Source organism: Rattus rattus, chromosome 9, assembly GCF_011064425.1.
Source record: "Rattus rattus isolate New Zealand chromosome 9, Rrattus_CSIRO_v1, whole genome shotgun sequence".
Classification (NCBI taxonomy): Eukaryota; Metazoa; Chordata; class Mammalia; order Rodentia; family Muridae; genus Rattus; species Rattus rattus.
This window is the reverse complement of record NC_046162.1, coordinates 83809573-83881235: the sequence shown is the minus strand read 5'-3', so window position 1 is coordinate 83881235 and position 71663 is coordinate 83809573. Positions and strand designations below refer to the sequence as shown.

At 48.2% G+C, this 71663-nt stretch overlaps 1 protein-coding gene across 1 annotated transcript; it reads right to left on the bottom strand.

Moving 5' to 3' along the window:
- Positions 1-24876: 24876 nt before the first annotated feature.
- On the bottom strand, positions 24877-57084 carry Ypel2 (yippee like 2). The gene is made up of 4 exons (XM_032912392.1): positions 56805-57084; positions 30869-30912; positions 29256-29364; positions 24877-25463 (listed from the first exon to the last, which is right to left on the bottom strand). The coding sequence occupies exons 1-4, from the start codon at positions 56919-56921 to the stop codon at positions 25374-25376; spliced, it is 360 nt and encodes a 119-aa protein (XP_032768283.1). The 5' UTR covers positions 56922-57084; the 3' UTR covers positions 24877-25373.
- Between the last annotated feature and the right edge of the window lie 14579 nt (positions 57085-71663).

The window sequence follows — 71663 nt, the reverse complement described above, 5'->3', positions numbered from 1 at the left end:
TGCTCCTGTTTTCTAGGGGTTTACCTGGTGGTTTTGTTTGGTTTTGAGGCAGGGATTTATGGAGTTCAGGCTAGCCTCAGACTCACAATGAAGCTAAGGATGACTTTGAATTCCTGATAGCCCTGCCTCCACCTCCTTCCTGAGTGGGGGGATAACAGACATGTGCTATTTATTTCGGGTGTTTTCTGCTGTGCTAGGAGCTCAAACCTAAGACATAAGTGAGCTAGGCAGGTAGACTACTAACAGAGTTGCATCCCCTGCAACCATTCAACGCCTGCCTGCCTGCCTTTTTGAAGTACTGGAGATTTAACTCAGGGGTTTACCACAGGGTTTACCACATGCGGGTGGCTCTCCTGCAGAGTTACATTCCCACATGGCTACCTTTTGTTTACCTGTTGCTATTTTCCCTTTGGTTTGATTTTGAGACACTTTGTATCCCTGGCTGGCATGGAACTTGTTATGTAAAACAGGTTGGCTTTGAATTCACAGAGGTCCGTCTACCTCTGCCTCTGAGAGCTGGAATGAAAGGTGTATGCCACCATGCCTAGTTTTCTTTTTAATTTTTATTTGCATATATTTCCATGTAGTATCTCTGCCATGTGTAAGGGGGTGCTCGTGGAGGCCAGAAGAGGGAGTCAGATCCCCTAGAACTGGAGTTTCAGGCTGTTGAGCGCTGACCTAACATAGGTGCTGAGAACCAAACTCTGGACTTCTTGAAGAGCAGCAAAGGCTTTTAACTCGGAGGCGTTTCTCAGCCCCCGGCTTTGGCTTTTGCCCATCTCGCTCTAGACTGGGCTTGGACATCACTGTTTGGATTCTGGTGCCCAGTCCTGGGAGAGCCGAGGCTAATAGTGGAAATCTAGAACACAGCAGGTTGAGAGAGACAATGTTCTCAGCCTCTCTTCTCAAAGGTAAAACCATCCTCTCATCCATCTCCTGCCCTATTTGTACCATCCAGAGCTCGCCCACGCCACTTTAGCTATCAATAATTGGCAGTGAGTTTTGCAATAAACAGCTGCCCAGAATCAATCGAAACCACGTCCTCCAAAAGAGCTGACGGGGGAGGTGGGGAGGGGAGGTACTCACTCAGCCGCTTACCCGCCCTCTAATTCTTTTTCATGCCTCCCACCAAACCATATCCCAGAATTTGAAGCTAGAACCATTTCACCTAACTGTCCAGTTGTGAGTATACATATGGTATTTGAGAAATGCTTGGGTCGATGAGTAGAGGAAGCCAGGAAGTCCTGGCAGCACCGGGAAGGTGGTATACACCAGTATTCTCAGCGTCCGGAGGTTGGAGGCAGGAGGACACAGAGGTCCAGGACAGCTTCCAGAGTTTCAGTTAGCATTGAGGTATATTGGTAACAGTAATGATAACATCCCAAAATAAATTTTTAAAAATGAAGAAGTCGTTGCTTTGTTCATAATAAACACGAGCGAGCGTCCCTGCTGAGTCATAACTCCTTCCTTATCGTAGAGGAAAAGCCCCAGGGATAAGATTGGGTAACAAATGTGGCTACTGGGGAAAGCAACGGAAGCCTAACCGTGAGCTAGGGGAGAGGCAGCAGGGAATCGCCAGCTCTGTTGGGGCCAATCTCACCCTTCCTGGTTTATTTATTTCATGAATAGGATGCCCTCCGGGAGGTCAAACTTGCCTCTCACCCACTCCCATGGCAGATGAAGATTTTTGGTTAGCTCTCTGGGCTCTCTGCCAGCTGGAGACATGGAGGGGGTTGGTCCTGTCTCTGTGGCCTCAGAGTGACACTGGCGCAGAAAGCTGTGGGCCTCCATTCTCTGGAGAACTAGGTAACTTTGATTTTTAGAACCCTTCTACGTTTGGAGAAAACACTTGCTTTCCTCAGCTCCCCGCCAGTCTCATGGCTGTGAGGCAAAACGGCCTCACTGTGAAGCAACACGGGAGAAGGTGTTTGACCTCGCAAGAGGGAGCGAGGGTCCCGGCCTGAGCTCCGGGACCCTCAGAATGCTCAGGGCTTTGTGGAGCTTCCTTTTCCCTCGTGATCGCGCCTGCTCACCTCTAAATCTCCTCAGCACAGTGGCCGTCATGTGGCCTGGTGTTTATGGCAGAGATAACGGAGTCATGGTGATGTCTCTGTTTGTACACTGACCCCATGGTCCAGGAATCATCACCTGGTCCGTGGTAAATTCTGTCCCTTCTTTATCTGTGCAAAAATACCAGGACGCTTCTGCCTCAAAGAGGTTGACCTCTTTGTCAGCTGCTGGGGAGAGGAAAACACGGCCAGAGTTGCTGTTTATACCCCGAACTGTGAGTTGGGTATAAATAGTGCTAGCTGCCTGGTCCAGCTTCAAACCCCCGGCTTCAAACTGCAGAAAGAGATTATTTTGGGAAGAGAAGATTTTTCTTTTCCACCCACAGATCTGAAAATGGTCACTTCTCCGGAAGAAGAGAGACAATCCCACGCAGAGGTGAAACATAGTCCTTTGTATGGCCTCCCTAGGAGCTTACCCCAAGAACTAGTCTGGCAATGTCCTTTCTCTGACAGCCAGGTCGTCCCCAGCACAGACCTGTGGGTGACCTAGTTCAAGGTACAGTGCGAATTAATTAGCTTTGACCACAGTGAGAGGAGACAGCCAGCAGAGAGGGACGCCTCCTCTCTGCTGTTGACTGGTACTGTTCTGAGGCCATTTGCCTTTCAAAACAAGGGGCTGAGGGGGATCTGCTTTCCATATCTCAGGCACTTTCTAAGCATGGCACAGGCTATAAAGAGACAAACATGTTCCCTTAAGCGGGGTCTGGTATCATCTGAGAGCCATGGGCTGAAAACCCTTGTGTATCACTAGAGGTTGGGGCCTTTACCCAGGGTCATGGAATCTCTTTTGGGCTAGAAAGTTGACCCATATGACACCTTGAAATGTCTTTCTCCTCCCCATGTTGGGAATCTTTTAAATTAATCATAGTAATTGTATCATTACTAGGGTATGAGTGTTTGCCTGCATGTTTTTCTGTGTACCATGTGCGTGTCTGGTATCCACTGAGACCAGAAGATGGCATCAAATCCCCCCTGGAACTGGATGTACCGATGGCTGTGAGGATGCTGGGGATTGAACCCATGTACTCTGGAAAAGCAGATAGTGTCTTAACCACTGAGCCATCTCTCCAGGCCCCTGAACTGGAAACTTAACTCAGATTAAAAAACAAAATAGTTATTTTACAAACACATCTAAGCACACAATAATGGTACCCGGGCAATTCTAAAGAAGCAGATACATGTGGATGTCTGTTTGTTTAAGATAGGGTCTCACGTAGCCCAGGCTAAACTTCAATTTACTATGTGTATCTGAAGATGACCTTGAACGTCTGATCCTCCTGCCTCCACTTCCCAAGTACAGGGCTTATGGAGTGGTACCACCGTGCCAGTCATTACTAGATTGTTCTTATCACATTAGGATGTGTTAGAAAGCTGCTGGGAAAAAAACCCAAAAAACAAAAAACAAAAAAACCCACCCCACACTAGACCAGCTGAGTCAGCTGAGGTGCATGTAATGTTAGCCACTTGCAAGGCTGAGGTAGTGTGATGGCAGACTTGAGGCCCGCTTGGGCAGCAGTCAAGGCTAACAGGGAAAGTGGGTCAATACACAAATAAATAAGTAAATAAAAAAGCAAGCAAGCAAAAGAAGGCTGAGGTGTAGCTTGGTGGTGGAGCATGCACATAAATCCAGCAAACACCCCCAGCCCGACCCGATTGCTCTATAATCTGCGAGTCCCCAGGTTACCCAGAGTTGGGATCCAATGGGTATTTACTTAATTAATATTTTAGGGAGCAGAAGAAATCTCCTTCAGTGACCCAGGAACCCAATTGAGTATCCCAGTTTGGGGAAACATACCTGACCAATGAAAAGAATTCTTCTGGACCTCTTTAGAAGATCTCATCACAAGCACAAGGCCCTGGGTTTGGTCCCCAGCTCCAAAAAAAAAAACCAAAAAAAAAAAAGAAGATCTCATCACATACACACACACACACACACACACACACACACACACACACACACACACAGAGAGAGAGAGAGAGAGAAAAAGAGAGAGAGAGAGAGAGAGAGAGAGAGAGAGAGAGAGAGAGAGAGAGAGAGAGCGCACATCTGTATCCACAGCTTCAGGGTAAGTATACAGTAGCAACAAGTCTGAGACGACAGCTGTCTGGTGGCAGGGACTGCTATCTGTGGCCTGGCTTCTCACCCCGGGTGTCACTTTATCTTTGTCACTAAGCCATGGCACCATTTACATCTCAGAAGAGAGGGTGTTGATACCACTTGTTGTGTCTTGTGAGAACGTTCTCCTGGAGGCAGTACTCAGACTTCAAGTTATGAACATGGCCTGGAAAAAAGCAGTCTGGCTCTAGAAACCATTTCAAGTCTCCCATGATCCTCTGGGCATGACTTAGGGATCTCTCCTGCTTCCAGGTGCCCGATCATGTTGACATGACCAAGGGTGGGGGGAGTGCAGTATATTACACAAGTTATGAAGGGTATCTTGTTCCCACACTTTAAGGTCCCAGTGGCCCCTAACCTTTCCATTCCCACATATCTCTAACAGCCACATCCCTGAGCCCTGTCACCAAGCCAGAAACAGAATTACCCTGCTCAGATGTCTCAGCCTCTGGGGAGCGCTGACCAGCTAAAGGGCTGGGTCAGCACTGGCTGCCTGGCCAAAAGAGGCCAGAGAGATGGAGCCCCTTTCCAAGTCCCATCGACCTAGGAGAAGGAGAAAGAAGTTGGTGCTGAGTCACAGTAAGTCCAGCTGTTTGTGTACAGGGCTCTGAGACTCCCCAGGGGCCAGGGTGAGACAACCAAAAGGCCCTCTGTTCAGGACCGCTCCAGGTTTTCTGTTTCCCAGATTGAGAAATCCAGATAGTGCTGACGACGGCCTGCCCAGGAGGGAAATGAGCTCAGGTCTGTCCCATCCACTGACCTCTTGCAAGGGATTGTAGGCCAAGGTGGCCCAGCTCTGCTTGCCAGCCTAAGTCAGCTTCCTTCTGACTCAGCTTTCTTCACCTCCCTATTAATAGCCACTGCTTTGGCTGACTCCACTCACAGTATGATTACAGTTTAATAATACATCTCAAGCGAGGAAGCAGAGCCCTTCCTGAGCTGGGCTGCCAGGGGCCTGCAGAGAGCACATGTTGCAGCCCTGACTACAGGGGGAGGCTGTGGCTTAGTTCTCCCAGTCTGCCACAGAGGTTGGGAGACAAGAAGACCAACCGCTGCTGTGGGGTTCTTTCCACCCTGTGGATCTGATCCTGGTTCAGAGCAGATAGGCATGCACCTTGTCATCCTACTCCCGGGTATTCCTGGGCACCACTGAGAAAGCATGGCTGTTGACACATCTACCATGCAGACTACTCAGCCACCCTGGACATCCAGTGCTGTGCCAAACTGGAGTCTATAACAAGGTCATCCTTTCTCAGGCTCTGCAGTAATAAGGTGACCTATTTACAGGAGCTCTGATGATCTGGATGAGACAGGGTACTGTGGTCATGCTGAACTCCACCGTAATCCATTTTTTCTTTAAAAAAGTACTTAACCTTCATCTGGTTTCTTCCCTGTAAAACCAGGCAAGCCGAAAGCTGGAGATATGATCCAATGTTTAAGAACACACAGACACACTGTACATGCATACACATATGCTCATAGGAACAGGTAAGCTAGGGCTTCCACTGATTCCAACACAGAATGATCTTCTATTTTCAATGTTTTCCCTTTGAAGAACCAGGTCAACCAGGCCTCAGGGAAACACTCCTATCAGGAAGGCCAAAGGAGTAACAAAATATCAGGATGATACTTTCAACCTGCTAAGAGACCCACTCCTCCACCCGCAAACCCAAGTAAGTATTCGAGGATAATAATGGTCTCTTTCATGCAGTACCAGTTGGCTCTTTTCACCAGACTCCTTCACCTGTCCGGGAGGGGGCTGTGAGACTGTGCTTGCTCCTGCCCGGCTCACTTCCTTCTTGCTTGCCAAAAGCTGGCTTATGCTTGCCGGCCAGAGGTCTTGGCAGAGCAAAGTGGGGCAAGCCCCAGCATGACCTGCCCCAAACCCCAACGTGCAGACTCTAGTCTGGCACCGACCAGGGCAAGGGCAGGAGAGGAGAGACTGGTTCCAGCTTGACTGGGGCTCCTATCCATAATAGCAGCCCAGGCTGGGTACGGTGGTCCACAACTTAAAACCTAGCACTTACAAGGCAGAGGCAGGCTGAGCTCTTTGAGTAGGAAGTCATCCTGAAGTGTAGAGCCAAGTTCCAGGCCAGTAAGGGGTGTATACAGACGCTGTCTAAAAGGGACGACTTAGAATTCCCCTCTCTGCTTCATAGGCAAAAAGGTAACACCTTGACACCTCATAGAGAATGGGCCATATTTCCTTTCTGCACCTGTCCTTCGTGTTGACTCTAGCCTAGATTCACCCGTAAGCAAATGGGGATTATACACTGGAATTTATTTGCATGCCACAGAGACCGCCCAGGAGGGAACAGCACTCCAACACTTGTTCAATCAGGAAAGGACTAGCCACTCAAACATTCGTTCAATAAGTCTAACAGATCAAATTCATGCTTTGTTTTCAGCCAGGGTCTTCTTTATGTAACTCTGGCTGGCTTGGATCTCTCTATGGAGATCGGGTTGGCTTCAAACTCAAAGGGATTCACCTGCCTCTGTCTCCCCGAGTGCTGGTATTAAAGGTGTGAGCCACGATGGCCAACACCTGTTCCAGGCTCTTATCTTAACACGTGATAGTGAATTATAAAAAACGAGGTCTGCACCCTGGACAATGAGCATGAGAATTATCAAGTGAATAATTGAAAGCCGTGACAGATGACGCGATTGAGAGGAAGGAACGGTGGTGTGGCGACAGAGTGTCTGATTTAGAGAGAAGGAAAGGGGAGGTCTAAGGGAACCCGTGATGTGTGTCTGGCAATAAAAAGCTACTGTTCTTATTGAGACAGGGTTTCACTATGTAGCTCAGGCTGCCCCAGAATGTCTGTGTAGCCCAGGCTATACTCAAACTCACAAATCTGCTTTCCATTTCCCAGAAGCTGGGATAGTAAACATGAGGCACTACACCTGACTTTGGAGCAGATTAATAACCAAGACTCACACTGGCAGTCCGAATTTCCCATCCCAGCCAGCCCAGTTCTTAAGTGTCTAAGAACCTAGGGACTTCCATAGCAATTGCACATAAAGATCTCTTTTTACTACTCAGTTAAAAGTCCTGGAGCCTGGCATTGCTGGTGGTGGCTTCTCAAAACAAAAGCTCCAAGAACATAAGAGTACCTCAGTCAGGGGTGCCTAGAAATGCATTCTGGGAGATGGGAGGGGGCTGGAAACCCTTTCTTCCTTGTCTCTGATGCGAAGCATCTATTTCTCTTCCCTTTGGCCCCAGCATCCTGCTGCCCTCAGTATCAGGCCTTTTTAAGTACCCTTGCCAGCTTCCTTGGTTCTGACCCCAGTATTTTCTTTCCTCTGGGAGGACATTGTCCTCCCTGGCAGACCCCGGAGAAGTTCTTTCTGGTCTCAGCACCTTTCAAAACTCCTTCCTGCAGGAACACCGCAGTCCTGCCCTTGAGTGTCTAGGAGCCAAATAGCTCTGAGCTTCAGTAGATAACACTTACCGTTCCTGCTGGGCCAGCTAATTAGCGTGACTTCTCTATAACTCTTTATCTTGGGGTTGTTTTCCTAAATTAACATTAGCCGGCTAATGAATATCAGACTACCTGAGTTAAGGACTCAGATATTCAGTCTGCCATAAAAAAATAAAAGAGCTCCAACATCAGAGCCACACGGACCTTCCACTGAACCTCCTCTCCCACTCTGTCGGCTTTGTGAGCGGGGACACATTATGCACCTTCTTTGGGGTTCAGCTTCTTTGCATGGAAGATGAGGAGGAGGATGGTTACTTGCTCTGCAGAGTCTTATAAGAAATGGCCAAGAGGGGTTGGGGATTTAGCTCAGTGGTAGGCGCTTGCCCTAGTAAACCGCAAGGCCCCTGGGTTTGATCCCCAGCTCAAAAAAAAAAGAAAAAAAAAAAAAAAAAAAAAAAAGAAAAAAAAAAGAAAGAAATGGCGAGAGGTTGAAGGTGGTGGCTGGACAGAAATTTCAGTCTTGGTCATGATATCAAGGTTAAAGAATCTGTTCCAAGGCCGAGCTCAGTACCTCACGCTTATAATCCCAGCACCTGGGAAACTAAAAGCAGGGCATTTGTGAGTCTGAGGACAGCCCGGGCTACGTAGACGTTCTGGGCCAGCCTAGGCTGCACAGTGAGAACCTCTCAATAACAGAACAATAGTCGTGCACTGCCAGATGCCCATCATGGGTTATTTACACCCTCAAGGGAAGAAGAGCCTGTCCAAAATATGCTCTGCCCTATGGCTGCAAGATCCCCAGGAGGCTAAAGTTGCTATCTGACAACACAATGCCACAGATGTACAAATTGCTCAAGAGAAGCCAGACTCCCTCCGAGACTGGTATGATCCAGTAGAACTCACATGGTGTTGTGCAGTGTAAGTACATTTGTGACCGGCAGGAAAATCTGGAGAATTTCAAAGTCCAAAAGGGCTTGCTTGCTCCTAGACCTCCTGAGGTGCTCTGCCACTTAGCTGGGAAAGCGGTTGGCTTCTACGAGTATCTGGAGAGGAACAGAAAGGATAATGATGCTGGGCTCTATCAGATTCAGACTGAGAACCAAATTTACCAATTGGCTCCTTCCCTGTGAGACTCCATGGTGATAGATGCCTTTAAGCCCAGCACTCAAGAGGCAGAGAGCGGCAGGAGGACCTCTGAGTTTGAGCACAGCTAGGTCTACCCAGAGAAACAAACGAAAAGACTCACTGTATCCTCCCCCACCCCAGTTAGGAATTGGAGTGTGCACTGGGGATATAAGTTAAACACCCAGGATGGACATGGTGACACACACCTTTAGTTCTAGCAGTCAGGAGGCAGAGCTCTGCGAATTTGAGTCCTGCCAGATCTGCATAGAGTTCAGGGCCAGGCTGCACACACTGTCTCAAAAACAAACGGAAAGAATGAAAGGCGAATACTTCAGGGCCCAAGACATGACACGGCTCCCACGGCTTCCAGCTTGGCAAGGCTCCATGTTCTCGCTTCTGGTCAGACTGAACTGGCATTCTGGTTGATAGGCATCCTTTCCCGTGCAGCAGGCAGCCCTCAGCAGCACTGCCCTGCTCACCGTAGCGTTGTACCGAGTCAGTCAATCAAATTATAGACCACCTACTATGTGCAAGGCACGTGGGGCATAGAGGTGACCAAACACAGAGGTGTCATTCTGTAAGCCATCTAGAAAGAGAAGGGAAGAGGGGGGAAGGGGAAGAGAAAGAAGAAAGGGAGGAGGAGGGAGGGGAGGAAAGGGAAAGAAAGAACTAGAGACAGGAGAGAGGAAGAAAGCAAACCCAGGCGAATAGATTCAATTGTGATTGGAAGACAAAGGGGAGATGTGGAGGGCCCACACAATGTCTCCCAAAGGATTCAACGTCTGAGTCCAGTTGGGAAAGGCCATCCTCTACATCAAAGACCTTTGGGCAAAGTCCCCAGGCCAGCTGGGTGTGTTGAAGACAGACTCAAGGTGGTTGAGTTGGGTGTCGCAGAGCTTTGGTTCAGAGTATATTTTCTTTTCCCCGGGGCTGAGGGCCCAACCCAGGGCCTTGCACTTGCTAGGCAAGTGCTCTACCACTGAGCTAAATCCCCAACCCTCAGAGCATACTCTTGAGGAGTTCAGAGTTGATGCAAATCACAAAGCAGGGAGGGGTTGAGCTCTTGTTTATGCTCTGTAAAGATCATCGAGTCAGGACTGTTGGGAATGTACCGGAAGGAGCCTGACAGGAAGTGGGGAAACTGGTTGGTAAAGACTCCTTTGGCTCAGGCTAGAGAAGGGGGTAGGTGCACGTCTAGCATGCATGGACCTTTTGTGTTCCATCCCTCCAGCACTGGGAAGAAACAAAACCACAGAGCAGGGTTAGGGGTAAAGCTAGGCTGGTTGGAGATGGCGAAAACTGCCTGCTTGTGCAATTTGTGGGTCTTGCAAATGAGTCAGATGTGAGTGAGGGCTGGGTGACAGAAAGAAACAACTGATATGTCACTAGATATCAAACCTAGTAGGCCTGGGAGGGTGCTGGCTGTTTAATAAGCTGGTATTGTAGGGAAACACCACTTATTCATGTAGGTCTCTAGATAACCCAGAGCACTCAAAATGGTCAGTTCTTGCTTGTGAGGCTTCAACGAGATCTCACAGAGAATGGAGTGACAGACTCACCTGGGGAGCAGAGACAGGGTGGCCCCAACATGGCAACTAAGTTCTACACACATAGAGAATTAAGGCCAGGCATGGTGGCAGGTGCCCATAAGCCCAGCCTCAGCTACATAGTGACTTGAAGGCTAACCTGGGCTATGTGAGATCCTGATGGACAATAAAATCAAAGGGACAAAGAAAGGAAGGAAACTGAGGCAGCAATGGGTCTGCCTTAAGGGCTCACGTGGAGACTAACACACAGGTCCATGGTGTGTGGCGTGGCCACAGAGCTGTGCACCCCACCTTTGAACTGTTGCTACCTGCTATTTTCAGTTCCTCTTGACCCCATTGTGTCACCATCAGTTTTGGAACTAGACGTTTGGAATCTAGTTCTCAACTGTGGGTGTTTTATTTTATCAGGCTTCACATTCACCTCTGTGCTGGGTCACCCAGGGGCTTTGGAGAAAAGGGACCCAGGTGGAATCGGAAACTCGGAGGACACTTTAAAAGTAAGCCCCGCCCACCAGGCAGCAGCTCCTCTAACTTCTTCATTCCCACCCTTAGGCCCCTGCTGTCTCTCGTACATCTTGCTTGGACTGAAACAGGGAGCTGAGAAAAGAGCAAGCACTTGAAGTAAGGAAATGGGACAAAGACACTTATCTCAGGCTGTGTTGAGGGTGTTTTGTTCCTGTGTGTGAGGGGCAGGTGGGTGTGGTGGGTGCCGGGTAGTGAATGTGCTAGGCAAGTGCTCTATCAATAAAACATACTCTTGGCTCTGGTTAGCCACTCACTGACTTGTTTTACCTTTCCCCTTCTCCATTCCCTTCCTTCTCTCTTCTACTCCTCTCTCTCTCTCTCTCTCTCTCTCTCTCTCTCTCTCTCTCTCTCTCTCTCTCTCTCTCTCTCATTTTCAAGGCAGGGACTCTATTATGTAGTCCTGGAACTCTCTATGTAGACCAGGCTAGCCTCAAACTTCCAAAGATTTGTTGTTATTCAAGGCATATGCCACCCAACCCCAGGCTGCTGCTGTTTGCTGCTTCTGCTTCTTCTCCTCCTCCTCCTCCTCTCCTCTTCCTCCTCCCTCTTCCTCCTCTTCCTCCTCCTCCTCTTCCTCCTCCTCCTCTTCCTCCTCCTCCTCCTCCTCCCTCTTCCTCCTCCTCATCCTCTTCTTCCTCTTCCTCCTCCTCCTCCTCCTCCTCCTCTTCCTCCTCCTCCTCCTCCTCCTCTTCCTCCCCCCCCTCTTCTTCTTCCTCCTTCTCCTCTTCCTCCTCCTCCTTCTCTTCCTCTTCCTCTTCCCCCTTCTCTTCCTCTTCCTCCTCCTCTTCCTCCCTCTCCTCCTCCTCCTTCTATTCCACCTCTTCCTCTTCCACCTCTTCTCCCTACACTTCCTCCTCTTCCTCCTCTTCCTCATCCTCCCTCCTCCTCTTCCTCTTCCCTCCTCCTCTTCCTCCTCCTCCTCTTCTTCCTCCCCCCTCCCCTCCCTCTTCCCCCCCCCTCCTCCTCTTCCCTCCTCCTCTTCCTCTTCCCCCCCCCCCTTCCTCCTCCCTCCTCCCCCTCCTCCTCTTTCTCCTCCTCCTCCTCCTCCTCCTCCCCTCCTCCTCCTCCCCCTCCTCCCCCCCCCCCTCCCCTCCCTCCTCTTCCTCCCCCTCTTCCTCCCCCTCCCCCTCCTCCTCCTCTTCCTCCCCCTCCTCTTCCTCCTCCTCCTCTTCCTCCTCCTCTTCTCCCTCTTCCTTCTCTCTCTCCCCCTCCTCCCCCCCTCCCCTCCCTTCCCCCCCCTCTCTCTCCCCTTCCCCCCCTTCTCCACCTCCCCCCCCCCCCTCCTCTTCCTCCCCCTCCCCCCTCCTCCTCTTCCTCTTCTTCCTCCTCCTCCTCTTCCTCCTCTTCCTCCTCCCCTCCCCCTCCCTCCTCTCTTCTTCCCCCTCCTCCTCCTCTCCTCCTCTTCCTCCTCCTCCCCCCTCCTCTTCCCCTCCTCCTCCTCCTCCTCCTCCTCCTCTTCCCTCCCTCCTCCTCTTCCTCCCTCCTCCCTCTTCCTCCTCCTCCTCCTCTTCCTCCTCCTCCTCCTCTTCTTCCTCCTCCTCCTCTTTCTTCTCTACCTTCTCCTTCGCTTTCTCTCTCCCTTCTCTCTTATTGTCTCCTTTCTCTCTCTACCTCTCTCACTGTCTCCTCTCTCTGCCCCCATCCCATCCCAGATATCCTTTTGGGGGTCAGTTTTCTCCTCCTGCTGTGGATTCTGAGGATGAAATTCAGTCCTTCAGGTTTGTGCAGCAAAGACCTTTCACCCTCTGGGCATCTCGCTGGCAGCATTTTTTAATATAGAATCTCACCCTTGAATTTCCTCTTGAATTTGTACTTCATTTTATCAAATAAGATTTTCTGTACGTTTAGCCCAAGGAAGAAAACGGTGGTGAAAACCATAGGTGGACAAGCACACACATCTGTCACTGGTACTAAAGTGACAAATGATGAAACAGATGATCCTCAGTGCTGACAAGGCTGACAACCAGGAACTCTGTAAGCTGCTGAGTGCAAAGTGACACAACTGTTAGGGGGAAAGTTTGGTAGTTCCTTATAAATATAAAATTCCCCTTACTAATAAGATCCTGCAATCTCATTTAGAAATTCACCAGAGAGAATTGAATACACACACACAGACACACACACACACACACACACACACACACACACACACACAGAGAGAGAGAGAGAGAGAGAGAGAGAGAGAGAGAGAGAGAGACAGAGAGAGAATGATCCATAGATGTTTACACTGCTTTTTTTTTTTAATAACAGTTGAAAACTGGAAACCGCACAAATGTCCATTTGTGGAGGGTACATGGCAGTATATCCATACAATGGCATGCTACTCGGCAATAGACAAGGAAGTTATTGGTCCATGAATCTTTCAAGCATTACACAAGGCAAAAGAAAGCCATCTGAGAGGGCTACATATAGAACCAGAGATGGAGGCTTACGCTTATAATCTCGACATTCTAGAGGCTAAGGCAGAAACATTGCCCTGAGTACAAGGTCAGGTTGGGTTATGCAGTGAGATCTAGGATAGCCTGGGCTATAGTGGGAAACCCTGTCTCTAAAACAAAGATGGCTACATTTGGGGCTGTGAGTGTGGTCAGTAGGAGAGCTCTGGTCTACCATGCTCAAATCAGCCCTGGGTTCAAACTTCACTATTATGAAGGCTGCTGGGTGGGGCAGTGTATACGGTACAGGATCCCTGCAAAAGTAAAACACTAAATACAGAAAAAAAGGCATTGGAGACACCAGGAGAGGGACTACAGATGCTTTTCCCTTACGCGGTGTTCACATATGTTTGGAAAGAGGGGCCATTGTTTTTGTTGGCTTTATTTTATTTATTTTTTGAGGCAAGATCTCTCAGTGTTCTGGGGCTCCATGATTCTGCTGATTGGTCAGAGAGACCCCTGAAATCCATCTATTCCCACCTCTCCCCTGCATTGGGATAGTAAGCGTGTACCCTGAACTCAATTTATTTTTAAACGTAGATGCTAGGAATCAAACTCAGGTTCACATTGCAAGCACTTTACCTGCCAAGCCTCTCCCTAGGCTCAAGAGAACTGTGCTGTTGTTTGTTTGAAACTGGATCTCATGTAGTCCAGGCTGGCCTCAAATTCTAAGTAGCTAAGGATGACCCTGAACTTCTGACCATCCTGTCTCTACTCCCCCAATGCTGGAATTACAAGTACACAAAGGCAGGCCCAATTTAGGCAGTTCTGGGGATTAAACCTTTGAGGAGGAAAACGTCCGTGCCCCTGCTCCCTTAGGAGTTCTCCAGAGGAACACAGACAATAAATGCCACTTACTTAATGAGGGCAATTCTGGAGACCTCAGCCAAGAGCTTCAGAGACTCAGTGGAAGACAAGCTGTGTAGCAAGGTCCGGGGGAGCCTTCAACTGTCTTTATATTTGGGGCTTGGGTTGAAGGCAGGTGGAATCTAGGACCTCCACTTAGGCAAACACTTTAATAGTAAGTTACAGCCTTAGCCTACAACAGATACTTTCTAGTCCAAACAGTCACTGCTGTGGCGACTCTGGCCTTTTCTTTACTGGGCAAGTTTGCACTCCCCGTGTTGAGGGAAAGTGTCCGCAGGCAACCTAGAAACCTCTCGAGGGCTGGGACTTGGAACTGTTTATTCTTGGTTTCTGGTGGTTACAGACCTGCAATCAATCCCAGCCTTGAGAGCACATCTGCAGGCCAACCTGAGACACATGAGAATGTCTTAAAAACAAAACAAAAAACCAGGGTTAGAGGAACATGGACGTATCTCTGCATGGAGTACTTGCCTTGCACGTACGAGGCCCTGTGTTCTACGCCCAGTGTTACTGGGTTTTCATTCTGTCTTTAAAAGAAAAGAAACACAATAGTTTGTATAAAATAATTTCATACGTGTGTGTGTGTGTGTGTGTGTGTGTGTGTGTGTGTGTGTGTTTGTACAAGTTTATATGGTTCTGAGGGGCCAAGTCAATGCGATGCTTGGAATAGAACTCAGGTCTTTTATGAGAGTGTCCTTTTTTTCTCTCTCTCTTTTTTTGAATATTTATTTATTATTTACACATCATACAGCTTTCTGCCTACATGTACGCCTGCAGGCCAGAAGAGGGCATCGGATCCCAGTACAGAGGGTTGGGAGCCACCATTTGGCTGCTGGGAATTGAACTCAGGACCTCTGGAAGAGCGGTCAGTGCTCTTAACCTCTGAGCCACCTCTCCAGCCTGCGAGAGTGCTCTTAATCTTTAAGCCATCTCTCCACCCTCAGTTCTTAGTTCCATTAAAACAAACAAACAAACAAACAAACAAACAAAACCCCAAAACTAGAAATGGACTCAAAAGGAAGCTCCAGGACAATTGTATTAGAGATTAAGGGAAAGATGTAGGATGGGTTGGGTGAAAACATCCCAGTTGCTACCATGAGGAGATGGAGAAAACAAGCCATGCCTTTGAAGTTGCACTCAGAATATAAATGGAGATATTCATTAAGAAAGGGTAAAACGCTGTAGTAGGCTAGTGGGCTGAGGATGGAAAGATCCAAGCCTGGGTTCTGGTCTTTTGTAGCTCCTACCCCTTAGATGAGTCCAGGGAAGGAAGACTGGCTTCTGTCACATGGTCATACTGACACACTGTCAGTTCCTACTCCTGTCATACCATCCTCATCAAAATATGAAAAAAAATTATTGAAGCAACAAACTTGTTTAGGACGTGATGCCAAAAAGGAAAACGAGCGCTGTCTTAGCTTCCATTATATTAATAATCCTTCTCTTTGTACAGTTGCATGCTTGTTTCTGCATTTTAATGGACACACACCCAGGTCTACACTCACCACTGCCTAAGCTCTAACGGATGTTAGGTTCAGGGTTCAGGATCTGCCATGCACCTTGTATGTCCCCCTTGCCTTGGTCTTCACAACTCTTACAGCGTTGATTGAGCCTCAGTGGGGAACTGGTCCACTTATGCTCAGAACCTAGACATCTAACTCCTGCTTTTCACCCACATTAACTCCAGGGACCGCAGCCCACTGGCACGTAGGAGCTTCAATGTGGCATAGGCTCTTCGGTCTGATGCACGCACGCCCTTTTGGAGGCAAGCCTCCCTCAAGTTAAACATGGATTTCACCAATGCAAGAGAAGTATCCTGGATACAACTGGTCTATGCCAGTCCTCTGCCACACAGCTCTTTCCAGGATGACTGCCTAACCCCTTTGTTAAACAGAGACACACGCCCTCAGGTCCTTCCTACAAAGAAGCCTCCAGAAGGTCAGTGGCTTTTCCTCTCCTGCAGTCTTTGCTGTCAGATGGCGGGCATTCTCCTTGGTAAACAATTTCTTTTATAATATCATTGAGATCTAAGACAAAATTAAATCAGAACATTGGCTATGTCTCATTGCCATGGAAACAACATCAGGCCTGAGTGGCTCCAGAAGATGTGGGTGCAGGGAACCTTTTCCCAGCCACTGGGGAAGTAAAGGATTGGATACTGGACAAGGCTAAAGCAAGGTTTCCTGTTAGATCAGCACCAGTTTGGGTCACACACACACACCGTGTTCAACAAAGAGCTGTGCCACCAGCGGAAGGATAATTCTGACTATAGCTTCGATGTCCATAGAGGACTGGGTGGGCACAGAACACACCAGGCAAATGAAGGACATCTCATTCCACTTTTGTAAAGTACGCTGCAGACTCTATTAAGGCTGGAGCTTGGGGAAAGACGTGAACAACCGTACATTTCAAGAACTTTCGTAGAAGCCTCTTTGCTTCGGCAGATGGAAACCAAAATTTCCCCCAAGAAACTCTTTTATTTAAGGACATAAACAAAGCATTTCTGATTCCTTAGCTTGGCTGCTTGGCTTGTGTGGCTTCACTCTGGAGAAGTGGCCCAGAAGTTGGGGGTTCTCAAGTGAGGCTATGGGAGTACGTTTGACAGTATTGTCAAGTTTGACAGTGTCTCTCTTCTCCAGTGTGGTACAGGTATAATGAGCTAATTTTGATTTCCTGAAGACCACAGGAAGTAGTGCCCATCAGAACCGGGAATGATTTTCAGATCCCCCCTCATCCTCCTCCATCGCCTTTAAAGTCATTGGTCCTGTTTTAACGGTGCTTGGGATAGAACCCAGGTCTCGTTTAAGCTGGGTAAGTGCTCTACTGTAGAGCTATGCCCCCAGCTCTGTGCACTCTCGCTTGTAAAGGTCTGGTTGGGTAGCTCTGAGCCTCATGCCACTATGCTAGCAGGCCCAGAACTTGCAAGTGGGTGTTACCTCCTTGGAGACCTGAGGTTAGAGGAATGAGTGCTGTACCTACTTGTCAGTATTGTCCTTCACAATGAGTTACACCACATAAAGGAATACACATGCCAATGTCTATTTGTGCCAGGTACTACATGGTGTTACTGTGTTTGACCTCCTTTTTGGTTGATTTATATAATTAATTGATTGATTGATGCTTTCTCCGTATAGCCCTGACCATCCTGTAGACCACCCCTGTGGACCAGGCTAGCCTCAACCTCAGAGATCCACCTGCCTCTGCATCCTGAGTGCTGGGATTAAAGGCCACCTGTCCTCCTTCACTGCCCTCAATTTGACTCTGAGTTCATGAACTTGAGATAAATCATTAACACTATTTTAGTCCCGCCAAAACAACACATAATTGTTCTGACACGGATTTTAAATGACTTGCTAAGCACCTTCAGAATATTAGCTTTTCTGGCTGTTCTATTAAAATGATTCTCATATCACTTGGAAATTAGAAATCTCTTCATGTGACATATGACATTTAATTTTTTAAAAAGTAGTCTCGAGACAAAGAATCTCCGTATACAGTCCGTGTTGCCCTTGAACGTTTAGTCCCCTGGCCTCTGTCTTGCCTCCAGCTGGGATTATAGGGGGTGTACCACCAAGTCTGTTGTTAGTGAACTTCTCCTGGGCAGACAGAAACATCTCCCACCTGCCAAATACAGTTCCAAAGAGAGACCGAAGTAACCATTACACCAAGATCCAAGTTTGAGAACCAGTGAGTTTGCTGGGCTTACTTACAGAAGCATGGGTGAGGGGTCACCCAAACAACCAGACCATTGAAAAGTGTCTCCCCCAATTGCTACATAGATGATATCATCCACTTAGTTAACCCCTGCTCTCTACACACACACACACACACACACACACACACACACACACACACACACTTTATTGAACCTTCCCAGACTTTGAGACCACCAGTGGTGTAGACAGGATTACAGATAGCTGGCTGGAAGGGATTACAGATGTCGTGGGAAGGAGTGTCTGCAATCTCAGAAGAGGGTTTTGTGACCTTCTCCACCCCCTCCTAGGAGGGAATCCAACAGGCCGAACTGTAAGGGCACGTGTAAGCTACTTTGATGGAACTGGATGTTATGCACAAAATCAGCCTCTTGTCTTGTTCCACAAGAGTCTGGGACCTTCGATCACCAGATACTGAGATATCTTACTTTCAGATGCTGAAATTTTGGGTTAAATATCAATCATTCTTAACTGAAAGCAACATTTTTTCCTCTCTCCAAACAAGAAAACAATCAATAATTGTCAGCCAGGCAGTAGGGGTGCATGCCTTACTTAATCCCAGCTCTCGGGGAGGCAAAGGCAGAGGATCTCTGTGAGTTCAAGGCCAGCCTGGACTACAAATTGAGTTCCAGGACAGTCAGGGCTGTGGCACAGAGAGATCCTGTCTGGGAAAAACCAAACCAAACAGCAACAACAAAAACACCAATCAACATTCCTTTAAACAATGCCAGACTTTCTCTGTTGCTACCTTCCAGTAGTTAAAAGGCAGGATTTCTCTCAGGTCCTAGACCTAGGAGCAGATGCCATTTGATGGTCCCTCTCTACAGCACTCTTTTTTTTTTTTTTAAGGACAAGATTCATCACTGAACTGGCTAGCCAAAAGCGTGGTCCTTTTCGTTTTGTTGAGACAGACACATACTCATCTCAGGCAGGACACAAACTTGGCTTGTCTCCGAGGACAGCCTTACCACTTGTCATTCTCCAGCATGGTTCATCCAGTGCTGGGGACCAAACTCCTAGGCTGCTACTTGGTGATCGTGCACTTTTGTTGGGCTGCACCCCTACTCTCTAGACTTGGAAATTCTAGACATTAAGCACTTTTGATTTTGCTGAAGATTAAGGGGCAAGAGTTGGAAGAGAGAGAAGAAAACATCCATGATATTTTGAGTGTGAGATTTAACATTGGTCAAAGGTGTCATGGTGAGCTGGTGCTCCGCATGAGGTGGCTTTAGAAGCTGTCCTGTAGTTTTGGTTTGAGACAGGGTTTCTCTGTGTAGCCTCAAGCTGTCCTGAAACTCGCCCTGTAGACCAGGCTGGCCTGGAATGTAGAGAGATCCATCTGCCTCTGCCTCCCAAGATTAAAGACAGGAGCTACTACCACCCAGCCTTAAAGGTTTTTGGTTTTTTGTTTCGTTTTCCTTGTATTTTGAGATGCCACACTGCTGTCCTGGCAGGTCTCATAGAAACCTTCCCACCCCATTCTTCCCAGTGCCAAGATTACAGCATGAGCCACCAGGTCTACAAAACTCCCAGCTTTGCCCTGGGGATTCTTTCATGGTCTCAGAGCTTTGGTTTCCTCATTTTTAAATGGAAGAATCATTGTGAAAACAAAAGTGTGGAGAGCACAGATCAGCCGAGGTTGACAGATCGCTCCATTGCTGGCTGAAGGTGAGAGACTCAGGTTTAGAACCGGAGCTAGACCTTTGGTCCCAGCACTAGGGAGGTAAATCTTTGAGATCGAGACCATCCAAGCCTACATAGTGAGACCCTATCTAAAAATAAAATGGGCTAGAGAGACCGCCCAGCAGTTAAGAAGAGTACTTGCTGAGGACCCAGATTCAATTCCCACTGACAATTATCCCTAACCCCAGTTCCAACAGTCCAAAAGGGCACAGATACACATAAGGTAAAATAAATAAATCGAAAAAATAAAAACCATCCAAACCCAGCTTGAACCACAGTATAGGGAAAAACTCAAGAGTCCGAGAGCTGGAGAGACAGCTCAGAGGCTAAGAGACTGCTCTTCCAGAGGTCCTGAGTTCAATTGCCAGCAATAACATGATGGCCCATAATCACCTGTAATGGGATCAGATGTCCTCCTTGGGTGTGTCTGAAGACAGTGACAGTGTACTCACTCACATTTTATAAAATAAACAAATCGTTTGGAAATAACAAACCAACAAAAACAAACCGAAGAGTCATGGAGTCAGATGTGTCGCTTACTGAACCCCTCGGTTTAAAGAAACCAGGGCAATCAGCCATGTGTGGCTTTCTTGTAGGGTGGTGTCAGGAGTGGCTGAGATTAGATCCCAGCTCAAGGTTCTGCAAGCAAAGTCAGGAGTCACGGGTCAGGTGGAGACCCAGGCACTTGTGCTCTGCCCTCACAGCCTCAGGCCCTGGAGATCCACCTCAGGCAGCAAGAGATTAAAACAAGGGTGCAGCCCGGGACTGGCTGTCTGCTGCACATATTTTTCCTCATCTCTGTCCACAAAAGGCAAACAAGAGATGATAACCAAAAGTCTACTGAAGCAAAACAGGTCACAGTTAGGAGATCGTGTGCTCAATGACAAGAAAAAGACAATGGCAGCTGGACCCCAACGATGGGTGGGAAGTGAGTGGGGGTGGGGGGGGCTGTGTGTGCAGATGTGCATGTGTATGGATATGTGTGAGCAGATATTCCTGTGTTCCTAGCCTGCACTAAGGGCATGGATTCTAGTATGTTTATTCTTAAAAAGGCACCAGTACATGTAAGTGCACATTACTGTAGTTTCAAATAACTACATACATGTTCAAGACTGCATGCTTGTAAAATATGAACAGCTGGGTTACTTCAGTAACAGATTTGTTAGTGCTTGTAATCTCAACTTAATACTTGAACAAGATTTGACTTTTATTCATGTATTATAACATGTATTTATCGCCCACTGTCAGCATGTCCCCTTCCTAATGCAATCTTATATTCAAAGACAATGACGTCATCGGAGAAGCTTTTAGACGGGTCATGGCAGAGATAACCGGGTAAAGGTCAATTTGCACTTCTGATAGCTAAGGCCATGAGAAGACGTGCAGACAAACAGGAGACCTGAGAGTCATTCATTAACTGGCTTGCTGTCCTTAGGGGAAATATCCTTTAAGGCATCATCTAACAGGTTTATGCTCAGGGTTAGACAGATGGCCTCCTGCAGGCTTCCCAATAATATAAATGTTAAATGTCAAGTCACACACACACACACACACACACACACACACGGTATCAAAGAAAACAGAGTTCTCCCAAGAGTTAGTATTTCAAAACTTTATTTTCTCAAATGAGCACCAACACAGATCAGCAATAACAGAAATAACGCACTTCTTACTAATACTGAATCATTATTATGTACAAATACCGGAAGGAGGTGAAGACAAATTATTCAAAAACAATCGCCTTTGTTATTGAAGCAAAGTGACCTGGGAAAATAATTCCCACCCAAGAAAGGAAAAAAAAAAAGAAAAGAAAAACAAAAGCAATCCCAAACCCAACAAATACAGTTTGTAAACAGACAGACAAACAGACAGACAGACAGACATATCCATGGTGCACAGTCTCTGCAGGCTGGGAAGGGAAACTGATTCCTGTTCTCACCAAACCACCGTAAGATGCTGGGCAGCTCTAACCCAGGAGGACAATGCCTTTCTGGTACATTTCATGACTGTATAGTAAGTAATTTTATTAATCATTTTAAAAACAATCTTTCCCAGTCATAGAACTAGCATTTCCATTGAGGCAGATTTTTTTAAATACAAAAGTTGTGTTCAAGATTTGATTTGCCAGCCTCTGCCTGAATCCCAAGCAATCTGACCTTAAAAAAACCAAACCAAACCAAAACTATTTTGTTATTAATGTTCTTTTAACCTGAACTAGTTAACATCTAATATGACATGGCTTCTAGAACAACCAGAGCCCAGGGATGTGAGGCTGATCCGCTCCCATCTCGGAAGCACAGACTCTGGCTTCTCTTCACAGATTTGCTTCACTGGCTGTAGAAGCTGAACACAGGGAAGAAGAGGAACTCGCCACAGCTCCACTCAGGGAAAGAAAATCTTGCTTCAGGCTGTTGGTCCACTCACACATGAAAACCAGGGAGGGAAAACTCTGTGCCCAAGGTGTAAACTGTAGTTCATAGTGTCCTCAGTAGGAAAGAAAATAAAAAACAACACAACACACACACACACACACACACACACACACACTCTCTCTCTCTCTCTCTCTCTCTCTCTCTCTCTCTCTCTCTCTCTCTCTCTCTCTTCCAATTTCTTGGAAGTTCTCCCAACTACAGTAATTTCTCCTAAGTTGTTACTACTAAGCTTGTTTCTTTTCTAGCCAATATTGGGCAAGAAAGTTATCAGTTCACAACCTGGTAATTTACTAGTCTGTTCTGCTGGGTAAAAAATGCAAACAGAAAACTGCAAAAAATGTTTTAAAGCCTCAATCCATTTTATAGTGACAGATCCTTAAAGAAAAAGAGTATCTTGATGATTATCCTTTCCCTTAAAATATAAGGAACACAGAGGAAGCTATAGAATTGAAAATAAAAGTGCTCTCAGGGGATCTGAGAATACAGCACCAAATATATTATTTAAAAAATTAAATATTATTTACAAAAGTATATTTCACAAGCAACTGTATAGATATATATGTATACTTGGGAATCTCATAAAGGGGACACCTCTTTTATACACCCGCTAAGATTTTGACTTTATCTACACGATCTGTCATAGGAGCTGGGGCGGTCCTCAGCCAGGTGCAGCCGAGAGCTGTGAGGATCAAGCTTGGCTATACTTGACTCATGTGGATTTACTCAGCAGCAGCAGCCTGGGGAGATATGGAGGTGGGGGTGGGGTGGATGTATTCCAGGGGGGCCACAGCCCCATCACCCACAGTGAGGGCAGACGCAGGGCAGACGGATCAAGCGCTGGTCAGCTAGACTTCAGTTCAAAATAAGGTAGCTGGCAGCTGAGGGACAAACCTTCAGGTCTTCCCTCCCTTTCTCCTCTCCTCTGTCCTTGCCTACCCCTGCCCAAGTTCACCTGATCAACTTCCCATTCCCTGAACCTATGTGGAGTGAAGGGATGAGGTCTTTGGTTATGCTGAGTCAATCATTTGGTGAGGAGAAAAAAAAAAATAATAAAGGGACTGACTGGAGGCCTAGGGTGCGTGAGTCTCTGCCGCCCGGCTATGGACTCGCTAATACTGCTAAGTGTTAGGTAGACAAGCCGTGAGTGGAGCTAAGAATGGTCTAAGAAGCACTTTTGGTTTCACCGTCACAAAGGGAAGCCTGATGAGTTTTGGTCCCGCCCCCAAATTTGTGGTTCGAGGACCCTGCGCCTAGGACAAACAGTGGCACGCTGGTCTCCTTCCTCGGCCCCATGAGGATTCCAGGGCACCACTGATCCAGTTTCTCCATGTCACCAACTTTCATTTTAAACAAACTACCTACTTTTAGCCCCCACCCCTCATTTAAAGGAAAAAAAAGGGGACTTGTAGTAGTATACAGCTAGGTATTCCCTGAGCAAAGGGTCTAATCAATCTACATGAAGGCCACATCCTCGGACAGGATAAAGAGGGACAGTGGATGACTCTTGGAGCTGGAAAACCAGCTCAGGAATGTGAAAGTGGGAAAACTGTCACTGGCGATCTGAGCCTGAGGGCCACAGGTGGTTTTTCCTGGAACCAAAACCTGAGATCCCTGTGCACCTCAGTGGGCCTTTCAGTCCAGTGGGTGGGTGGGGTGAGGCTAAGCTAGTCTTCCAGGGCCCAGGACAAGTAGAATGGAGGAACAAAATTCGGTTTCTAGGACTCCTTTTGTGTCCCAGAAGTCAAGCAGTCTACTGAGCTGGCTGGCTTTCTATTGCCCTGACAAGTCTCAATTTGTCAATTTCCAGAGCAGGACACGAGGGACAAAGCCATGTCCACCACAGCTCTCTCCTTGTTGGGAATTTGGTTCTGCGGAAGATTGGGACCGGTGGGTTGGCTTAACCTTACTTAACCAATGCTACAATACAGGTTCTTACCTCAGTGAGCTCCCTCTCTTGCTCCCTCTTTTCTTGGGCTTTTTCCCAGAGGTGAGTTTTTCCTGTAGGACCAGCCTAGTTAGAGAACCAGATGCTAAGAAGTACCTAATAAGCCCGTATTTTAACATTATTTTCTGCCTAATAATAAACGAAATAGATTCCAACAAGTTTCAGTCACGATCCACATAATAGCTGGATTGCTGTAAACTGCCTTCACAGTGTTGAATACAGTTCTTTTTCACTTCAAGAGACTCGGGGATTTCTCTCTCCCCATCCCTAAATTCAAGGAAGCTTGCGTGGGGTGGTAAAGGACTAATATTGAATCCATAATTCCTCCCCGCTGCTGGACCACACTGTCAAAAGCTGTCTCTCCACACAGGACACTCAGGTCTAAGACTAGAGGCTTGAGGGATGGAGTCGTGGATCTGTTTCCCAGGTTATGGTGATGGAACTGGAGGGGGTAAAGAAACCCAAAACCCAGAAACACTAAGCACAAAGAATTGCTGGTCCCACGGAAGCTACTGAACATCTGAAAGATGTGCCAAGCCTGGCTCAAATCTGAACTCTTCCTCCTTGCCCCTGCTACATTGCTCTCGTAGAACTGCCGACAGGTTCTCAGCTTTGACATTTCCTGCTTGCTCTCAAGGAGCTCCCAGGCTACTACAACCCCCCCTCCTGTTCCTGGTTCTCCTCCATTATCGATTTTTACTGTGTTTCAAGCTAAATAGGGCATTTGCATCTCACATCTTTTCCTGAAACCTACAACGGCCAAGGAGGCCCAGAAAAGGTGATCGCCCGGGAGGGGGAGGGCAGAGTCACTAAGACCCATTGGGTTTTACCCCCAACCCCCATTTACTTTAGCAGGGCCATCTTCAGTCCAGGCCCAGAATGCCAGGGTCTTGCCCTGAGCTAGAATCAGGGCTGCTTCTTGTGCTAACCCGCTGTCCTGGCACATCTGATGCTAGGGCAGGAGTTTGTCAACAGAGAGAACAAAAGCCATGAGGTATTTTTTTCCCTCTTTGTCCTTTTTGAAGGAGTCAATTATTTCAAGCCTAAGTTGCCAGGTCTCCAAGAGCAGTACAGTTTTGTTCCACCCTCCTGCCCCTTCCCCAATCCCAGGACTCTCAGGTTCCCCTTTTCTGGTCCTCATGCCACTGTTCTGACAGGCCACTAGGCAGTTCTCTCGTGGGCGGGGGGACCCCCTTCTCAAGGCGGGCTGCCACCGTGCAGCCAAGGGTCCGTTCCGCTCATAACTGTTTTCAGCCAACACTAGAACAGAGAAGCCGAGATCAACTCACACACAGATACAAAGCAAAGAGACAGAGAGACAGTGATTTAGAGGCCAGTCACCAAAAATGATGGCGTCAGGGTGGGAGGATGCCCCCTGATGGCAAGGCCCCTACGTAGATGGAACCGAGTGCGTTCAGTCACTCTCTCACGCTTGGGTAGAATGTTCAGTTGGGTGGCATTCGCTGGATGCTGGACCGGATGGATGCTATCAGGTCAGTCCCAGCCATTGTCCTTGATCATGTGTGCGAGTTCAATGATGTATTTGCCTTCTTTATACTTCTGACTGCTTTCAAAAGCGTGTTCCTGTAAAACAGAGACACCGAGTGACCGAAGGCAGAGATGACCGCAGAGACACAGAAGCAGTGATGGCACTGATGGCAGGCACCTGGACGGCCGTCAGGTGCACCAAACACTCCAGCACAGACAGCCCGAGTTCCTGTTGTTAGCAGCACGACTGAGGGGACATCTGTGTGTGTGTGTCCTCAGTATCATCACAAATTTATTCTGGATCACTCCTCTTTTAAACACCTTTGCTCAAATGTCACCTCCCCACTTCTCAACCTGAGATGCCGATTTCACCTGCAGCACCGTGGCCTCTCTTCCCAACACCTTCTTTATCTCCATTCTCAGTGCTCCTTCCTCTCCAATACCCACAAGTATGCAACTCTCCGTTGCCAGTAAAAACTTTAAGCAGAAATGTCTTGCTTTGTACACTGCTGTATTCCTAGAAGACTACAGCCAGATAAGAGGCCCCCAGTAAACAGAAGAAAGGCAGTTGCTGAATCTGGAAGAAAGTTTGGGAGGACTGGAGTTGAGGACAACCTTGGTTTCATGGGAAGTTTCTTGGTTTCTTTAAAAAAAAAAAAAAAAAAAAAAAGTCCTGGTCAGGTGGTGCACACCTTTGATCCCAGCACTCGGGAGGCAAAGGCAGGCAGGTCTGTGTGAGCTCTAGGAGGCTACATAGTGATCCCTGTCTTAAGCTGATGACCGTTTACACACACACACACACACACACACACACACACACACACACACACACACACACACTGGGATTTCTGAAGCCTACTAGAAGTCTTCCTCACAGACATTTCATGTTTCCATGTTATTTTCGTTAGTTTCTTAGAGCACGGGAAAGCCTGGCTATCATCTTAAGATGTACTTGTCATGCTAAGTAGGATGGCAAGAGAACCCAGTGCTGAGGCCAACCAGGCCTTATTTTCTGCTCTCACTGTTTCTGTGTCAGGCGAGAATCAAGTGTTTTTCTTTCAGTGCTGTTCACCAGGGTGATAGACATTGCTTGAACCCCTGAGCTGCAGAACCTCCTCCCACCCACCCTCCCCACCTACCCGGCAGGTTGCTTCCACCCCTGTGGAGCCTCTCAGGGAGGCCCACAGAAAGCTCTCCTGCCCATGTGACTATCTCACATGCAGTGACAAGGCACACAGGCGTTTATGCATTATCCCAGAACACTGGTCCCTGGAGTCACTCAGGTAATGACTGAGGCACAAGCAGTAGACAAGAGGCTCTTCTGGCTGAGCCTCTGAGATCAGTAAGAAACCAGCTGTTAAGTAAGTTCTGACAAAACATTGATATGAACTACAGGGTTTTTTTTGTTTTTTTGTTTTTCAAGACAGGGTCTCTCTGTGTATCCCTGGCTGTTCTGGAACTCAGAGGTTGGTCTGTTTCTGCCTCCCAAGTGCTAGGATCAGAGGCAGGTGCTTCCACAGCCTAGTGGGGCATTACTAGAGACCTACAACTTCTATTTCAGAACCCGGAATGTAAGTGTCTTGTTGAGTGAAGAATCAATCTACAAAGTGAGGAGGAAGAGCCCAGAGAATGTGCGAACACTCCATGCACACAACTGTGGATTCAGCAGAATTTCCCTGATACTTCATTGTTCCCTGGCACCGTGTGTGTGTGTGTGTGTGTGTTGTGTGTCTGGAGAGTAAGAATACCAGGGTGAGTGAGTTTTACTTAGCTACCAAGGGGCATTCTGAAAAGGATACAGCCTGGGCTACACAGTGAGTCCCCAGCCACCCTGTGATACAGGGTTTTCCTAGTAAATAGAATTAAGGAAAAACAAATCCACCTGCCCACCGGCATCCATGACGGTGGCATTGGACTCCAGCAAGAAGAGTCAGTAATCTGGTCAGTCTCTGAAACTGCTCACGTAACCAACTGATTAGTTACTCAGTGTCTATAGCAGAGGTTCTCAACCTATAGGTCACAACCCCTCGGGCAAACCTCCAAAAATATTCACATCATCATTCACAACAGCAGCAAAATCACAGTCATACGGTAGCAACAAAAATGATTTTATGCGGGGCTGGAGGGATGGCTCAGTGGTTAAGAGCACTGACTGCTCTTCCAGAGGTCCTGAGTTCAATTCCCAGCAACCACATGGTGGCTCACAACCATCTGTAATGAGATCTGATGCCCTCTTCTGGTGTGTCTGAAGACAGCTACAGTGTACTTATATATAATAAATAAAATATTTGAAAAAATGATTTTATGCTTGGAGGGTCATCACAACATGAGGGTCACAGCATTAGGAAGGTTGAGAGCCACTGCTCTGTGAGGGCTGTTCCATAGGTTTGTTAAAATACCAACACTGAGGAGAACAGAATCGGGTATACCAAGGTGATCAATACAGGCACCAGATGCTCCCTACCATCCTCCCCACCATGGTGATAGGCAGTGGATGCCATCTTTTCCCCTCTCCTGAGGCTGGGGATCAAACTCAGGGCTGCTAGGCAAGTGCTCTCTACAGCACTCACTTGCATTAAGTTTCTAGGCAACGGCTTTTTATAAAATTGTCAGATCACCCAACCTGAACCTCAAGCAACAAATGAAAAACCAACTCAGGGTTATCTCTTCCTCTCATCCAGCATCTCACTGGATGAAGCAGCCCTGGGATCGACAAAACTGCAATCACGTGGTGGTACATATTCGCAATGACTGCTTGTGGGGGACTGAAGAGAAAGGACCCAATTTTCAGGCCAGTCTGGCCCTTAGTGAGACCTAACACCACTGCCACCTCACAGCCCCATTTATTTCCCTGAATAAACTTTTATTTATTATTTTTAGAGATTTTATTAGTTCCACAGCAAGGTCAAGCTCCTCCTCCCACCTACTCCCAAATGTTAAAACCACAGGCTTGCACCGCCATGGCCAGGTGGTACTGTATTGATTAGCCCAGAAAAGGCTGAGTGTGAGCACAAAAGGTCAGCTAAGAGACAGGGCCCCGTTGGAACCTCATTCTGCTGCTTAGACGGCATTTAAACTAGCTGGTAGCTGTGGAAGCATTGACCATACTTTTGTAGTGACTCAAAGCCGGCTAGGAGACCCACTCAGTTCTGTATCTTGTTAGATGGCTGGCTGACTGGCTATTTCCTGAAACAGGGTCTCATGTGGTCCGTCTGGGCCTGTCACCTACCTGCTTTAACCTCTGAAGTGTATGGATTACAAGTGTGTAGGACCACGTTTGGATAGCTAGTGTTTATTTTTGTGTATATTTATATACTGGTTTGGGGTCCATGTGTGTGTTTATGTGTGAGGGAAAGAAAAAAATGGACGTGTGTTAGCTAGAAGGTTAATGTCAAGTGTCTTTCTCAGTGACTTTTTGGAGAATGTCTCTCACTGACTCAGGAGCTCACTGACCAGCTAGACTGGATGCCCCCAGGATTCTCCTGGTTTATGCCTACCCAGCTCTGGGATTACACACATGTATGGCTGCACCCAGCTTTTACCAAGGGTGCTGGGGATTGGAACTCAAGTCCTCATGTTTATGGACAAGCATTTTGCCGACTGAGCCATTTCCCCAGTGCGTGGTTACACAGTAAGCGTTCAGGAAATGCTTTAAGGTCCTGTTAATAAATAAATACGCACATGAACTCACTCCCACAGAACTGTTCTAGGGCAGGTGAAGGAATGAACAGGAGGACTCAGATACCTATCTCAGTCAAAGGCACGAACTCCCAGGGCCCAGGGCAGCCTTGGAAGAAAGCATCCCTTAACAGGAGGCCTTTTGGTATCTATCCCTCATGGCCCCTCCCTCCCTCATGGCCCCTCCCTCCCTGGCCCTTCTGTACTTACATATTTCCAGCCCAAAGTGGTTTTGCAGTTTTCACAGTAAATGTCTGCCACGGCATGTAGTCCTGTTAGCAACACCCGCTCTTCTGCAGGCCCACAGCCCACATTAACTCTACGCCAAACACAGAGAGAGAGAGAGCGAGCGAGTGAGCGAGCGGGTGGTTAGTCAGAAGGATAAACAACCATTAGTCATTCAAGCTGAGCTTCTGGCAAAAACCGACTGGACAAGGCTACTCCCAGGGAAGCCAACAGGGAGAAGAAGCTGGTCTAAAACTGAAATGAAAAACATCCATCTCCTCAAAGGTAACCACATGGAACTGTGGGAATAAATCCTAGATCTACAAGACCGACTTCTGTGGGCTGACCAAAATAGCACTGCGTGACAGTTTGCTTAGGATTTAAATTTTCTGACACAGACTTTTAATCTTGTAACTAAAGAAAAGAAAATTCACATTACACTTCCTTGTTGAGGGGTGGACACATGCATGCTGTGGTGCATGTGTGGAAGCAAGGACAACTTTGGGGATGGGTTCTCTCCCCCTAGAGTAAGCTTAGATTTCTAGAGCTCTAACCCTGTGTTGTCTGTCAGGCTTGGCAGCACCGCCTCAGCCATCCCTTCTTCCCTAATCTGGTGACTGAAAGGGAGGGTCACAGCCTTGAGACCTCCACGGGGGTACAGAGGACTAAAGGATACCTGAGACGGTGAGCAAGACCGTGTGTTTCCGTCCTTATCATAAGGGCGACTAAGCCTGGAGTATATCACCCAGGCTTTACAGAATGCCTGTTGCAAGGAATGTGCTAGATTTCCTTTCACGGTTTATCACGGCCTGTGAGCTCTGTCTTCCTCTCCCAGTCAGAGGCTGTGAATCTCATGTCCATGGCAACAACAGGCAGGGTCAACATCCTCTGTGAAGGGATGAGGCTCTTCCCAAGCCTTCCCCTAACACACACACACACACACACACACACACACACACACACACACACACACACACACACACACACACACACAAAATAACACAAACACTCAATAACACAATACCACACTAACACACATACACACTAACACACACATAACACACACACAATAACACACATACAATAACACACATACAATAACTAACACACACATACAATAACTAACACACACTAACACATACATACAATAACACACTAACACTCAATAACACACACTAACACACATACAATAAATAACACACACACAATAACACACATACAATTACACACATTAACACACATACAATAACACACTAACACACACAAACAAACACATACACATACAATCACACACACACACACACACTCTCGCCCATCACAAATCTCAGGTCTGGCTGACCCTCATGCTGAAGCTCTAGCAGAGGCCCCTCTAAGCCTTCCCTGGGGAAAGATCCAGTGCCGGAAACACTGTATCGAGCACGTTATTTTTAGCTGGAGATGCTGCCAGCAAAATCCCCCTAAGGTAACTGACTACCAGCTGTTAATGGGGATGCCCCAAGGATGTTATTATTATTAATATTACTAAGGCAGAGGTCATTACTGAATCAGAAGTGCCTTCCCCGCCCCTCAAGACAGATACCCCAGTCAGAGACACTCACACTGAGTTGAAGAGGTAGGCTCGCCCTTGACTTCCCTGGAAGGACTGAAATACAAGAAGACAAATCAATAGTTAGACATCCATGTTACTTATTTGGGAAGCTGATTCCAAACCCGACCTTCCATGCAGAAGAAAGCATGTGGCCAGCAAGGAGTCTAGCTGGCAGATGGCATGAGGCACGAGAAGGTGAAGACAGAATAAACAGTTCAGAGATTAAGGCAGTCCACACATATGGGCTATTTTTTTTTTACCAGCTCAGGTGACTTGAGGGACAAGGGTACAGATATAAGAGAGTAGCCAGGCTGGTGTGGTGGTGCACTTGGGAAGCTGTGGCCGACCTGGGACATGCTGAGAAAGTTGATCTTTATTTAACAATGCAACTCCAGGTAATTAAATACCCCTCCGTTCTTGACATTGCCTGACAATTCACTGGGAGAATTAATCAGCACTACCTTTCCTGGTTTGCCCTCTTCTTACTCAGACCCCAGCATGAAAACCTGCAGTCTTGCCTTGCTCCTGGTTAGTTCTACCCGCCACAGCAGTTCCAGTGCTACGTGGGGACTCTAGGGTGTCTCGGTGATGCCCACTGAGCAGAATTCTCATTTCAACCTCTAGCTTGGCCTGCCTTCTTTCTGGCTTGTCAGTGGCAGAGATGACGGGACAGGACAGAAGGGAGCCATGCAGTCTGGCAGCTACCTCCATTAGCCCAGGCTTTGCTGGGGTTTCCCTCCTCTGGTCTTACTGAGCCCTCCATGTTCCTTCCGAATTGCTGCTGGCATTTTTAACGTGGTTTGACAACTGTATCCCAATTTAACTTCCTAGTCAGCCCTGGGGGGTTGGGGGGAAGAGTATAAAAACAGACAAGGAAACAAGGAACTCTGAAGAAATCTGGGGCGTCTGGCGGACAGATATGACTAGAAAGCACCAGACAGGGGACTCAGATCTGTGCCTAAGACGGCTATTCTGTCAGGCGTGCAGGTCTCCAGGGTCAGGTGCCTCTGGCCAGAGAAAGGCCGACTTCCTGTGGAGAAGCTGCTGACAAACGGCTGGATTGCTGGATGCCTTCCTGCCCAGGTGCAGCTCGAGGAGCAACAGAGATTCAGCAGCTGCTGTCCAGACCTGAACCTCGCTCGTGAGACAGCCCAGGGGGCATAAGACCTCCCTCCCGGGCACGATGGAGCTGCTCTAGGAACCATGACCTCTAAAACTGAACACAAAGTCTAGACTGCACAAACTGCCCGAGGGACGAAAGCTGCCCACTTAGTGACTCCCTCTCTCGCTCCTCCAACACTGCGCCCTAGGCTCTAGCCCAGGCTTACTTTCCCGGTGGCTTTGCCCACCCTGTTCTCTGACCTTCCCGGAAAGACACAAACCAACACCTGCGGTCCTGATGCACCAGGTGCTTTCCTTTTTCTTTGCATCTGGATTTAAATTTTTTAATCAAATTCCTTCTCTATGCTGAGTCTCAGAGGTATGGCTTGAGGCTTCAGGCTCTCCCCAAACCCCGCAGCAACGTGTGACTCTGGCACATAATAATTGCTTATTTTATTTTGAAGAGTCTCACTAGGTGGCCCAGACTGGCCTTGAATTCCCAGTAATCCTCCTGCTCCAGCCTCCATAATCCATTATGGGTGTGAGCCATTACGTCCAGCTCAGTCACCGTATAAACGTATTCCATTTTTTTCTATCTTCTTTTCTTCAAACACTACTGGGGTACATCATTACATGAGTTCTGATGTCTGTATGCCTAGGAAGCCATCGCCACAACCAAGAGTAAGGACAATCACCAGGCCTGGGGGCAGTGGCTTATAGAACATTTCAGAAAACCAGCTCTGTTTTTGAGGCAGATCACTGGTGCATTTGGGTAGGCTCAAGACATGGGCCACACTGCACCTGGCCCAGCTCTTAGTTGAGGCCAAACTAGTCTACATTAGAGTGTTCCCAGGCTAGTGAGGTAACGGCGTGAGGCAAAATCGAAGGGCAGAGTACTGACGATTCACCTACCCCAGGGTCTCCTTGGGCCTCTGAGTCTACTGTTCCCTCTGCTCTGCGTCACTTTCTCCACTATGGCTCCACAGGCAAACCCTGCTGCTTTCTGTCTGCCGAACGTGTAGTTTTGCTAGGCTTTTTACTCAGAGTTATAGATGGTTGTGAGTCATTTGATGTGGGTGCTGGGAACTGAACCCAGGTCCTCTGTAAGAGCAGCAAATGTTCTTACCAAGGAGCCATTATCTCCAGCCTGTAGCACAGTTCTTTTGGAAATTATCCATGCTGTATTAAAAACCAGTTTATTCCTTTTCTTTATTTTGTGCCAGGGTTTCATGTACATAAAACTCAGGCTTCCACAGACTCCCTACACAGCAGCTGTCCTCCTCCTGTCTCAGCTCTCAGGTGCTGGGATTACAGCATGTAATACCATTCTACCTCTTCCTGAGTTTTTGTGTTTTAAGAATGACCAGAGTTTGGTGTGGTGTCACACACCTTTAATTCCAGCACGTGGGAGGCAGAGGTAGGCAGATTTCTGAGTTCAAAGCTAGCCTGGTCTATAGAATGTGTTCCAGGACAGCCCTCAGAGCTACACAGAGAAACCCTGTCTCAAAAAACCAAAAACAGAATGATCAGAGAAGCCAGTCAGGGTACATGCTTTAACCCTGAAAGCAGATCTCTTGGGGGATGGGGTTGGGGGTCTGAGGGCAGCCAGAGCTACAAAGCAAGACCCTATCTCAAACAACACCAAACAAAAAAATATGAAAGGGTAACGGGTGTGTGTGTGTGTGTGTGTGTGTGTGTGTGTGTGTGTGTGCAGAACCAACTACTCAACATGTAAATGTATAAAATGGCCAAAAGGTAAAATTGCCAATAACATGAAACGTGATATAAAATAAAGCAATATAATTTAAAAGTTTACTTATGTATACAGATATTTTGTCTGCACACCATAAGAGGCATTAGAGTGTGAGCCGCCATGTGGTTACTGGGAATTGAACTCAGGACCTCGGAGGAGCAGCTGGTGCTCTTAACCAGTGAACTGTCTCTCCAGCCCCATATAAAATTCTTACGTTCACATTCTCTGCAGCGGTGCATTCACGGAATACACGCACCTTAAACGGATGCTTGGCGCTTTGCTGCAAGGTCACTTGCACTGGGGATGCACATATGCTTCAGGGCATTGCCTAGGAGTAACCAGCGCCAGTCTGACACAGACTAAAATTCCTAGAGAGCGGGAGCGGAGGGGAGGATGGGTGGCCAATGAGAACAACCTTCTTAGGCTCACGTGGCTCACAGGTATGCCAGGACAGTTCTGCCACGCACGTCTGGTGAGAGTGTGCTGGCAGAAGTCCGGGTCCTGCCAAGGGTTCTGGTCGCAGGCATGGCTGTCCTGGTGGGAACACTTCCTCAGGTAAGGCTGTAGAAGCAGCAGCATCTGCTGCCCCGGTTCCTCAGCCTGGCAGCCATAGCCAGATGTTTTATTTTTTTTATTTTATTTTTTTTATTTTTTTGAGGCATAAGCCTGGACGCTCTTCTACCATGGCTTCCACTACCCTGGGGACCCTGCCAACTGAACATTTATGATGAGGAAAACAGACACTGAGAACAACAGGCTTCTTGCAAATAGACACAGACAAGAATAGCCCGGCTGGGCCACTGTATCCTGTGGGGCCCAGCCTAGCCCAGCACAACCTGGCACAGCCTGGTGTTCCCGTGGGTGGGGGTGGTGCTGAGGTGGGGAAGCCGAAAGGGAGCTAAGGAAGCAACTGAAATGAAGCAAACAGAGTTCAGACAGGAGATGCGGAACAGACTGTCAGACACATTTGTTTGCTGTCATTACTGCCTGGCAACAAAGCAGCTCTCTTCCATGTTGTGTGTCAACCGAGGCTGGTGTGCAGGCCTTCACGAGGGGTTTTTCGGTTTTGTTTTCTTTCGACCACACAAAACTTTTCTCCTACCCCTTACAGTACAGCACTGGTTACGGGCCCAACCCTTCCAGCCAGCTCAAAGAAACGGAAAGGGCTTTGACTTTCCTGTTTGGTAGCCAAAACCACTCATTTCTGGCCCGGTCAGGAGTCTGGAAGGCAGAGATTCCTTTTTAAAGTAGAGCGGCTGGAGCCCGGTGTGGTGGTACACATCTGCTAACGAGGCAGCAGGAATGCAGGTTCGAGGCCAGTGTGGCTACACAGCAAGCCCCTGTCTCAAAATGAGTAAACAAACCGGCTTCCGGCTTGGCAGCACAGAGCTGTAATGGCGGTGGAGGTTAGCAGGGGTGCGGGGAGCAGGTGTGACCTCTGGAAGTGGACTGAGCTCATCTAAGGTATGAATAACCCAACACCCCGGAAGTCATGGGTTCCAAATCTGACAGAACAGCTCCCACTTGATGGGAATCACAAGGCAGTGGGCAGAACAAGGTGAACCAAACCCAAGCTTCTGTCTCACCGAAGGCTTCTCAGGAGCCTGAGGGAGAGATGAAAAGCTGACTCGATCCCTCAAGCCCCTTCTTCTTTGGTAAATTTGATCTTTTGGTCTTTAAAAAAAATAGTTTTTGTGTCCAAGTGTTTATATAGGTTTGTACACGTGCATCACACCTGTGCCTGGTGCCCAGAGGTCAGAAGAGGGCATCGGATCCCCTGGAACTAAAGTGATGGCTGTGCTCCATCATGGGGGTGCTGGGAATCAAATCCAGGTCCAACCCAAGAACACCAAGTACTTTGACAGCTCAATCCTTCTCCAGTCTCTCAGAATGACAAAGGGTGAGGCCCCCCTCTTTGCAACTAAGGTGAGAGAGAAAGAGAGAGAGAGAGAGAGAGAGAGAGAGAGAGAGAGAGAGAGAGAGAGAGAGAGAGAGAGAGAGATTGAGATCAGAGATATCAGCCTGGGATAGAATAGGAGATTCTGAGTCAATACTTGAGACATAAAAAGGATGGAAACGTGACTTAAATATACTCAGCAGATCTTGGTACAGTCACAGATCGTACAATCATTACTAAGTCCAGAGCGTTCTCATACACCAAAAAAATCTCACAGCGCCAGCAGCCAACCATCCTTTCTCTCTCTCGCCTCAGCCTCTGATAGCCAGGTTCATTTCTGGCTAGCGCTGCACAAGGGCACTGTACGTAAGGTGGTTACAGCATCATCAGGATGGTCGCGGGTGTTTGGGTAGAGGAACAAAGGAGATTAGTGAGATCTTTTCCCTTGGAATTTTGGCTGGCGCCACCCCTGACCCAGCAGGAAACAGATGTGGTCTGTTATGAGAAAGGGTCAGGTCAGCCACTTTCCTATTATTCCGTCTCATTCTTTTCTCTATCATTAATGTCATGGGTTTTCTAGTGTCATTGCAACCAGCTGGACCTGGAGCAAACAGCCTGGACCTCACCCTTGATCAAGCATAAGGAGAGGTGGAAGAGTGGGGAGTCGTGAACAACGCTAGAAACACCCAGAATCAGAACTCAAGTGCAGTTTAAAGAAAACAGACGATTAGCTAAGCAGGGGACTTCTCCCATCATTTCTACAAGAACCAAAGGAAATGGACTTCCATGGAAACAGGGGAGACAGCTTAATTATAAAGGAATTTCCTGACTGTGATTTCCACACTGGGACATAGGTCACCAGGAAAGACCGGGAGAGAGTAAAGCCATTTGCGTATCTTCATGACTTACCCCGACTTTCACATAGGGATCTAGAAACCTCAGTGGGGAGAAACCTGGCATGATGACCGTGCCTGTACTCCCAGCACCCGGAGGCAGAGGCAGATGATGAGCCGAGTACCATGTGACCTCGAGCTACAATAGGGAGACTGTCAAACGGAAGGAAAGGAACTCCTGCAGGATGGCCTCCTGGAGGTCCCTCCTCCATGCCTTTGGCTTATGGGTCTGTCTCATTTACCCTCACAGTCTTTTAAGCACACAGAGGAAGGGGTGCACAGGAGGATTGGGGATCTTTGGTGCTTCCATCCACTGCTGGAGGCAGAGTCAGATGATGCCCCTGCTTACATTACAGTCCAGTGTGCCTGGAGAGAAGAGGTAAAGAGGATGCTGGCAGCTTTGGTGCCTAGGAAACCTTGGACCAGGCTCGCTGGCTGCACGTCCTGGGTAAGTCACTTCTGAGGCCCGGGTACCCATATGCAGAAGGGTTTGAAAACAGTGCCTACTCCATGATGTACTAGACAAGGAGATGTGATTGTTAAGTGCATGTGTGTATACAGTAGGCATGCAGCCTGCTTCATAGGTCTTAATAAGCGCTGCCTTGGTAAGTGTTTCCTTTCACACAACTAGAACTTTTAGGGAGCTCACGACAGGCCTCTCAGACTCCCTTCCAAACTGCCTTTGAGCTCAGACCCCACAGGCTCTTTCCTCAACTGTCCTAGGGCCTCAGAGAGACTTGGTGACTATGGTTCTCTGCTGAGCTAAGGGCGGGCTAAGTGTCCCAGTCTGTGGCAGTGGGTTTGAGTGGTAAATCCCCATGTAAACATAACCAGCCAGTGAGAAGACAGATGTTGCCAGCTCGAAGCAGTCCTCAGGCCCTTCCCTACCCCAGAGGAAGGAGGACTAGAAAATGCTGTCTTCAGCTCCACAGAGGATGTCCAAAATCACACACCCTGTCCCCTAGGACAAAGGCTGGCGAGTCACCCTCACAAGGCCTGCTTAGGAAAGTGACCTTTTCTGAACTGGCCACTGGGGGTGGTGGAATGATGTAATGGCAGCCAGCCACTGGACCCTTTGCAATTCAAATACAACACCAAAAACTTTCAAGAGAGCATTCATGTTGGACCTCCAAGCCATGGGGCCTTTGGAAGTAATCCAGAGTCGCTATTATCTAAAGAGACTATGCTCTGAGTATAAACATCCATATCTGTATCATAAATCAACACTTAAAATATATTAAACAATATAAAAATTAAAGTACCTGCTGACTTCTATTTCAGTCTGCACGACTCCCAAAGTCCATGGGGTGCTTGCTAATGAAATATCTTAGAGTCCTAAGGATAACTGTGAAACCTGTGGTTAAATCCAACAGACTCCTAAAGAAAAAGCTTCCAGCACCTTCCAAGGCTAAGGCCACATACTCTACGCAACAAACAAAATAAAACAAACTAGCAAACGGACAGACAAACACCCATGCTTTCTAAATGTTTTTAGCAATTGCTGCAGTGAACTGGAGAGAGTTAATGCTTGAGATTGAAGTGGTCCACTCTAAGGAAGTGGGGGAGTAAGGCTCAGCTAAGTCTGATGACGAGTTCATTCCCCAGGTCACATGGCAGAGAGAACCACACAATAAGTTAAAACGTAGTAAAATCTTTAAAAGTGGGCAGACTGTGATCTGAACAGGAAATCCTCTGAGCAGTATGATGAGGAAATTATGCAGATACAGAAAACACAAAGCGGGAAATAGGTAAGTAAGTAAATAGGGAAGCGTTGAGGACTGAACCGTATGTGAGAGGCTCTGGCAATTGGCTCTGTAACAAGGGCATTGTATACATGACATCCTAAAGTCTCAAACAAATGCACTACTCTCAAGCTCCGGGGTTACCTACCCGCCACAGTGCACGTTATAGATTCCATTTCCAAACAGAGCTTAAGTAAAGCCCAGAGCCTACAGAACCTCCTAGCTTCCCACAGTTTGTGTCGGTCAAGGTCAGGATGGAAGCCTATGTATGGCTTCTGACTTCAAGTCCCAAGATTTCCCTAACCGGCGTTCACAGGGGAAAGCTGTCTCTTTAATGACGAGGGATGGGTCGATCTGTCAGAACTGCTGAAATCTCATAGGCTACTCAACGCCTCTGCTCTGATGCCACATTTACCTAACGGTAAAAATTTAATTATCGCGCTCAAGTGCGTTTACCTTCAAGGAAGACAGCACACAGTTCGTTCAAGTCTTTAGGATTATGCACACCACTGTGAATTAACGAATTCAAGTTCTGACTTAACCAGTCGGCTTCCTATGAGTTTTGTTACAGTGAACCAGTTCAGAGTTTGTTAGCTCTGAGTAAACGAAAAAGAAAACAAGAACTTGATTTATGGGCCTACAGTATTTAAGGCTCAGTGAGGACCACCCAGGGAATGCTCTGCTCCCCAGACTAAAAACAGCTTCTCCAGCTCACTACCGAATGATTATTGCACAACACTTGAAATAAATAATTCAAAGCTAAGAAGTTAGCTTTTAGCTTTTTAGCTCCTTAAAAAATCCTTTCCTTGGCAAAGAAGGATTAGAAGACTGTTTGGGACTTGTACACAGCAAGCGCTCCAGTAACCACGGTCCCTTGAAAGTCCGTGTAGGCTGTGCTTAAGAGTGTTCTGGAAGCCCTCCAAACACATAGGACTTTATCTAGTTTATTTCATAGACCCACATGGTTCTTGCCTGAAATGCAACCAATTCAACACCTAAGCAGACTTACCACCTTCCGAGCCAACCCATGTTAGGCCGATTGATCCTACACTGCCAAATTCCTCAAACGAGCTGAGTGAGCCCTTTTCTCTTAGAGCTGCCTGAATTTTGCAGCCTGGCATCCTTTGCTACTTTAACTTCTTGGGTTGTCTGGCTGGCTGCATCAAGCGCCTGTGGTCTAAATGCTCAGCAGTTTGGCTGGCACATACTTTTAATCCCAGAACCTGAATGGCAGAGGCAGACAGACAGTTCTAGGCTAGCCTGGTCTACATGGCTAGTTCCAGGCCATCCACAGCCTGATAATAGAACCCTGTCTCAAAATCTCTGTCTATGTCTGTATGTATGCCTGAGTGTCTGTATGTGTATGTGTGTCTCTCTGTGTATCTGTGTCTGTGTGTGTATGTCTGTGTGGTCAATATGTGTGTCTCTGTGTGTCTGTGTATGTGTATGTCTGTTTGACTTTGTGTCTGTGTCTGTGTTTATGTCTGTCTGTCTGTCTGTCTGTCTGTCTCTCTCTGTGTATACATGTCTATGTATGTTTGTGTGTCTGTATGTGTGTGTATCTGTTTTGGGAGGGCAGTTGTCTAAGCATAGAAGACCTGGTGACAGAACTAACTAGGCTTGTGTAAATACCCTGTGATATCTGTACATGGCTGAAATCTTCTAGGGACAAATTTCTTAGAACATTCTGTTGACACATGACTGTGCTTGGGCAAGAGCGACTTAATTCGTCATGAGCTTCATGTGTCTGGTCCCCAGCAGTTCTTCCTCTATGCACTGGGACGACAATGTCCACTTTCCTTCAGTTTCCTTTCCATTTTCTGTGCACAGCTGGGCTTTCCACCTTCCTGTCCACGTTCTATGTCTGTGCCTCACTTCCAGCCCTAGATGCTCAATACCTGCTTCTCCTCCTGAAGATGCTAATCAACTTACAAGGCTTTACTTACAAGTAATCGTGCTTCAGGTTGGTTCAAACCTAAGAGGCTGATAGAAATGTCCTTTCCCACCCTGGCAGCTGTCCAGCTTACACTGTTATCAGTATATTCCCACCTCCAGCTTCTAGGGACTGGGTCTAGGGGAGCTGAATGATACAGTCACGAAGTCAGACATGTGACTTCATGACATCACGATCAACAGTTGGGAGGAGAAACTAAAGTCCCACAAATCCGAGTCTACCTTGGCAATGCACTAAATTCCCGGCCAGCCTCAATTCCAGAAAGAAATCCTGAGTTCAAGGGGATCTCTATGAGCATGAGACCTCATCTACATCATGAGTTCAAGGACAGCCAGAGCTACATAGTGAGATCCTATGTCAGCATGGGGAAAAAGGGGGATGGAGAGGAGAGGAGGGTCCCTGCAAGAGTCTCAGTATGGACTTGCAGAAACCAGGTAGAGCACATAAATGCTTCCTAAAGGGCAAACAGCTGAAAACACAAAAGACTCCTGGTATAGAACTTGACTGGAACAGAATAACCAGGTGATCTCCTATCCAAGCTAGGAAAGGCTCCACAACCTACCTCTACAGGACGGAGTCCCTAATGCTCTGAGCACTGCGTAATCTGTGAACTGGGGGAAGGGAGCTGACAAGGTCTCTTACAGGGCAAACCTGAGCCCATATTCCATAAAGACAGCTGCCCCACACACTGAGAATTTTTGACTCTGACCTTCCTGCAAGTTTGTGAACTTCCTCCTTGTGTCTATGCTGCTCACTGGCTGGCCTAACTGATGATTCCTTCCTTAGGGCTCTCAGATAGGGAAACTAAAATTCCTGCCATCTACTCTGTGTTCAATTTCCTTGGCCAACACCAAAGTATTGGGCTCACTGTGAATTATCAGGCACTGGAAGCTCATTTCCTAGTCAAAAGACAGAGAACTAAGGATGTCTAAATGACCAGCAAGGGAGGGAGGGGCCTGTGTGGTCACATGACGGTCACATGAAGAGCATACTGGTGTCCTTCATTTAAAGCTGCAGGACCGGCTGGGTGCCATGGAGGGTTTCAGCTAGTTGTCTGTCCTGAAGGTGCTTACTGCAATCTGGCCCAGCAGGAGACAGGCCGGAAATACATAAATAGGTGATCTCACCTCAACCACCTGAGGGCACCAGGACAGGTTGAGCCATTTGTGGGCAAAGTGAACACGTGAACACATGAACACACACACACACACACACACACACACACACACACACACATACACACACACGCACACACACACACACCCCTACCTTATATTTCCCACAGTTTTATACCAACAGGACATGGTATTAACTTTTTCACATGTGTTCATTTATTTTGTGAATGTGTGTACATACGGCAGTCAGAGGACAATTCCCAGAAATCAGTTCCCCCCCTTCTACTCTACAGTGGTGAGGATGAAAACCAGACTTGGTGGCAGGCACCTTTAGCTGCTGAGCCGTCTTGTAACCTCCAGGGAATATGAAGGTGGTTCCTATCTGCGTTTTGTGGGTGGGGAAAGGTCTGGGGCCTGGGCCATTCTCAGACCCCCGAGAAGCCTTGATTCCTTTCAGCCATCTGTATATTGGTCTGTAAGTGTTGTGTATTGTGTACACTTCCAAACACTGGGCTTTCAGATTGCTTCTTCCTTCCTCAGCTTCCAAGGCTGATGGGTTTGGACAAGGTGCGCACTGACAGAGGGGTAGGCAAGCAGAGCTTGTTAGCTTTTCAACAGGGTCCAGCCAGCTGGACCAAGGAGTGGGTGTTTCCATACAAACTGCACCCCTCTCATGTTGCTGAGGGCCAGGACAGTAAGCCCTGGTGTTTTACATGTCAGTTACAGAGCCTCTGATTAGGTCTAGCAAGGGACTCAATTAGCATCATGGAAACACAGAGCAGATTTCAGAAGAAAGGTCAGCCACAAGCCCAAGCATTTGCTGTCAGCCATCTGCCGGGCAGGAAGTGCTCCTCAGATCTATTTTTAATCATCTTCCCTAGGCTCGGGCTCCTGGGAGAGCACAGAGGCTGGGGTTATTCCGAGACAAACATTTAATTGCCACCTTTCCACACACATCTGAAAACAGTCTCAGGATACTCAAGAACAACTCAGACATGGAGGCCCAGTTCTTGGATTCTGTCATTCTGGCCTGGACCCACAAGGTCATTCTTTGATAGCCATGGGTGAAGAATCACTCCCTGGAAAAGGGTTACAACTCTACTTAGGTAACTTTGTGGATCTCTATAACCAGGTTCTAGGTACTGGGTAACTGGGACCCTTGGCCTAGGAGTACATGGCTATTCCCCACAGCAGGCCTGCGTCGTGACCTGTGCGGTCTCCTCATTGCCGCCTTCTTTACACACATTTGTCTCATCAGAAAGGTAAATTAAAACCCGTGCAGCCGGGCAGAAACCAAGTTCATTACTCAGAACATGGGAAAGGGTAGAGGAAGGGAAGAGGTTTCACCTCCTCTCCCTGCAGCAGGTCTATCTAACATCTGTCCACTGGCTTCTCCTTCCTGTTCCAGCCACACTCTCAGTTCAGTCCGGCTCAGGGAACTGGACAGAAAATCTGGTATGACTAGGGCAGAATTTACAGAAACAGAGAGCCCTTGTGGCCGAAAACCACACCTCAGAGTTGCCTTGTCTCTCTCTTCTTTTTTTTTTTTTTTTTTTTGAGCTGGGGACTGAACCCAGGAGCAAGCGCTCTACCACTGAGCTAAATCCCCAACCCTGCCTTGTCTCTTGATTCAAACTTCAGCCTCCAATTTCTACCCTGAGGTAAAGCTTCAGCATGTACACAACTGGGTCCCAGCCAAGCCAGGTTCCAGCTGCCAGCAGAGGCCTGGAGCTAGGCTTCGAGTCACTACCATCCTACCCAACCCGGCACTATGCCCATTGACTTCGGGGGGCCGGGGGCAGGAGGTACCCACCTCCCCACCCTCCCTATTCCCTCCTCTCAGGAGCTAGGAGTCTATCAGTGAGCAGCAAGTAGGAAAGGTAAGCTGAGAAAGAGCACTTGGCTGGCTACAGGACCTCAGCCTGAGGTGTGAAACAGGAGACTGGGCACTGGGGAAACAGCAGCACTGGCTGGGCCCGAGAGGAGGGAGGAAGGCAATGAATAGGCAAGCCTGTGCCTTACAGAAACAGACTCCGGGGCTGGGCGCTGGAATCCTAACCCCTCAGTGATGGGGGAACTCTGCTCCAGTGAGCTGAAGTATACATGTGGGGAATTGGGGGGTGGGGGGGGGAGGGCAATCCAAAGGTCACTCCCATGACCTAGTTGGACCACAGTTAATTAGGGCTCCCAAGCCCTGCTGACTCTTCACGTCTGGTTTCTGGAAAGAAGGGAGTTAATCAGCAAACAATTTAAGAAAGGTATAACTGTCTACCCCTGCAGAGGATCATGGGTTCCCTTCTCTACCCTTCTGAGCCGTGGATCTCAGCCAAAAACAAAAAACAAAAACAAAGAAACAAAACACCCTATTTAAAAGGGGGGTGGGAGCTGGGGCAGGGGGTGAGGGTGGTGAGATCACCTGAGAGCTCCAGGACACGCACATAGTTGAAGAGGAAAACCAAGGATCCAAACTGTCTTCTGACATCTCCACACGGGATGCAGCAGGCACACCAAACATATACTTTACCCTCACACAGAGAGGGAAAACAAACAGCCTAAGATAAATAAGCAGAGCTGGGCCTGCTGGTCCACACCGCCAATCCCAGCACTCTGGAGGCAGAGGCTGGATGAGTTCAGGGCTGCTCTACAGTAAGACCTTGTCTCTACAAAGCTATGTATGGGCTAAGGGGCTGGTGGGTCAGAGATAGGGCGGCTGCTCTTATAAAAAGATCTGGGGGTTGGGGATTTAGCTCAGTGGTAGAGCGCTTGCCTAGGAAGCACAAGGCCCTGGGTTCGATCCCCAGCCCAAAAAAAAAAAACCAAAAAAAAAAAAAAAAGAAAAGAAGATCTGGGCAGTGCCCACCTGTAACCACGGCGATGGTGAATGACAGGTGGTGTGGGGGGAGGGGAGGAAAAGACATGGCTGAGATCAGGCAAATTCAGGGGATTTGCAGCTGGCCAGCCTTTCCTAACTACCAAGCTCTGGGTTTCTTTCTACATGTTCTTGCACAGGCAGACTCAGTGCACGCACATACATAGAAGGACGATGCGATTTTTTTTTTAAAAAAGTAACGGAAGAAGCTTAAGTGTGGGGCTACAATGGATACCCTTTAATCATTCAGGAAGCCTTAACTCGGGAAGTTAGGGACATTGGGCCCAGGCCCTGAGAGCCTCCAGGCCACATGGGGAGCCTTTATAAAGGTCTGCCACGGCCTGTAGTTGGCAAAAGATTTACCTGACTGCTGTTTAGCTGATGTCAGGGGGTGACGGAGCCTGATTATTAATTATAAAGAGCCATGGCACATTATCAATGCCTTATCTTCTGCTATACATGACCAGCAAGCAAGGTGAGTCAACTCAAAGCCCTAGGCAAACAGTTTATTGAAGCTGGGGGGAAGTAGGATTTTCCTGAAACTGGCCTTGCTATAATACTCCCGCCTGTTTCTAGTCAGATTGTATTGTTACCTCCCTCAAAGCCATTTAATGGTTTCCTACAGCACACAAAATTGAGTCTAACCTCCTTCTGCTCTGTGAACCACACCTGCAGACCTCCTGCTTCCGAGACAGGCTCTGCTCATCTGCCTTACCCGTGGTTTCCCAAGCATGACTCTACGACATGCTCCACTCAGAATGGACTCCCGTCCTATACACACAGCTAAAGTTCACCTCTATGCTGTATGCAGAACAAGCAGAGCCTATGTGTGCCCAGCCCACTTTATAACAATTTAGCTGTTTGTCTAACCAGAGCATGAGCTGTCTATAGGGTGAATTCTATTCTGGCTACCTCAACAGCCCCAGAACTGCATCCAGCAGTGTTCACTGTCTGCTTAGTGGTCAGGGAGGTTCAGAGACCTGTCCAGTGTAACACTGAAAACTTAGTGCAAAGCCAGGCCTCAAGCAGAAGTGACCTAACCTTTCAATTCAGGATTTTGAAAATGGCGCCACGGACTCTTTACCCAATAGGGCTGTACAATGTTTTCCAGTTAGAACGAGGAGTCTATTTAATCTGGCTTGGTCACCAGCTTAACCCTATGGTGGGAAAAAGTCCAGCCAGCGGAGTGGAATTTTCCATACAGTTGCCTCGATTCCCTATGCTATCCATGCCGTGCCAACGCCAACGGTTGGAGCCCTGTGCGGCCACTCCCCCAACTCACTTCACAATGGTCATCTCAACCATCTACCCCAGGCATTAGCAAGGACCCGGAAGCCCAGACCCACTCATGTTGTTTGTAAATGAAGCTTCGGTGGGGCTCCGACACTGTTTGTTGATGTTTTCTAAGACCATAGAGGTTGGCCATTAAGATGATAGGTTCAGCAAAGCCTAATGCTTACTATCTTGACAGAAAGTCTTGTAGACCCTTGGCTTCAACCCAAAAAGGAGAGGCTCAAGACTCCAGAGAGCCCTTCCCTCCTGGAGACAGGCTCCCCACTCTCAACCCCCACCTCCCCCTTTGTGAGCTCAGTTTTTTTTGAATGAAGTCATTTCTTTTTTTAGCACTGTTTGCAAGCCTGGGATGCACGCTAGCCCCGTTTAGAGACATACAGGAGCCTGAGTACCTAGCACATGACCTGGCACCTAATGGTGCTCAATAAATGTTTACTGAATAAGCCAGGGCTTGGGAAGCCAGCCAGGCTAGCCCTGAACCAAAGTCCATCCCCCTGTCAGTTTCAAGGTGACCAATCACACAGGTGGCTGGCAGCAGCCTGGTGACCTAGATGTGCCAGGGCTTATCTTATCGGCTTTCCTTCTTCCTCATGTACTTACCCAGCACCCCGCCCCCACAGTGCCCAGGGCGGAATGGCCTGTTGTTTTCACAGAGAGGCAGACGGGCAGGGAGGAGCTTTCCTCCCCCACAGATAGACTTTGCGTTTCTTCTTTCTCCTGGTGAGGGGAGGATGAAGAAATATGATTTCATTTGCTTCCTGCCCTCAGGTTTCCTGGGTGAAATCTGTCTGGAATAAGCCTCCTGGGTACCCTTCCTGTCATTTGGAGTTTTCGGCATGGAAAGTGAAAAAGGAGCCTAGGGTGGGCTTGGGTGACTTTTAGAAGGTCCAGAGTTAAGAGAAAAGCAGCCATTAGCTAACAGGGAGAGGCCCAGCCCTGAGAACAGCCTCCCCAAACAGGAGCAAGCAGCAGGCAGTTGTGCTAGGCTGAGCTAGCACAGGCTGGCACTGCAGGATGGGCCGGGGAAAGCTGTGAGCACTGGGGCAGCTCGTGGAAGACGATCAGAACAGCATGGAGGTGGCGGCTTCTCAGCACCAGGCTCTGGGTGAGGGCCCTCATTTTGGCTGCTGCGTACTGGGTAACTGGACCAGCTCAGGGAAACCCAGACTCTTTTCTGTGTGCTATGGCATCCCTAAGTCTAAGAGCTAAGGAGGAGGCTCGCAGCAGCAGCTCTCCTGCTGGCCTCTTTTTCACATCCATGGATGTTTCTCTATCCATCTGTTGGGAAACCGATGCTAAAAAAAAGAAAAAAAAGAAAAATGTTCTTAATGGGGCCAACACTAACATGGAGGAAAGGGGCTCCAGGCTCCTCAAAGATGGTAAATCTCCTACTGATGGTTGGTTATAAGCTGCCCCCCAAAAGACCCGCAGGGAGAGGAGCCATAGGAAGAGGGAGACAACACACCTGCTATGCCCCCTGACATTACTGTGGTGTTTGTGGACCAGTGGATGCTGCTGTTTTTAGCAGCAGCTGGTGGTGTTATCTCCTCCCCGCTTCTCCCTCCCCTCCTCTGACTCAGTGCCCAGACAGCAGCTATAGGCCAGGGAGGAGAGAGCAGAGTCTGGCTGCTCTGACCTCTAAGATAATACTTGGGATCACCCGGTCAAACCCTTCCCCTTAGTAGTTTTGCTGAATTTTGGGAACAAAGATAACCGTTTTTGCTTTGGTTTTGTTTTGCTTTTTAAGATAAAGAAATGTCCTCTTTCAAAAAAAAAAAAAATAATCAAAAAACCTCAACCCCCACACATCCACCCTGCAGCCTCACAGAAGGAGGCAAACTGACAAGCTATTCCCAGCTAGGGATGCAAAGCCAGCCTGGAAACCCTCTTCAGGGGCCAGAGAAGCAGCTGTCACAGTAGAGTGACCATCTCTGTAATGGGCTGAAATGTGGGTCAAAAGCAAAACAGAAGGAACCAAACTCACAGATGAGATGGAAAGGCTGGGAGACCCTCCGCTGCGCTGCTGAGACGAGGCACAAGTGCTGGTCCAAGGAGCTGCTGTCCAGCTACCTTCAAGTTGTAAAGACAACACACTCCACGACTGCAAGGGAGCCCTTCGCTGAGGATGCCTGGTGGCCACCATGCAAGAGCCAAGACTTGACACAAAGAATAAAATCAAAAGGCCCTCCTCCTCCTTTTCTCTCTCTCTGGGCCTTGGTTTCCTAATCCATAAAAGGAGAGAGCTCAGGTTCAAAGGCATTCAGTTCTAAAGTTCTGAGGACTTTTAGGACCTCATTAGGAAATAAGGCAATTACACATAAGAAGTCCATCTATCTGCTGGGGGTGCAGGGTGTGGACCCATTATCTTAGAACTTAAGAGACTGAGACAGGAGGATCCAGCCTGGCCCAGACTACACATGGAGGCTCTCCATAGGACGGGGGCGGGGGGTTAAAAACCAGGCAGTTCCGTAACGATTCGATTCAAAGCAGGGAGTCTTACAGGTCAGGCTGAGTTCCTATCAAACAACGAGATTTCATGTAGTAGGATGGTGCTTGCCTAGCATGGGTGAGGTCCTGGGTTCCATTCCAAGGTCCACCCCCACTCCTCCAATCTATGGAAATTAAGCGGAGGAGCAGGGAAGATTCCAGCTTGGGCTGTGTAGGGTGGTATCTACCATCGATACTTCTAAATAACCATAGGTCAGCAAAGGCCAGAAGGAGCGGCCCAGGCCACACAGGCTGTACTGAAAAGAACTGGGCGGGTCCAGATTTGGCTCCTCCATAACCTTGGCCTCAGGCATGTCACGTAATGCCTACCTAGAAGGGCTGTTGTAAAGAGACATCTGGAACAGGCTGACAGGCTGCACATAGCCAACAGAGTGATGTAAATGTCTTAGGTCGTCTTTTTTTTTTTTTAAATGATGCCCACACCAGTCTCATTAGTATCATTCTTCATTCAGCCTTTTGCAGTGATCCTTGTTCTCGCCATGTCTCACCTAAGATCGCTGGCCCTCACTGCAAGAACCATGCTGGCTTCATCTCCTCATCCCTCCTCAACCCTAGATCAAGTGTTGAGAGAAGTATTATTCAGGTTGGGTCTAGGACTCTACCCCTATAATCCTAGCACCAGGCAGGTTAAGGCAGGGGGTCCCAGGACAACATTGACAATGTATCAAGACTGTCTTTAAAGAGAGTGGGACTGAACAAAAGAAATAAAATACTGAACAAACTGTATGAGGACTCTGGTCAGGTCCTCCAAGTCTGGCAGCCAAACCAGCAGTGGTACAGCTTTGTCAGGAAGAGGCTGGGCTAGGGAGAAATGACAGGGGCAGGGCAGGCTTGCAGCGGTCTTGTTCCCAAACGTGAACACTCCTGAGAAAGTGTCTTGTCAGGAGGAGAGATGGTGCCTACCTGTAACCTCAGCAAGAGGCTGAAGCAGGAGAGTAACTGCAAGCCTGAGCCTTCACTATATAGAGTTCTAGGCCGGCCTGGGCTACGGAGCAAACCCTTGTGTCCAAAGAAAAAGTGTAAGTGTATGTCCGCCACCCCCACCCCAATTTTGAAGGGAAATATAAGCTTATGAATAGCAGTCCAAATATTAACATAAAGCCCAATCTCAGGGGTACAGTCAGGTAAAACCCAATCTTGGGGTTCAGTCTGGGATCTTGGGGTACAGTCTGGGGTCTTGGGGTACAGTCTGGGATCTTGGGGTACAGTCTGGGATCTTGGGGTACAGTCTGGTACATATCTGTCAGCCAGAGAACAGCCTTGCAGCACGTGCCTCATTTGATCAAGTCAACATCTCTTTTTGGTATTTAAAGGATCAACACAGAAAGGATCTCATCTGAGCCCCTTTGGATTCTGGTTCCCTGCAGTCTGCAAGGCACAGACTATCAGTCCTGTCCCCAGAGCGCCCTTGATGACAGATGGTGAGTAACACAGGTGCCGGGTCATTCGCTTTCCCAGGGAGCAACCGTGAGGCCAGCGCAACTCTCATCTGAAGAGTCAACTGATACCCCTGTTCATGCCTAAAAGTGAAGGGGCATTGTTTCAACCACGGTATGCATCTGCGTGTGCCTGGCAGCAGTCCACAGTGGAGTCCTGAACTGCCATGCAGTTTCCAGAACATTCAGACCACAGCAGAGGAGTGGGGGGCATAATGAAGCTGCCGCTTCGGCCGCTCCTCAGCCTTCCACACCACAGCCAACACTCACGGCAAGTCGGCCACAGTATGACTTACTATGTGCCTTAAGTTAGGGTTTACTGCTGTGAACAGACCCCATGACTAAGGCAGCTCTTACAAGGACGACATTTAACTGGAGCTGGCTTACAGTTTCAGAGGTTCAGGCCATTATCATCAAGGCTGACATGTGGCAGCATCCAGGCAGGCCTGGTGCAGGAAGGAGGAGCTGAGAGTCTTCATCTGAAGGCCGCTAGCAGGAGACTGACCTCCAGGCAGCTAGGATGAGGGTCTTAAAGCCCACTCCCACGGTGACACACCCACTCCAACAGGGTCACACCTTCTAATAGTGGCACTCCCTGGTCTGAGCACATACAAACCATCACACCCAGTGTTCAGTAACATCACACTGCCAACAGGATGAAGCCTCAGCTTCCGGCAAAATGGCTTCAGCCTTCTCATTTGATCTCTTTTCATTCATCAACCTAGAAGAGCTTCTCTCTGCAGGACAGCCTGTGCGCATGCTGCCCCTCTCACCATTTCTAATGTTTCTAAGCACAGAGGGGGTGAAGGCGTCCTGCCTCAGTTTCCTAAGAGCTGGGACTGCCAGGCATGAGCCCCCACACCTAGTTCACAGACACTCCTTACAGCCAGAACCCCACTCTCCGTGTAGACAGGGGTTCACCTGGTTTCTTTACTTGCTCGGTCAACAGCAAATACCCAACAGAGCTGCCTTCCTATAGTCACATGGGTAATTTCAGGGACACCAGGCCCCAGGGACTGGGACTCTGGTGAAAACCTGCCTCCTGGTGCTAGTCTTACTAGTGCCATCTTGAAGGGCAGTGCTGACGCCAGAGTAACATGGCATCACACCACCCCATCAAGTAACACACGGGACTAATGGGACACCGATGTCGTCATATGGGTGATGACTGTTTTCAGGAGAAACTTAAGGGCAAGTACAAACTTTCCCAGGCATGAGCCTATTGTCTCCTTGAGGATCAGAGCTCCTCGATGAAATCGTTGTGAGCAGTGACCTCCTATCTGCTGCACAGCCCGGCAGAGAGGAAGCTCTGTGTTTATGTGCATTAGTGCAACGCCAGGAGGAAGCAACTGAAACTCAGGAGAAAGTGCAAGCTCGGTCCCCACTGTCATCACAGGATCAGCCTCGTCTGTGGCTCATCTGAAGACACCATACGGCACAGCGTTTGCAGGTCCCAAATGTCATTTACCAAGAAGTGCTGCATTCCAACCAAGTCGAAGAATTTTCTGTTCAGATTTCTTTTACACCACACACACACACACACACACACACACACACACACACACACACGCACACACACGCACACACACGCACACACACGCACACATGCACTCGCGCACGCACGCGCGCGCACACACACATATACACAAAAGACATTCAGGCTGAGGAGACAGGTTTTGCTGCACAGGCTGGGGGACCTGAGTCTGAACCTCACAACTCATATAAAAAAATCTGGGTGTGAAGGGGAGGACAAAAAAGCTGGGTGTGGAATGAATGAAAAAATACATAAATAAGTAAGACAGGTGTGGTGGTATGCTGCATTTGTAACTCCTCCAACTGGGAGGCAGAGGCAGGGAGATTCCTGGAGCTCGATGGCTAGACAGTCAGCCACTCAGCCAAGCCTAATCAGTGAGTTCTAGGCCAGAAAGAGACAAAGTGAACAACAGCTGAGGAATAACACTGAAGACTGACCTCTGGCCTCCACATGAAAGCACAGTACAAAGACGTGGACACACCGACAGACAGACAGACAGACAGACAGACAGACACACACACACACACGATGGGGAGGTATGGGGCAGCAGGGGGAAAGAATCTTTAAAAAGAAAAACATAAAAGTCACACAGCAATGGTTCAAGCACCTGTTTCTGAGAGCCTTTTAATTACTGGGGTACACACTGGGGTACACTTGCAGCCCTGGTGCTCAAAAACTTTTTTTTGCCTTTTTTTTTTTTTTTTTTTTTTTTTTCGGAGCTGGGGACCGAACCAGGGCCTTGCGCTTCCTAGGTAAGCGCTCTACCACTGAGCTAAATCCCCAGCCCCTGCTCAAAAACTTTTATGAGCTAGATATTTATTTGTAGATTGAACTTCAATCCTTTGTTTTTTCCCCATTGTCAATAGAAATACTAAATGTATTTCAGTGTTTTTTTTTTAACCCAATTAGAGCATACATCCATTGGACTTTAAAAAAAAACAAAAACAAAAACAAAAAAAACTGCAAGGGGCTGGGGAGATGGCTCAGCAGTTAAGAGAACTGTTGGTCTGGCAAAGGACTACTCAAAACCAGAACTCCAGTTACAGGGGTCCAGAGGCCTCCGCAGGCACCAGACACACATAGTACACATACACTCAGGCAAACACATACACGCTCAAATTAGAGTTCAACAAGATTTGCAAGCTAGAGACAGCGGATAAAGGACTAGTTGGTGAGGGCTGCAACAAGGGGACAAAGTCTTGCTGGGAACCACCGGTGTCAACGCTAGGGCTCAAAGGCACAGAAGGGCAGGTTAGCCCTCCAGCAGCCACAAGATCAATACAGCTGTAGCGCACATTGCCCTCCTGACTCTTCGCAAAGCAGTGCTTCATCTAATCTCTTGGCAGGAAGAAAGAGTTCAAATGCCACCATAGCCAGCCCGAGGAACACCAAAACCCCACCTCCCCAGCCTAGCCTCAGAAGGATTGCCGGAAGCCAGAGGGCTTCGGACTCCTCACACAGAACATGGCTCAGGCTGAGACAGAGGTCCCTGGTTCAGAGGCAGCGTGACCTAAGGCTGCTTTACAGCCTCACTCTGACCAAGACTAGACAGTCTTGCAGTCCCAGAGCACCTCTGTCTCCAGAAAATAATCAGACCCAAAGATCTAACCAAACAGTAACAAGTAGGTTGGGGTGGTGAGCAAAATATTTCTCCTTTCCACCTGCCCTGGACACCCACCCACCCAACAGCCTCCCACAATGCCCTCCCTTCCGATAAGGATCAAGTCTTGGAATGAAGTCACAAATTCCCAAACGTCCTGCTGCTCAGTTGAGGGTTGGCAGGAGGACAGCAAGGGGAGAGGCCTCCACACAAAGGCTCCGTGAAGCTGGACTTTGTGGTACAGCCTGTAAATCTTGACTTCTTGGGAGGTTGAGGCAGAAGGAGTCACTGATCCCGGTGGGAGCCATTATTATTTTAATAACCCAAGTGTATTTTTATGCTGGCTGGGGCTGGTAACATTAAGAACAATAGTGCAAGCAATTCTTCATGCCAACTCAAAATACCTCTGCAGACGAACACCCCAGCATGTGGGCCATACCACCCTCAAGAAAGAGATTGTAGGAGGCCTTAGCATTCTCTAGATGGTTCCATTATCAATTCAAACTCCCCCCTCCCACAGTCCAGAGCCTGTGTTACTGCCTCTAGACACTCGGGGCTGTCAACTGTCCTTTCCCTAAATCCGATGCCTCTGCATCAGGTCTTGATGGAAAACTCCTGACTTCAGCAGAATATCCCTCCCTGCTTTACACTTGGAATGGCAGGGCCAAGAGAAGAAATTCATAATTCATGCTTTATGCTGCAAAGATCTTTGTCGTTCACAGTCCACCCGATCGCATCTGAGTTGTGTGGCAACCCAGTGAGGTAAGGCTGCTGCTCCCTTCCCAATGAGGTATGTCTCACTATGGAGACAGCACCCGGAGCAAATGCTAGTTACCTGCCACTTGATATGGTCTCAGTGTCCACCCATCCCCCAATCGCATTGAAATAGATGTATTATTAGGACATGTGGCTTTTAGGAAGTTATTAGGCCATGAAGGCAGAGCCCTCATAAGCGAGATGGTTTTCAGTATAAAGGGGCCAGAACAAGCCAAGCATGGCGGCACATGCCCTGTATATATACCTGGAAGCAGAAAGGCCTCGCTGTTAAAGACCATAGATAAGAGGCAACTGTCAGACTGTCTCCAAGCACATATACAATACAGTAATGAAGAAATAAGCTGGAGGAAGATCTCTTGCCCCTCCCACACAAGGCCACACAGTAACAAGCCATGTGTGAACTGGAAAGCAAGCCCTGAGACACTGAGTCTGCCAAATTTCCAAATCTGGGGTTTTCCGGCCGCAGATGTGTGAGAGGTAAACTTGCTTGGTCGGGAGCCACTCTGTTGACAGTCCAGTGACTCCAGCACCCGTAGACCTCAGGCACTCCGGACACAGACGATACCATTTTGCTCGTTTTTGTAAGAAACTGAGACTTGGGGGTTGGACAGCTGGCTGCTGGCAACTTAGCTCCCGGGTGTGCAAAGTGAGCTGGGCAGGGAGGAAGCCCAGCACAGAGCTTTGCACCACCAGAATCAACACACTCAACTGTTTAAAACTTTGCAATGCTGCATCTCCCCGTGACCCAGCCAGGCGGATGGAAGGGAGGCTGAAGTCTCCTGTTCATCCTGGACACACACTTCTCTGGGCCTCTGCGTGTCTTTCTCTACCACGAAGGCAGGCTCGCTTCTTATTTTCTGCCCCCCAAACAAACATCCAGCTCTCTGACTAAAGTCCCTATTCCGAATACAAAGCCTCGTTAATTTCACTGGGGTTCCCGCCCCAACTATCTGCTGCCCTGCTCTCAACTCCTACTGGGCAGACTCTGAAACCACACAGGAGATTAAGTCAAGAGGGGAACAGGAGAGACATTCTCTCCTTGAACTTTCCTAAATGGAGGGGGGGTGGGCACGAAAAGAAAGGCCCATTTTTCCAAGGAGGGGGCCGAGGCAATGATCTTTCCATTAAGCGGACGTGCATAAGAATGTATAGATTATTTAATGCCGGGGCGGCTGTGGAGCGGAATAAAGGAATCTTTGTGCAATGCCAAGCACAGTTCCCTCACTCTTTCCCCAGTCAGGCAGTTCACCCAGCTCTTTAAATCATCCAGTGCTAATGCACCCCATCTGTGCACCGGCCGTAGCCAATGAAATCAAAGCCTATGCTGACTTTGGCTTAGACTTGTGAGCCTTCCTGCCTCAGAACGGGTAAGGAGGACGGGAGGCAACGCAGCCTTTTCTGCTTCTTCCTCGTTTTCTCCCAAGGATCAAGCGTCATCTGTCCATTTATTTGATCATTTACTGAGCTTCTGCCATGGACCGGTCAAATTCTGATCAGTCAAATAGAACCCACAGAAGGACACGGAGGCTCATGGCGGGAAAGAGGGGAGAACTGTTCTTGGCAGAGGTGTGAGATACCGGTTACCAGCGTGCTCATGGAACGATGCTAGTGTCTCGTGGTTAAAACAAAGCAAGGCCCTGCACATCTCTCCTAAATACAACAGATGAGACCACTGCCATCTCTACATGTCCAACCCCCACCCATCTTCTCAAGCCCAGCTCAGGGAAAGACCTTGTCAAGAAATCCCGACTGAACACCAGCAGACAATTTGCACTTTTCTTAGCCTCCATGTTGAGATCTTGAACGATACTTTGGAGTCTCAGCTTCCCATTGGTATAGCATATGACTCTGCACTCAGAGTCACAAGGGTTAGTGGGTAATAGTTTTCAGTACATAAAAGAAGCAAAAGTGTACTTTACTGGAGCCTTGACTTCTTACACCACAGAACACTTCTTCCTTGTGTTAAAATGGTGCCTTAGATTCCTCCCTAGATAGAAACACTTATTTTGGAAATGTCTACAAAAAAAGGCTGTGGAAGGGGAGACAGAGCCAACTTAAATACAAGTTTGTGGGCTCACGGTCCATGCCAGGAGACTGGCTAGTTCTCCCACTGACAAGGCCTTCCATATCCAACTTTCTGGCCAATGGTTTACCTCAAAACTTAAAGGAAATCTGCAAAAAGATGAATTATATGATATATATGGAAAGTAAAGGCTGGCTTAAGAGTAAGTAACAGAGTTTGGGAATGCAGAAGAGAGTAGGAAAAGGTAAGGTTCAGCCAGGACCCTGGGGGCTCTAGGTGTTTGTAGGTTGGTAAGCACCGTGGGAGAGAACTACAACAAGAGGTCTGTTCCAGACCACGGACGTGGCTGTCTGGGCAGCCTGCATGTGCCAGTCACGTCAGCCTGCTGAAGGGGAATGCTGGCTGTCACTCATCTGGAGCCGAGACTACCAAACCTAGGGAAGAGAAAGCAGGGTGCCTTTGCCTGCAGTTCTTGTAAACAGTTTGAGATTGCTAATATTTTTTTAAAGTCTGGGTCTGCATAAGTATCTGTTTGTCCTCTAATTGTATGAAGGCTAACTTCTCAGGAAAGATGCTATTAAGGGGGAAATTCTCCCACGATCTTTTCCTCTTTGTCATCTGGCCCTAGTAAAACCTGTTTCTCCGCCCCTGGGAATCTAGGGCCAGCAGGGAGATAGCTCCCTTGAGAATGCTTGAGTATTGGGTTCCTGAATTACACAATCGAAATGCTGGGTTTATTATTTATTGGTAACCCCCAGCCTCAACTTCAGAAGCGGCTATCAAGGCACCTCTGGGAAACCAGGGTTCTTGGTTCTTAAAATGATCACATTAGATCATGATCGAAGGTCACCATGTTTTACTTCCTGTATAAAGGTCCCAACAGGCCAGGGTCTCAGCTTATTCAACAGGCTCCTTCTGTCCACCCCCACAAACAATTCCATAACGCTTCAGCCTCACAACTTCCCTGGGGCTTACAGGGGCTCTCCCATCTCAGCTAACAAGGCTGCTCCAGTGGGGCTGGAGTGGGGCTCTGTGGTCAAGTTCTTGCCAAATATACAGAGGCCCGGATGGACTGCAAAACCAAACACCACCCTTCACAAGACCCCCTCTTCCTCACCTCTCTTGAGAATTCACGTCCATGTAGAAAGCATTTTTTTTTTTAACCTACCAAGCTAAACCAAGTAAACAAACATAAGATTCTAAAACTTTTCCGGCCTTGTCGGGCCTGTGAGCTGCCAGGCCTCAAAGCCTCTCTGACACGGTTGACATCTAACTTCCAAAATAACATGCAGAACAAACCACTCTGTTCCCACAAATCAGAGTTAACTCTCAGTTGAGTAGACAACAGCCTGTGGGTCAGCCCTTCTTATGTAAAAGTCAGCATGCAAATATCCCAGACTGTCTGAGAAAGCTTGCAAGCTGTGACCCCAGGAACAGCGGCAGGCAGGTACCTTGGAAATGAGTTCGTCATGATTGGCCAAGTGAGCTCGGCAGTGAATGCAGCTGTAGGTCCTGTGGCAGGAGGGTAGGTATGCCTGAAAGGTCTTGGATCTTGTCATCTTCACCATTGGCGCTGCTGAGCGTGGGGCGAACTCCGGGGCAGCCCACGAGGCACTCCCACAGGAAGGGTCGCACGGGAAACACCGAAAGACACAGGTAAAGGCCGTGGTTTGGCAGGGGGTGGGTGTGCGGCAGACTCCACACACTGGTGATGTCTTCAGAAGAAGGACTCTCTAGTAGAGGTCTAGAGCTGGTTCTCAGCAGCCTGCAGCAAAGGGTAAGCAGCCATCAGCACATGGAACAAAGCTCCCTACAAATAAGCACAAGTGCCACCCTGGGAGGGGACAACAGACACTGGGCACATAAACCACCACCTTCTGTATCCCCTCTCGCTGTGTCCACTCTAGCCTGGCTGCTTCGAAGAGATCACTGGAGGCTCAGTATTAGCACAGCACTTGCAAGAATGACACAGGCGCCTGGCAAACTGGCATTGTCACCGTCAAAGACCAGGACTGAAGATGAGCTCTGGGCAGCCCCCGGGGAAAAGCCACCGTAGCCATCCACCACATCCAACCATCCTGTTTGTGTTTCCAGATGCCAGGAGGGTACCAGCAATGGGAGTCACAACCAGCAGAGGAGCAAACCACACAAAGGCCCCTGACAAAGTGTGGGATACAAAAGACCAACTGCTCAGTTAATAAAACCCCTGACGAGAGTGGCCAGCTTGTTTGGGAAGCGATTCCCTTTGTGACAAGATGGCCAGGGTGTGTGTGTGTATGTTTGTGTATTTTAAAAAGTGGACCAGTTAAATCAGACATAGGCTCACAGTGAAACCAAATGAATGAATGACTCCGCTCACCTGAGGCTCTGGCAACCTGTCTACTCCCTGGACTTCTAACGGGGGGGCGGGGGAGTTCCCACTTGCCTACCTTCCCAGGAGAGCCTCGAGTGCTAATTAACACCTGCATCATGCTTTGAAGATTAAATTATTTAGAGAAGTGGGGGAAGACAAATAAAATAAGCTCTTCCTTGCCGGACTGTCTGGGATCCATCTGGACCTGCAAATTATAATGTTCTTTTTCCTCTAAAACCACTCGAAGCACGTCTTCCACGGGAAGCTGCAAACCCTCTCCCCACTAACCTGCCTTTCACTCTTCCCATACCAGCCACTTGGGCTCTCTACCTTTCGGAGTAGAGAATACCACTGCCCAGCACGGCAGAGGAGACGAGAGCGGCTACTATCCCTTAGACGTCTCTCTGCAGCATCCTTGAGCCAAGTGGGCTCCGTGTGTGTCATGTGACTTGTCTGATTTCTAAAGGGATTCAGATTCAAACCCACAGGGGCCAGGGCAAGCTGTCTTCCCTGCTCGGTCTCCCACCTGTTCAAGATGAGGAATTGGGTTACACCAACGCAGAAATGCTGGCAGGAGGCAGAGGTGGGAAATGATACCGTGCACTGTGCCTCCGAGTCAGGCTCAGCCAAACAGCAGATACGGATGCCTTGGCTCTCAAGCTGGCCTGTGGTGACCAAAGGCTGAAAGGTGAAAGAGCTAAGTCACTGTTTTCCCGGCCCTTCCACTTGGTTTCCCGACACGTGCTCATTATTTCCAACGCCCCAATTCTGTTGTGAAGTTAGCAAGGACAGAAGCTCCAGAAGGGAAGTAGAGACTGGGAAGCAGCAACCAGCCCCAGTTCATGCTAAATGCTGCTGTTCTGCTTGTTAGCAGGTGGGAGTCCTTTTTGTTTGGACAGGGTTGTGTGTGTTTGCTCTCTTCACACCCCAGGCAGACCTGGAACTTCTTGCCCCGGCTCCCTAGAGGTGGGATTGGAAGCGCGCAGCACCATGCCCCAGCTGTCTAAGCCAGATGCTTCAAGTCCACAGCCGTGGCTGCCCCGGGGTGAGCAGCACTGGACCCAGAGGTCTTACACAAACCCCAGAGAGAAAGGCGAGCGATGGCTCTGGCAGCCTTTCTGCTTTAGAGAGGCCATGGAGTGTGTTTTCTTAAGCACGCAGACAGCTTCTCAGTTATGCATTTCCCTGGAGTAGAATTCTTTCTTTTCTCACTGTTCCTCTGTAGGAAGCCTAAAAAAAGTACACAGGCAGAGGTTCCTGGTTATGCCCTGAATCCACAAACACCGAATTCATAGCTCCGTCTACAGAACAAGGATCTGCAGCATCTTAAGTGTTGAACAGGTCACAAACATGGACCTGTGTAATGTGCCTCACCAAGACTGAGCTACCGTGTTAAGTAATGGCCCAGGCTGCAAGGTGCTGAAAACCCTGGAAAGACTGCGCTGTGGGTAGGTGTGGTTTTGAGAGAGGGTCTCTCTGTGTGACTTTGGCTGGCCCTGAACTTAGAGATAGAAAAGGGCTCGGTGGCATTTCACAAGCATCCTAAAAAAGGGACTTCTTTGGGGAAGGGATGCTAGCAGATGGACGATATTAGAACTAGTGCCAGGTTCAAAGTGGTCCATAGGAAGAGTGGTCCATAGGTCTTCTAGGAAGACCTAGAAGGAAGGCAAGAGTGGTAGTGAGAGCAGGCGGGAGACAGCAGCAGTTAAGAGCACGCGCTGCTGGTAGCGTCAGCTTCCAGCATCCACGGCAGATGCCTCACAGCAGCCTGCAGTCCCAGCGTCGGAGGATGAGATGCTTCTGACCTCAGAGCCGTGCTTGCACACACGCGCATGCTCCTTCTCTCAAAATAAAACACCTTGCAAGAACGTCAAGGCAGTGGCAAGAGACATTCTGTATCTAATAAGGAACCACAGGCCAAGTAGAAAACAAAGATCAATACCAGACCCAAGGAAGAGGGGGATCACCTAATCACCCAGTGTCCCTCCCGTCTGTAGCAGTCAGGGTTCCTGAGTAGCAGAACTGGCAGGGGCTGAAAGGCTTTGGTCTGTCTAGCTCCACATTGGCAAGCTACCCACAGAAAGTCCAAGAATCCAGGAGACATCCAGAGGTGAATGTCTCTGCTGGTCTTCTGCATATGCCTGAATCCTGAGTCTCTAAAGTCAGTGAAGGTCAAGAAGGCATAAAGCAAAGCTTTACTTTCCCACATCCTTCCATGGGCTTTTCCAACAGCTGTGGGTCCAGATTAAAGTGGGTCTTCCCATTTCAAAGTAAGAAACATCCCTAGCTGAGTGCTGGTGGCACAAGCCTTTAATCCCAATGCTTGGGAGACTGGGAGGGGGGTGGGGTGGGGTGGTAACATGGGAATGGGGATAGGCTGGATCTCTGTGAGTTCAAGGGAGTTCTGGAATAGTCAAAGCTTCACAGAGAAATCCTGCCTGGAGGGGAAAGGAGGGGAAGGGAGGGGAACGGAGGAGAAGGGAGATGGGAAGGGAAGAGAAGGAGATCCCTTACAGGTACACCTAGACGTTTGGGTTTTAATTCCAGATATAGCTGACAACCTAGAACAGCCATCACATCATTTAAGGGTGATTTAAGTCGCTGGACTTAATTCTCAATAAAGAGAATTATTGCATTGATTTTCCTGAAGAGAAAGGAATTACGGCACATTTTAATTTCTGAACTTTGGTCCCTGCTAATGGTACCACAGCACTCGTGGACTCAAGAGTACAGCCTGTTGAGCATTTTGTGAAGTCCAATTGATTTCCAACAACAATCAAAAGCCTCAGGGCTTATGTACGATTTAAATAGCACGTTAAGTGAACTAATAACCCACAGTGGAAGTTAAAGGGAGACTTTTCTACCACCACCAGCTGGCTCACGCTGATCACCATGGAAAGAAAACGTGAAGTATTATGATTAAAAACAAAGATCTCGGATATACCACCACCTCGAGAGCCAACGGCACGGGGGACACACGCTGAGTCTGGTAGCCCGTCCTGACTGACAAGCCATTCCCACGGGGAGTCACAGTAGCCACTGAAATTCAAAACTTACCTCCCAGGTGTCACTGGGAAGACAGGCATGTACTCTTTCTTTACTTAAGCCGTAAGGAACCTGAGAGGGGACCTGGAAGCCAGGCAGCACCACACAACAGCCTCGGAAACTGGCCAGTGGAGAAAAGTACCACAGGAAAGAGGGCTGTCCCTAACGTGGGCCTGTGCATTGTGAATCTCACAAAGGAGTTCTATTCCTCCATAGCTCGGTGATTCCTAGCAAACCCCTCAATCGCTGGCCCTCGCTTCCATCCAAGTATAAATGAGATGACCCAGTCAGTGTTCCTTCAGGCTGGGACACAATCTACAAACTGTAAGTATTTTCAGTGCTCAGTGGATGATACGGCTTTGGAAGGGACAACTGGAACAGTTTGCATGGTTCCAGCACACCATGCTCACACACTCGCACCTCTGTACTTCTGTACTTCTGTAGCATTCCCCCCACCCCCACTTCCAAGTCTGGTACAGCTTTCTCCTGTCTCTATGCCGAGCCCTCACTTGTCTACTCAGACCTAGCTAGGTGACAATGCTGTAAAACTGGCATTTGGAAAGCTGAGGCAGGAAGATGCTATGAGTGAGGACAGCCTGGGCCACATCAAAAGAAACATGGGAGAGGGGAAGGGGAAGGTGGGCAGGTAAACGTGGATTCAGACTGGATTCTTCTCACTAGTTTTATTAACAAACTGGGCAAAACACTTGAAAGGAGAACAGTGCCTTCATCCTGAAGGAGATGAATCAAATGAAAAAGAGCGGAACATTTGACAGCCCTGACTAGCTACAATCTTACCAACAAGGAAAGAGATAGGAGTTAGCATTCCTATTCCCCTAAGACCAAAGGTCCCCTTGGCCCTGGCTGATTCATGGTGGTTAGGAGGTTACAGAGTTCCAGATCAGCCAGGACTACATAGTGAGACCCTGTCTCCAACAACAATAACACAAAACAAAAACCCACTGTCATGAGTTGAGTGTGATGGAGCAGGCCTATGATTGACTCCAACACTCCAGGGAGACTGCTCCAAGTTTGAGCAAGGCTGGTCTATATTTCAAGTTCCAGGCCAGCAAGGGCCACGCAATGAAACCTTGCCTCAATTCCAAAACTCAAAACAAAAAAGAAAAAAAAAAAGGCAACAGGAAAAAAAAATTATTTTACATATCTCTTTTTTAAAAAGGTTAATTTATTTATTTCATGTATGCGAGTACACAGTTACTGTCTTCAGACACACCAGAAAGAGGGCATCAGATCCCATTACAGATGGTTGTGAGCCACCATCTGGTTGCTGGGAATTGAACTGAGAACCTTTTGGAAGAGCAGTCAGTGCTCTTAACCACTGAGCCAGCTCTCCAGCTCCCAGACACTGGTTCTATAGCTCTGGACCACAGAAAACTTCAAATCCATGTGGTAAGTAACACAGCCCAGCTTGGACAGCAAGGAACCATGGTCCTTCAGAAACAAAGCCAACCATTCCTCTCAGCCCTTTCTTCTGGGGAGGTATCTGTCACATGACAATCTTTCGTGATCCCTGGGACTCCTCTCTGCTGCAGTTGTTGTGTTTTTGTGTGGGGATTCAAGTTTAACTGTGTATGAGTGTGTTGCCAGCATTTGTCTATGCAGGGCCCTCGAGGCCAGAAGAAGATGTAGGAGCCCCTGGAACAGGAGTTAAAGCTGGTTGTAAGTCACCGTGTTGGTGCTGGGAATCAAGTCTAGGTCTTCTGAAAAGGCAAGTGCTCTTCCCCACTGCGCCATTTCTCCAGCCCTCTTCCGTGTTTTAATGGTTAAAACCTTGTCCTACAGTGAAGCATCTTCCTTGCACCAACCTTCATTTTCTTGAGGCCCTCAATTCAGCAAGGTCACAGGACACGCCAGTCCTAGGAAGTCCATTCAGAAGTGGCTGCTGAATGGTGCCTCTGCGACACCCATTAGAAGAGTTAATGTGCCCCTGGTTCTTCGGGAGCAATTTACCTGGGGAGGCTCACATCTGCTAGCACATCTGTGTGGAAAAACAAACGGTTCCCTTGAACATCCTCCGACTTACACGGCATTTACTAGGTACTGGACAGAAGCAGGTGTGGATGGCTAGCAGGAGACCAGGTGTCACATGCTGTGTCTACAGCTGCAATAGAAAAGAGTAGGAAGACCTCGAGTGTCCGAAGACACTAAGGCCACTTGGCCGGGGTTCAGCGCCTTCCCTTTCCTTTACTTACACAGTCCCCAGCTCCGAATAGGAATTAAGGTAACTTACAAAATATGTACACAGGACCAGGTACGGTAGTCCCTTTAACCCCAACACCATGGGAGGCAGAGGCAGGAAGATTTGAGTTCCAAAACACCTTGGTCTACATAGTTGAGATCGTGTCTCAATAACGAAGGAAAATAGGTATATACTAACATCAAGATTTAAGATATAAGGTAGATTATAAAATCAGGATCGAGTAGTAAAATTAAGAGAAAAGGTTCTATCAAATGTAGAATCTAGAATCAAATATGAAACTATGTGCCAACCATGAAAGTAGAAGGGAGACTGAAAGGGAAGGGAGAGGTTTAGGGATTTGTTTTGCTTTGTTCTTTTCAACAAACAGGTTTTCTCTAGGTGGCCCTGGCCATCCTGGAGCTCTCTGTAGACCAGGCTGGCCTTGAACCTGGAGATTTACCTGCCTCTTCCGCCCCAAGTGCTGGGATTAGAAGTGTGCTAGAGAAAGAAAGGGGGGAATTAGGGTGATGGGGGCAGAACATACATGTTATCTCATGTGGAATCTAGAGTTTAAATATATTTTAAAAAGCAAGTGCCAGGCTAGAGAGATGGCTCGGCAGTTTTAAGAGCTTTGAGAGCTCTTACAGAGGACGTGGGCTTAATCCCAGCAGCCATGATAGCTCACAACATCTCTTAACTCCTGTTTCAGATTATCTTATTAATGCCTTCTAACTTCTGGTTAACATCAGCACTTATGCATAAGGCGTATATAGGCAAAACACTCATACACATAAAATATCTTTTCAAAATAACAAAATTAGGACTGTGTGGCAGTTTGAATAAATATGGCTCCCATAGGCTTAGTCACCAGGGAGTGACTCTGTTTGAGAAGGATTAGGAGGTGTGGCCTTGTTAGAGGAAGCATGTCACTAGGGGCGGGTTTCAAAAGCCCAGGACACGCCCAGTGTTCTGCTCTCTGCTTGTGGCTGTACCTCTCACTGTTCTCCAGCACCAGGCCTGCCTGCCACCAAGCTCCCCACCATGATCATAATGGAAAAACACCAAGCAAGCCCCCAATTAAATGCTTTCTTTCATAAGAGTTGCTTTGGTCACTGTCTCTTCACAGCCACAGAACAGTGACTAAGACAGGCTGCACAAATGACTAAGAGCCCCGAAGCTCCTCCAGAGGACCTAAGTTTCCAGAACCTGTGTGAGAAGGATCTCAACTGCCTAACTCCAGTCCCAGGGAATCCAACAACTTCTTCTGGTCTCCATGGCACCCACACACGTGGCTAACACTTGGTGCACACATGTGTGTGTGTGTGTGCGTGCGCGTGCATATATATATCACACACACACACACACGCACACGCACGCACGCACGCACACACACATATATTATAAGGAGGTCAAGCCCAGTCTGAAACGAATGCTCTTAAAATTACTACTCAAATGCAATTTTGGTTTTCAACTCCTCATGACCAAATGGACCACCTGCCCTGCAAGGTTTATGAAAGCATCCTGGAATGGAGTATGCAGATTTTTGAAAACTTCCTGTGAGGACAGTAAGTCAGTGGGAAATCTAATATACAAAACCTCAAGGTAAACCAGGCATTGTGACTCATACCTGTAGTCCTGACATTCAGAGACTTAGGCAAGAAGAGGACTGCTATAGTTCAAGGCTGGCCTAACCTACTTTGTGAGTCCTAGGCCACCCCCCCACCCCTCCCACCCCCCAGCTACAGTGAGACCCTGTCTCAGTATCAAAATCTTCCAAGACTACCAGAAGAGCTCATATCATGTGATCATCTCAAAAATTATTCCTTGGAGCATCCCTCTGGGAAAACAGACATATGTTTGACAGGGGTAGGGGATAGGGGGTGGGGTGGGGGTGGGGCAGAACACGGATTTCAGATGGTCTCCCTGGATCCTGTGATTAGTGCTGACTCAGGAAGAATGCCGAGCCACAGAAGTTTCTGGCAAGGCTTCATCACTATCATTAATCACAATCAAGATTGAGTCACAAAAACATGGGCCTCTCTCTACGAACAAGCAAGTGGCAAGCACTAAAATGTTACTTACTACTAACACTCTTCAGCCATGGTGTGGCATCAGTTCCTTCTCCCTACGCTTTTGGGACCCATGGTGGCGCACGCCTATAATTGGAGCACTCAGGAGGACTGCTAGTTTAAGAACAGCCTAAACAACAAAGCAAGCCCCCAAAGCCTGAGCTACAGAGTCAGCAAGACCCCACACCTCAAATACAAAGCTTCCCAGGCCTCGCTTCCTCCCTGTGTGGATGTATGTGCATCCATGGATGTGTGTTTGCTTGTGCCTGCTCACTACAGCACCTGTGCGGCCATTGTGACTCGAGCTCAGTTCACCAGGCTTGCACAGCAAGTGCCTTTTTAACCCGTGTCAGTCACCTCGCTAGTCCTTGTAGGTGCTCAGGTCTGTCTATATGTATTAAGTGTCTATATGTATTTGTGTTTTTATGTGCAGAAGAGTGACTGGTGCTTCTAGAGATCAGTGGGTCCTGGATCCCCTAGAATTGGAGCTATAGATGGCTGTGAACAACCAGGTACTGGGGATTAAACCCAAGTCCTCTACAAGAGCACAAAGTGCTCTTATCTGCTAAGCCTCTATCTCTTCAGCCCCCACAGGCAGCTTTATTAAAGAGCCATCGTTACCTCGTCTCCAATTTCAGCTTCACTCCAGTTCTCTTTCTCTCCAACCCTTTGTGATGCTGGGGACTGAACCAAGAGCCTTGCACATGATAGTTCTGTCCCGCAGGCCTCAACCCCACTTCTCCTTCAAGACCCCACTGACCAAGCAGGTAGCTCCTTTCTCTCCCATTTTATAGCTCAGGGCCTCTGAGCAGTCGACTCTGGTTTCAGGATTTTGTTTGGTGTGGTTAATTGGCTAGATTTTTTTTTATATAACACAGAGGACCAAACCCGGGGCCAGACATGCCTGGCGAGCACTCCACTACTAAGCTACACTCCCCCTGTCCCCCAAGGCCTGGCTGTGCTTAACCATGGCAATCCTCACGGGTGGCCCTGCACAAGCCCCATGCTTTCAACAGACTACTGTCCTTGCTTCCGGACTCCCTGACTCAGCTCTTTCTCCAGCCCATTCTAGAATTCTATTTCTAAAACACAATCTGACCACATCTCTCGCTCATGTTTCAAAACCTGTACCAGTTTCCTACCAGACTACAGGGCACAGTCCAAACCACTCTGACGGCACCAAGAGCCCGAGACAACCCAGCTTCACTCCAAACCTGCCTGACAGACCAAGTTACTTACTACTCTGCTCCAAATTATTTCCGTTACCTGCCATATTTTAATCTACCCCTGTGCCCCGTAAATGCCCGCCCATCCCTTAATACCCAGCACAAATGAAGCCCTAAGCAGAGCTGGCGGCCCCTCACCCCAGCACACAAAGAACATCTTTCTCTGTGTTAGAACGTATCCTGAGGAAGACAAGGCACTACCTGAAAAGGTCCAGTTTCCTGGCCCGTCCTCTACATCCCGGACTCAGCAATCGGCATGCTGGGGAACATGGAAGATGACCGACTCTCCACGAAATCACACTGGTAGTCCCAAACCTTATTCTTGGGCCTTGCTGCTTTCCTGTGCACTCATACTCACACACACACACTCTCAAGCCCCAAAACCTAATTCTGGGCATTAGGACATTAATGGGACTCACCGTTAACGATTGGCAATTAACTCATGAGGGGCCAAGTCACCAGGATTGGTAGATGGTGTGAGACTCAGTACTACATCAGAGCCAAGACGAACCACACTGCGTGAACCGCTGTGGTTTTACCTGGTTGCTGTGAAACCTCTGTTCTGCCTCCCCGAGCCTTCAGTCTCCACTGTATCCAAGGAGGGCTTCCCACAAGACCCTGCCCAGGCTGTAAGTGCCCTCTGGACCCTAGAGAAGCTCGCAGACTTCCAACCTAGACATCTTCTCTGAGGATACCCTAGCAAAACCCACAAGATAAGCATCGGTCAGGCCAGGTGTAGGACCCCTCGACTTCGTTTCTACTGAACACAGCAGAGGCCCAATCAATCCACCTTTTTTTCCTCCAGGCCAATTCTGCCACCCTTCAGTACCAGCCTTTTATACTTGATCGTGCCCACAGATGACAACCCTGCAGCATGGTTAAAACAAAACAAATAACATTCTTTCTGTGGTCTGTGAACCAGAGAGCTATTCCATTCTTCTGCCCTAGACAAGGCTATACTTTAACTGTAATGAAAAAAATGGCCGCTTAGGAGCCATACAGACACACAGCCTCAGAGAAGAAGAGATTTGAGTGAAGAAGTCGTCTTGTCTAGAATCCCAGAACTCAGGAGTGGGAGGCAAGAAGCTTTCTATACACTTGAGGCTAGCCAAGGTATTAAATGAGTTCCAAGACAGCCTTGGCTACATAAGAAGGCCCAGTATGACCAACGCACCCACTCCCTAAAGCAAAGAGTACGGCCCTTCCTTATGGCCCAGAACGCTCGCTTTGCCCTCAAGCTCCAGTCTGGAATGCACACGCTCAGAACTATCAGCAGCTTTGTCTTCGTTTTCTTTTACTGAAGTGATTATTTGACCACATCTGTTCTCCCCAAACTGAACTACCTGCCGAATTAATGAATGCCTTTTGGACAATAGGCACTGCCATGACCTTGATTTCTCTCACCGATGGGTCTCTGGGGCACAGCTGGGGCCCCAATTAGCTACAAGCTATCTATCCCAGACCTGCCAATCAATGTTGCTGTTCGGCTGTCAGCATGCTTTCTCAGTTTTATCCCCGGTTCACAGAAATCCCACATTCTAGATCCAGCCCGTCTGTGGCTGAGCTCCCTGCCTTTCCACAACTGGAATCTGGGAACTGAACTTTTAAAATTTAAGAGTGAGAAAGGGAAGTGGCAGTTATTGAAAGGATGCCTGAGATACAATGTAGCGGCCAGCCCTTAAATAGATAGATTTGTATTCTAGGGTATGGGGGAGGAAAAAAGAGGGCAAGGGAAGGGGACGTGGGAGAGAAAGGGAAGAGGCCTCTCTAGATGGGAATAGCAAATAGACCTTACGCAGAAATAAAACCCTTTCTCCTCTCAGGCCTGGTGCTTGGGGGGTAGATTTACATGCACTTTGCCAATTCAGCCTCTCTAGTTTAGAAGCTTCCACAGCTAGTTAATGGGTTGTCCCAAGAGCTGGACGTGGCGCACAAACTTGGAAAGCTTAGTCGGGCTGGGTGTGGGGTGTACGCCTGAAACTCTGGTGCTTGGAAGGCTGAGGCAGGGGAATAGAAGTTCAAGGCAGTCTGAGCAACACAGGGCTGACCTGAAACTGGAGATATAGCCACAAAGGTGACCTTGAATTCCTGAACCTTCTGCTTCTATCTCCCTCATACCGGGATAAATTCTTTGTACCCGGACAAACCAAAAGAGGTCTCTGGAAATGCGTTCCTGATCCCTGTGGCCTCCAGACCTTAAACAATGGCAGGTCTTCAAGCTCTGCAGGAGGTCAGGATGGCCAAGGCCACTCTAGGAGGCTTAGTAAGACACTGTCTCAACACAAAAACAAAATAGACGGCTAGGGTTGTAAACACAGAATCTAGATATAGGGTATAGGTCAGGGGCAGATGCTTGCCTGCCAAGCACCAAGCCTTGGGTTCAATATCTAGCACCACAAAAATATAAAATTTATATACGTGCACAGATTACTGGCTTTGTTAGGGCACGGTATGTATGTGACCAAGACAATCACTTGTAGCTGAGGCTGCCCTGTTCAGAATCTAAACAATCCTTCAATCTCTTTAAATGTTTGGATTAGAGCTAGGGACCACATACTGATACTATGCATTTGAGAGTTCCGTCAAATTCTGATTCAATTTCTGAATGAGAATGTCAAATTCTTTTGAAACACCAGCAGATTTACAACTTCAATGTTCAATTGCAGAAATACAAAGATAGCTATGGTTTAGAACACTGGCTGCCCATCCAGAGCACCCGGGTTCTACCCCTGCCATCTATAACTTCAGTGTCCCGGGACTCAGCATCCTCTTCTGACCTCTTCAGGCACCAGGCATACACATGGAGTCCAGACACATACGGACTTCAGATTCCAGGCTTTGGAGGAGTCAGTCTAGACCACAGGAGACGGGGACTGGGTGAGGAAATGAGTTTCTCCACTCAGGTTTCTCCTGACGACATTTTAATCAGTGCCTATGAGCCAGTGTTGCAAGCTCTTCAACCATATTCGGTTCTGAGAAAGGAGGTCACAGTTCAAGTCCATGAAACTGCCCCTTGCTGAAGCAATGACGTTCTTTCCCGTGTGTCGGGTGGTTCCTAAGCACCCCCACATCCTCCTTGTCGATACCCGTCGGCATGCACTGAGTTAAGTATGCTCCCAATTTAGAACCTCCTCATTCAATCCCACCTCCAAAACCCCGCCCTTCTTCACCCATCTCCCCAATGGTTCAACTCTTTCTACCTCGTACCCTGGTCACTTACACATATGCCTTCATCACTGGCTGGACAATGTCCAAGGGGACAGGTCCATGTCTTATCTTCTTCTCCCAAAGGTCTTATTATCTGAGGAATGACTATTGCCCGTGAGAATAAAGGAACCGAGATTACATTTCAGCCCCAATTTAGAAGAAGTTTTACTTCTACTGGTCCAAGCTATTCTTTGTTGGCAGTCAAGGCTGATCCTAAACTCCAAGCCTCAGGTATTATATTCCGAAACAGGACTGGAGAAACCAAACCCTGCAAATCATTAGGAAGGTCAGTGTGTCTCCCAGGACTAAATTTCGACCAACCAAAACAAAATAAAGCCAATTTGAACAATAAAGTTCAGCCGCCATTCACCCAAAGGCCCTGTCTGAGCCCAGTGGAGCCCATTTGCCATCCTCCCGTCAACCCTTCCTTCCTCAGTGAGAAACACACAAGACCTCCAGGCCTGGAGTTTTCTTTTCTTTTTGTTTCTTGCTTGTTCATATGTTTGTTGTTTTGTTTTATGATTTGTTTTTGTTCTTTGTTTCTTGGTTTTGTTTTGTTTTTTCTTTTTTTGGTCTCTGTCTCCTAAGTAGGAGGATTAAAGGCATGCACCACAGACCAGCCAGGCCTGCTTCTTTCTCAAATGTCCTTCTTGTTTGAACATACCCCATTCTCAAGGCCACAACCACAAGGCAGGGTTGCCTTGTAGCTGGGAGAACAGCCCTGTAGCAGAAATGCAGGCAGCAGAATTTGCACCACACTGGCAGAGACAACATAAAAAGGTTCATTCACCCATTTTGAAGGAAGCGTGTTTCCCTTAAGACTGGGACATTACAGGCCATTTAGGGCTAGGTCAGAATGCATAGTTCTCTAAAACTGCAGAACCAAAAAAGACCCTCTGACCTGAGATGATATGACCTGTACTTTCCTCATCTCCCCCCACCCCCCCGGGCTGGGGATTGAACCCAGGACCTTGCGCTTCCTAGGCAAGCGCTCTACCACTGAGCCAAATCCCCAACCCCACTCTTTCCTCATCTCCTAGGCGATCACGAACTTGCCCATCTTCCTGCCTCCGCCTACAAAGTGCTGGGATGACAGATGTGCACTGCCATGCCTGCTTTATATGATGCTGACACTCAACTCAAGGCCACGGCTTCTTAGCACATGCTAGGCAAAGTCACTCTTCCTGAGCTACATATCCTAGCCCTGTGTGACACAGTTCAGGTGTCTCGAGCCCTGGACTTCCCACTCTGCTAGCTCCGCCTCCCTACCCACTGAGTTCTGCTTTGCCTAGTTAGAGCTGTGTGTTAAGCAAGTCCTTCTGCCCACTTAAGCCTTACATTTATGTTTCTTAAATAAAATTACCTAACTGGAGTCAGTTCCCAATCCAGCATATATCCAGTTTGTATCTAAAGTTACAAGTCATGCAGGTAAAAATATGCAAACAACAAAAACTATAAGGTTAACACTGGGGAAAAAATTAGGGTGCAGGCCTCCATGGAGTAAACCACAGTTTTGGCTCTGTACTTCCTGGCAACCATAGCAAAAAGAGAAATATGAAATTTCCAACTGTCCAAAAGAAGAGAGGGGAAAAAAAAGGCAAACCAGTTCCTCTGAAGGGTCAAAGCTTTTCCTGGCACTATGTCCTAAGGAATTTCTTCCTTGAACTTCTTAAAGGTGACATTATGGGACGTGGAAGAGAGTCCCCAACAATATAAATCCTAAGAAACCAGTTATCTAAGGCTCCTCCTTGTGCTGCCTTTCAGTGAAAGCGAAGGGCCCTGAGTAAAAGCGCTTCCAGTAACAGTGAGAGAAGAGGGCCTCGTATGCAGCTTCCAGTCGGCCCAGCTTGATTAATCAAGCCTAAGTCGAGTGACCACAACAGGTAAGACTGCATTTTGTTGTTTCTGAGACAGGGTTTGTAGCCCTGGCTGTCCTGGAATTCACTCTAGACCAGGCTAGCCTCAAACTCAGAGATCCACCTGCCTCGGCCTCCCACCAACCAGCTAGCAGTATGTCTTTTCTAAAACTACCACAAATCTTACTTCTTCCACAGACACTAAGTCTTGGATAGGAAGCTAATGTGAAGAGTGGTCAGTTGGGGCTAGTGAGCCCTAGGGTCAGTCAGAACTTCACAGAAAGATCCAATCTCAAAAAACATTCAAATTTTGGAAAAAAAAAAGAGTCGGATACAATTTCATGATCTCTCACT

Bases quoted from the DNA above. Each gene is read 5' to 3' on its own strand.
- Ypel2 (XM_032912392.1), bottom strand. From the start codon at position 56,921: ATGGTGAAGATGACAAGATCCAAGACCTTTCAGGCATACCTACCCTCC. The intron at 29,365-30,868 runs GTGAGTGTCTCT...TGTTTGGCGTAG, and splicing joins GCCTACCTCTTCAACTCAGT to AGTTAATGTGGGCTGTGGGC. The intron at 25,464-29,255 runs GTAAGTACAGAA...TCTGTTTTACAG, and splicing joins CCACTTTGGGCTGGAAATAT to GAACACGCTTTTGAAAGCAG.